Source organism: Micromys minutus (genome assembly GCF_963924665.1).
Source record: "Micromys minutus genome assembly, chromosome: X".
NCBI lineage: Eukaryota > Metazoa > Chordata > Mammalia > Rodentia > Muridae > Micromys > Micromys minutus.
The window spans coordinates 86,955,998-87,014,217 of record NC_137970.1 but is presented as its reverse complement, the minus strand read 5'-3'; the positions used below and the strand labels follow the sequence as shown (position 1 = coordinate 87,014,217).

The window sequence follows — 58,220 nt, the reverse complement described above, 5'->3', positions numbered from 1 at the left end:
AAAGTTCTCAGGTGGCTTGCAGGGGAATCATCCCTCTCGGCCTTGTGTCTTGGTGGATAGTACAATTGTTTAACAACAATATGAAAGCTGGCAGGACAGGGTCTGTTTTGGGGTTCCAGGCCTTTCACCTCTGAGACCTCAGATCTGACCTGCCTAGATAGAGCTCTCTTGGTTGCATCAGAGCAGAAGCCTCCAGGCAGCTTGGTCAGGAAAGATAATTGAAAAGCACTGGCAGGCTTGTGCCTTGGAGGCTCTTAGAGGACTCTCCCTCCACCAGCTGTGACTTAAGACCTAGGCAGTGCATGGGGTAGGGGATTTGGTGGACCTCTGCAGACTCTCTGTGCCCCTGAATGAAGGCTTCTCCTAGATAGTGACAATTTCCAACGGAACGTGGTTTACATCATCTGGTACCTAGAGATTGCCATCTGCCCTGAAAATTGTGGCTGTTGCTGTATATATTGGTGAGCTAGAGGCAGAAAGAGGAGGAGGATAGGTAGGTAGGAAGGTAGTTAGATAGGTAGTTTAGTAGGTAAGTATGTGTGACTGTATATGTGTGTGTGTGTGTTTGTGTGTGTGTGTGTGTGTGTGTGTGTGTGTGTGGAGAGAGAGGGGGACACAGAAAGATGGATCAACCTGTGATTGTGACTACTGGATTTTGGAATGGGACAGAGAGCAAAGTGTTCCCAAAGTGTAGCCTGTTGGTTACTGAAGGTGTGGGGTGAGGTGAGGGTGGGGTGGAGGGTTAGTGAAAGAAGGCAGATTGTGAGGAAGCTGGAATTAGCTCCTAATTGTTTCCTGGTTGTTCAGATGTCTAGTGATGCTTAGTAGGTTCTTATAATTGCGGCCAGAAGACCAGGGCCTGGTTGTCAAGGGGGCATGTTGGGGTGGAATGTGCCTTCCTTCTTTGGCTGTGTACTTGTCTTCAGTTCATGGTACCAGGAGGCCTTATTGGGATATTGTGCATGTGTGTGGTCAGGATTCTCTGTGGCATCAGAGGTCGAAAAATGACCAGATGACATTGTGGGACATCATCTGACAGAAGTCAAATTGAGGGCTACCTGAGATACCGACCTGTGTTTCCCGGGTAAGAAGACAAAGGTTTTCGGGACCCGTCTTGTCCTCTCCAGTGGGAGTTAGGGCTGTTGCTAGGGAAATGTGGGGCATCACAGGCACACACAGCAAGCAGCCCACCCATTGCCCTGGGTCCCCTGCAGATCCTCCTGCTGCCAGGTGGGAAGCCAGAGTTGGGCCTAGTTCCTACTGACTGAGGGAGTTTTCCCTAGCCACAATCGGTGTTCCAACTTCCCCTCTGGCCTGAGTTCTGCCATAAGTGATCTCACCTCCCTGATGCCTTACCAGTCCAGGATCATCCTGGGAAAGCCTTCTTGGCAGTGAGCTTTGACCTAGAACCTAGAGTATGCTCAGAGACTGAGAATCAGCACCCTCAAGGAGAGAAGCGGCTGTGAGCTTTAGTGGGCACCTTTGGGGGAAGTTTCAGGCAGGCAAAGGCTGGATCTCTGGGCGGGCCCCAGTTCTGCTGGCCTGGATGGACACCTAGATTGAGAGGTCCTTTTATCCCTTAGTCTTAAGACCAGGCATTTGTTTCCTTCTGAGGCTCTGCCCCTTAGGTCCAGATTGTCCTGGGGGTTCCATATGGCTCTCCTAGGTTCTTCTGAAAACAGCTGCTCAGGCCCATGGTGGCCATTTCAAGGCTTGGCTGGTGTCTTGACCTTAAGTTGTCCCTGTGATCTTGTCTTTCTCTCTGTCTTTAGTTTGCCCCCATCATCTTAGGACCATTCAGCAACCTGGATTCTCCTGAATCTGTTAGACAGTCTGCACGCATCTTGTTCTAGAATGTCCCTGTGTACCTACAGGCAGAGGCGCGCACTCGTGGGTGCACACACACACACAAGAAGATGCAAAAACATTCATAAGGGATCCCCAGTGACCTGCATAGAGCCCCATCTCTGCAGAGAAGACCTAGTGCCCGGCAGACATGTTGGTGGCTTCTTTTATTCAGCTAGTTGGCATTTTTTGCCACAGAAAAGGTGGAGGGAGAGTGCCCATGCCAACCAGCAGTTGTCATTGGCAGTGTCCCATTGCCATCAAGCAGAATTATTTTGAGGATACTGAGCACAGGTCCCTGTGTGTCTCTGAACATGGGGCCGGCCTGCTTGCCTGCTGGGGAGCAGCTCTCTTTTTGGCTTCACAGGAAAAATTAGTGGATCCTGGGGAATTCATGGCCTCAGGAGGGTCTGTCTGTGAGCCACCAGAAACCAGCTGACCAGAGGACAGGGCAGGGGACACAGGCTTTGGCTCTCTAGAATCAGGAGCCTGGCCTCCCAGGTCCTCAGTGCAGGAAGGATGACTGGCAGACATCTTAGGTTGGACAGGGTCACCACTGAGATTTCACTACACAGCGATCTGGACCAAGGCCTGCCTCTGGGAGCTCTTGGGGTACTTGACCAGCCTGTCCATGTACACCAGACCGTTTTCGGTCTCCTATGTTTTCCTTGAGGCTCCGGAGCATTCACCATTCCAGACAGCCCTTCCAAACACCACCTCTCAGTTTTAAACACAGAAAGACAGGATTGGGGACAGGCTCCCCAGCTTCTGGGCTGTACCAATATTTCAGGCCAAGGCAGCTAGCTCTCTTGGACAGATATGTCCCTGCCAATCTAAATCCCACCTCACCCCCTTTCTATGTTCAGGGTTATCTCTAGCCAAAGAGTTTGGACCCAGACCTGTGAGGAATACTCCCAAGTCTCTGGAACCCCAAAGTGGTCTGTGGGTGGATGGGAGGTGGTGGTACACCATCATCAGATTCAAGTCACCTCACTGTGTGTACCAAGTGAGCAGAGAGCCTAAGCCGAGATGTGGCTGCTGGAATCTGAGAAGACACAGGCTGAGTCTTCCATAATCCCAAAGGGGTTTAAAACAGGTTGGGCTGGCAGGGTACCACCCAGGACTGGTGCCTTGATGGCCTCCTGGCTGTGATTCCTGACACCCAAGCAGGCAGCATACTCCTCCTGGCTTCTCCTGACTAGCTCACATTCTCTAACATCCTGAGAGATCAGCCAGAGTGAAGGGTCAAAAACACCTGACTCTCTTGTCTAGGCCCTGTCCAGGAATTTGCTGGAGGAACAGAGATGCTTATCTAATTAACAGATGCACAGTCTAGGATCTTAGAGGACCAGAAAACCATTGTATATCTCAGTCTTTCATTTGCCTTATCTCTCCTTCCTCCAACTTTGTGTGTTTCTTAGTCTCATTAATTTTTATCTGCCCCGAGAACCTTGAAGCAGAACCAGCAAGGGTTCAGAGTATAGCAGTTCTTCTTTCCCTGAGGTCAGTGTTGTCTGGGAAGGACAGGTTTGGATCTAGAGGCAACCCTTAAGGCTATATCCCCAGGGAGTAGCTAGGCTGAGTAATTGTGTACAAAGTTCCTAGGTGGCTTGCAGGGGAATAGTTCTCCCTAGGCCTTGTGTTTTGGTGGATGAGACAATTGCTTAACAACAATATGCAGGGTGGCAGTAAAGGTATTGTTTTGGATTTCTAGGCCTTACACCTCTGAGACCTCAGAGCAGGCCTCCCTGGATTGAGCTCTCTTGGTTACATCAGAACAGATGCCTCCAGGCAGGTTGGTTGGGAAGGATAATTGAAAAGCAATGGCAGGATTTTGTCTTGAAGACACTTAGAGGACTCTCCCTCCACCAACTGTGACTTAAGACCTAGGCAGTGCATGGTGTGGGGCGGTGGGGGACCTCTGCAGACTCTCAATGCCCCTGAATGAAGGCTTCTCCTAGATAGTGACAAACAGTTTCCAAAGGAATGTGGTTTACATCATCTGGTACCCAGAGATTGCCATCTGCTATGGAAACTGTTGCTGTTTCTGTATATATTGGTGAGATAGACGCAGAAAGAGGAGGAACTTAGGGAGGTAGGTAGGAAGGTATGTAGATAGGTAGGTGTGTGTATGTCTGTGAGTGTGTGTGTGTGTGTGTGTGTGTGTGTGTGTGTGTGTGTGTGTGCGCGCGCGCGCGCGCTTGCATGTAGAGAAAACACAGAATCAAGGTACACCTGTGATGGTGTCTTGAGGATTTTGGAGAGTGACTGAGCTGTCTGGTGATTGCTGAAGTTCTTAGATGAGGGGGGATGGAAGTTTAGTGAGAGGAGGAGAGAAGTCAGGAAAAATGGATGAAGTCACTCCAATGGATTAGAACAGATATTAGCTGTGAATAAAGCACAGCTTCCAAGCTACTCACTCTTTCCTAAAATTCTCAGGGGACTTAGTTCAGTGGTACAGTGCTTTCTTGGCAAGCACAAGGTCGTGGGTTGGCTCCTCAGCTCTAAAAATGCAAATAAAACAAATAGATTCTCACACAACTCCTTTAGTCAGGGACTCAATAGTAAAGAAATTTGAGAAGTCCCCAATGTCTTTGATGCTTCCTCTTTCTCAGTTTGTTTTCCCCTAAATTTGTTTGTGTATTTTTTTTAGGGTTGAGCAATATTGAGTTTTAAGAAAGAAAACACCAAACAAGTGATTCTCCCTTCATTGAATGAGTTCCTCAATAGCAAAGACAGATCCATCTTATCTAATAACATTTAACAATGACTAAGGCTGCTGATCCTACACTAATCTTTAGAATTTGCTAGGATTTAGAGAATTATAAACCATAGGGTGTATATTTAGTCTCAATCTACTTTGCTTATGAGTTTCTCAATAGCTAAGACAGATCAATGTTATTTAATCACATTAAAAAATGACTAAGGCTGCTGAATCTACACTAATCGTTATAATTTGCTAGAATTTAGAGAATTAAAAACCATAAAGTGTAAATTTAGACTCAATCTATTCTGCTTATAACAGAAGTACACTTAGTTGCACAGTACATTTTACAAACAGCTCATTGTATTTTAGGCATTCAAGTTAATAAACATTTCTCACCTCTTTTAATCCACTATTCATTATTGATGTGCATTTTAGCTAGATAAACCTTGATTACACAAAAGCATATGCAGTTCATGGGAAGAAAGTAATACTGTTTAACTTTTAAAAATATATTTACTTAGAGATTCATTAAATAATGTCCTATATAATTACGACTGGCCACATTATTGGAAAACTGATTTATATTTATATGCCATATAAATATAAATTTATATATGAAATATATTTAGCCCACTTCTGACAGTATTCTCAAAATGTAATGTGAAAGCCTGAAATATCTTGTTTTTCACACTCTGTAAGTTAGTACATGTTACTTATAGCAAGTCTGTGTTGAGCAGATAAATATACCCAAACACTAACCCATGATTCAGACTGCCAGTGTATTAGACAACATATGCCTCGAGTATAACATCTTATTGTCAGTGTAAGATCTACCTTACAATGTTCAAAAGATAATAAATATTACAAGAGTATTCAACATGAAGTGGTGTTATTATTGCAGATGAAAAATTATACTTTAAAAATCTAAACCTTGTGTAATCATTAAAGGAGCATTTTGGTATTTATCAAACTTCTTTGCAAATTCTTCTGACATCAATTTTACAAATGGTTTGAAAACTATCATCATGGTTTTTAAGGCAAGATTGTTGGGATTCGGTAAACCCCACCTCTCAGTTACATGGCAACAACCAGGTATGCTACACCCCAATGACCTGAACCTCTAAAAGGGGCTGCTTGCCCCCTCCTCCTTCTCTTGCTCTTGTACTCTTACCCCCTCTCCCTCTCCACAAGCTCATGGCAAGCCTGGATTCCTCTATTCTTTCTGCCTCTACTACCCTCTTAACTCCCCCATGACCTGAGTAAACTGTTTTATGTACTATACCCTGGTTTGGCTGGTCACGTAGGTGGAAGGTATTCCCAACATGGGTCATCCAGAGGCACCCCCCACACCTCCAGGCCTCACTACACCTCCACAGGCCATACCCCCCCACACACACTCTTCATCCTTTTCCTAACACTTATGCCAAAACCCAGGATGTGGTCTTTTACAACAAAGAAAGCAAGAAGATTCTTCCCGTTATATTAAGTCTTTCTGGGCACTTACCTCTGCCATCTGTGTGATTCATTACCTCAGTCTATAAATTGCTGACAACTATGTGCAATGCATGGTATCTGCAAGAAAAACTAAATACATGTCGCTCTATTTTGTAAGGGTTCTAAATTATGAGGAAAATAAAAGTAAACATGTGAAATAGTATCATTCTTTACCTACTTTATCATGAAATTATTTGCATATCAGGTATGAAAAAGAATGGAATTTATCCATTTTCTTTCTCAAGACCTAGCAGAAAGCCTTTAAAAAAAGTGTGTAATTCAGCACAGTGAGTAATTACTATATTTTCCAAAAACAGGAGTCTCTAGAAAGGTTATCTCACACTGGGGAACAGAAATAATACAAGGCAGAGAAGTTATGAGAAAAGGTTTGAAGTATCTGACAAATGGAAGATAATAATAAAGTTAATATTTTCACAGATGAAAGGGTCTAAAATGGTATATTAACTGGTAAGTACTTTGTTCGTGTCTCCTTATGAAATGCATATTTCAATAACACATGAAAATATCATCTGTGGAGGCAAATTGTAAAACTGAAGAGTGACGATATGGGAGTACTGTACAAGTTGTGTGGAATGGTCTCAAATCTCAGTAAACAGTTGTAACTGTCAACCTTCTAAAGCAACAAACCTCTAACAGTAACAATAACACTTTAAGCAGTAGAACCATTACTGTGTTCTCTTGATACCTCTGGGATAATGTTTATTGTTGTCACTTACAAAATCTGATAATTCAACAGTCTTGTTAATTATACAAACCCATTGAGACAGTTTTATAGCCAAGGTGTGGAAAACAGCTATCCAACAGGGTCCCGTGCTTTTATTTACCATCATGCATAAAAATAGCAACAAATATATTCATAATGCAGTGCTAATCTGACAAAGAAAATTTAGACCTATGTGCACTTTAAGAAGAGACTATCAAGGCAGTCAAGTCACATATTTATTTTCCCATGAAGACAATAATTTGATAGACACATTTACTAAAGACCAAATTATCCAAACTTTCTAAGAATTTGGATTAATATTGAAAACTGTTACGAATATTCACTTAGGTTTCAGTATTGTAAAGACTATTCTTCCAAATCGTTTCAAATGAATGCAAACAGAAGTGTTTAAATTTCTCCATAAGTAGAAACAAGTCACATTTTACTGTATATTGGTAATATATGAGCACAGTATTACAATTTCACTGACATCAGATCACACACAGAGAGGATAAAAACCAAAAACTGGCACTATTTCCTTAAACAGAATTGTCTAGGAGACATTCAACATTCAGAAAAAGTATTTTCCTGAGAAATTCTCTTCCCATCGCCTTTAACCAAACTGTGAAAGCACACATCCTGTCTACATCCACAGACCAATCTTATCTGACTTATTTTGGTTATACACCTTTCAGCTCACTTTCCCTACTTAAAGTACCCATCACATTCTTTTTCTTTCTTTCATAAACAATTAGGAAGTGTGTGTCTAGTTCCATCGCCCTATAAGCTTTCTAGGGCTTGCTAGCCAGGTTGAAGTGTGGGTAAGAGAGAGACAAGGCAGAGTTCTGTGGCCTCTTACAGAGCATCCTCTCCAGAAATGCTCAATGAACTATAACTCCCAATGTTACAGATGTTTCTGACCTACTCTTCTCTAATAACAGGAGAAAGGTGGGAGAGTGAGGGTGAGGAGTACTGGTAAACAAAGTGTGATATAGCCTAGAAAAAGTCACAAAATCCCACAGAAGTTGGCATTCTCCTACAACGACCTTAGGCCCAGCCAACTGTCCCAAACTTTTGTGCCCACACTGCCACATGATGAACAGGTAAACAGATAAAGACATCTAGGTGGCAGTAAGTGGATAACACTGAAAACAGGACTCACAGTTCAATGTACAGTTTCATTGTTACTCTTAGAAATTGTACAAGCCCTGTCCATGAACCTGCAGATACGAATTCAGAACAGCATGGGGGCCATGTGAAAGCAGAAGCAGGTCCACAGTCTTAATGTTGAGATGGAGAAACTATTCACACAGAAGATACAGAAAAGTCAGGAGCAAAGAAATCAACACACTGTATACCCACTGCATCTGCTGAAGTGCAGGTGATTAGGGACCCATTCACTTGCATTTTCAAAGGTAAAAGTTAACCTGACAGGAAGCCTAAAGGCCTGGGAAATTCCACTGACTCTCTTATTGGGCGATGTCGGGGTCTATGGATTCCTTCAATAGACCAGTAATATTGCAATGGGTTTAGCCACAGGTACTCTTTGATAATCTCAGGGATTCTGTCAGATTCTGGAAGGCTGTGTTCTGAGAACAAGGTGAAGAAGCTACAGAGAAAGTCTTGGTTTCTGCGAATAAAGGACTGGGGCTCATACCTTCTCTGCTATATGATTGGAGTGGAAAGAGACACCACTCGACCAGATGATCTCACTTCATATTTTTTGACAATCAGCTTATTCCTAAAGTAGAGATTTCTTTGAAAAAAAACTTGAATTTGCATTCTGTCTTCGGATGTCTCAGGTCCTTCACATCCAGATTGGTTATGGACCTTAACATCTCTGCATCCTGACCCCTAATCATGGCGGATAACTGAGGGTGGTACCTGAAGGCAGTCATCTAGAAGTCTGGGATATTCTGAATGATGTAGTTCCTTCATTCCAGAGAGTATAGCGGCATCCGCCCAAACTACTGCTCCAGATGTTGGAAGGCCCTGTCAGCCTGAGCATTCACAGTGTTCAGTTCTACCTGGATGTCCTCCAGCGGGTTCATGTGAAGATCTCTGCTTACGTGCCAAGGCCCTTCCTTCTCCCGCGACTCCCTCACTCCTCCACTAGCCTCGTACATGTCCAGTTCTTCACCCGCAGGCTTCAGCTCTACCTTCATCAACTCCTCACTCCTGTGCATTGCCACTTCTGACTTCTCTTCTGATGCTACCGAGATGGTGTCCTGTTCAATCCTCACGTGGTGGGCCTCGGGTTCCGCTCCCGGAGTTTCTAGGGCCTTCTCCGTATCTTTAGGTATCAAAAAAGCCACAGGCTCGAGGCCCTCGAAAACAGAGTCTCTCCCTGACTAGCTGCGACCACCCGCATCTGGGGTCAAGGCCTGAGACACTCCAGGGCTCTGGACTCCCCAGGATCCCCGCGAGGCCCTCACCTGTTACCACCTTCTCTCCTAGCAACAGACACCTGCCTGAGGTTGCCTTGGCAGTGTCTGCATCACAGAGGGCATGGCTGTCAGGGACAAAGGTAGCTTGTCCTGCTCGGGCCTCTCATGAAAGTTCCAGTCACTCAGATATCATTTCACTCACTCTCACCACCTTTATATGTTCAGAGTCATCTCTAACTGGAGAATAGGGACCCAGACCTGTGAGGAACACTCCCCAACTCTCCGGTACCTGACAGTGGTCTGGGGGTGGATGGGGGTGGTGATCCAACATCATCAGATTCAAGCCATCCCACTGTGTGTACCAAGTGGGGGAGGAGCCTAGGATGAGATGTTGCTCCTGGTGAATCTGAGTAGACACACCCTGAGTCTGCCATAATCCCAAAGGTGTCCAAAACAGCTGGATCTCTAGTTGGAACCCAGTTCTGCTGCCTGGCTCTTCAGTGAGTGTTTGTGTGTGTTTTGGGGGTCAGGTCATGGCAGGCCTGGGGGTTTCCACTCCCACTGAGACCAGACAAGACTTTTATTTTAGGGGTACACAATCCAAAGATATACAGGAATGCCAAAAGCTAATAGAGAGCCTCTGTTACAGTTGTTGAGGGAACCCCATGAAGACCTAACACCTCATCTGCTACATGTGTGCATGGTGCCGAGGTCAAGCCTGTGCTTGCTCTAGGGTTGGTGATTCAGACTCAGAGAGCATTTAAGGGTCCAGATGAGTTGACTCTTGTAGTGATCACCTTTATCGCAGGCAAGAAAGACGTGCCACAACAGGATCCTTCTATAGGCATTTATTGCAGGTTTGATTGCAGTGGTGAAAGACCCAGAGCCCAGAAACCAGCCCTCCTTATATATGCTTAGGAGGACTTTGTAGACACCTGATTGTTGCATTCTGTGCGCCCTAATTAGCATACTTGTTGTCAGCATGAGTTAGCAAAACAGGCAGGTGTGCATGTGCACTTGGCTTGTTTATCTCAAAATTGGCCACTGTCCCAACGGGCTGGGCGCCATCTTGTAATGGCGAATTCGGTGGCTTCCCACAGACTATGATGTATGAATTTTCAATGCTCTTAATTCTTTTAAAGAAAATATTCCTAACGGGATCTGCTGCCCTCTTCTGGTGTGCAGGCATACATGCAGGCAGAACAATATACTTAATAAATGAATCTTGTTTTAAAATAAAAAAGAAAACAAAGTTTTAAATTAGGGAGAAGGACAAAATGTTATGGAACAATTTGAGTTTGGCTGAAATGTGTTTAGAAATATTTGGAAGGCAGAGTTGGGAATAGAGCTCAGTGATAAGTATGGACTCAGTCTCAGTCATCAGCACCACAGAGAAAGACATTGAACACATGGAATTAGACTTTGCACATCATTGAAAAAGCGCTGTTTCCATAATTATGAAAGAGGTAGACTATTTTACCTCAAAGATATTCTTATTGGATTATTCCACTATATGTGTGTGTGTGTGTGTGTGTGTGTGTGTGTGTGTGTGCAAGTTCTCCCATGTGTGACACAGATGTATACAGAACAAGAAAACCAGCTCTTTCTGTCTTCCTCTGAAGCTGTACCAGCTTGGGTGTGGCAGTTTTGACTGGTGTGCTTGCTATGAGGAAATGCACACCTGTTTCATTCCACCATTTTTGTAAGAAACTGGAGTGTAGTTCACAATTAGATAGACTAGCTTTCCACTGAGCCCATACTCTATATTTATTCTTCATTTTTGTTTTGTTTGAGCAAGGGTCTCAGTCTGTAAACCAAGCAGGCTTTGAAAGGCAATCCTCCTGCATTAAACTAATCACAGGGATTAGGAGTGTGGGCCAATAAACCTGGCTACTTTGTTTTGTTTTGGAGACAGGAGCTCATTTTGGGTCTAGCATAAAATTTCAACTTTTGTCAGAACAGTATTAAAATTAGAGGAAACAGCTGTGCGAGGTGGCACACACATTTAGGTCCAGATCTTATGAGGCAGAGACAGGAGATCTGGGTTCAAGGCCAGCCTGGCCTAGCAAACAGCCAGAGGTACATAGCAACCTGGTCTCAGAAACAACACACACACACACACACACACACACACACACAAACACACACACACACACTCACACACAAACCACAACCACACCCCTGCAAAAAAAAAAAAAAGTAGAGGAAATTTGAGTTTTAAAAAGCCAAGGTATGTTTATAAAGTTGGGATTTGAGGATGATAATGGGATGATCTGACTGTGATAATGGATAATAATATCCTTTACAGAAAGTCCATGTTTGGCTGTGCTTGGGGCACCTATGAAATCCCAGCAGTTCAGAAGGCAGAGGCTTTTAGATCTAACAAACCAACAACAAAAATTTCCCTTTGTCTTAGTGGTTTCATGACAAAAGAGCTTTGCTGAATCTTCCTTGGTATTGCATGGGCTAGAGGGTCCCAGACTGCACTTCTCTACTTGGTGAACTTCAGCTGAAGGTGACATCCAGGGAGGACAATGACAGTGTCTATGAGTCAGCAGCACTAAAAGCCTTTGACGTGGGTTAGGTTCTGTTCAGCAATTCCTTGGTTTATACTTAAAGGGAAGTTCTGAAGGCATTTAGCAAAAAATTCATGACCATGAAGGGAGGCTCAGGGGGAAAAATATTTCTTCCCAAGCCTGCTGAACTTTATTTGATCTCCAGAGCACATGGAAAGGTGGCAGAGAACCAACTCCTCAAAACTGTTCTCTAAAATCCACTTCTGTGTCCCTCTACAACAATAGCCCATTCTGTGTGTTTTAAAGAACGTATAGCAAGTTGCCAGACTTGTTCCTAGTGGACAGTGAAAACCTAAACCCTGCACAGTGAGGTCGGGAGAATTTGGAAGAACACAATTTGAGAATATCGGGATAGAGACAGATTTTGAGGATTCACGTTCGTTTACATTATTAAACCAGAATAGGGAGCTTACTTCTACCCTGTTTAACTTTTGCTGCTGCAGAGATGGCTCAGTGAATAACAATGATGTCTGTTCTTCCAGAGTCGGGCCAACTTCCATCTGAAAACTCAGGCTGGAAAAGGATCAACAACTTCAGTGCTGACATCAAGGTAACTGCATTCAGAGAGATGGGATGGCTTCGGAGATTTTTATCCCATTATAATGGAGAAAAAATTGGAGGCTGTCACCAGGTCCTGTTGTCTCTCATGCTTTGAAATAAGGTCTTGCTATGTAGCCCAGGCTGTATTGTACATCACAGTTGTAGACAAGGCTAGCCTCAACCTTACTGTGATTCTTCCTCTCCCTCTTGAACACTAGTTTACAGAGAGATACCACCATAGCTGGATGATTTTTTCTTATTGATGTTGTTGTTTGCTTTTGGTTTTGTTTATTGAAGATTGGTCTACTATGGCTCTGGATGGCTTCAGAACTGCTTTATAGTTAAACATGATGTGACTTTCCACACTCAGGTTTTGTGGGGTGCTCAGGATTAAATCCATAGTTTCCTCCATTCAGGACAAGCACACTACTAACTTTCACCATTTTGGTTTTTTTAAATATATGATTTGACTTTGTAGCCCAGGTTGGCCTACAACTCACTGTGTCAGCCAGGCTGGATTCAAAACTGCAATCTGCTTGCCTCTGCCTAAAAACTATACACAGGCATATGCCGAAGTACCCAGTTGGTGGAAATATCTTCCTATGAACCCAGCTTTGAATATTTCTGAAAAGGAATGCATTCTAGAATTTTGTTAAGCCTTAACCTCAGTCCCTATCACTGTGGGAGAAAAAAGAGATGAGCTTGTTTTGTTAAGTGTATTCTGATCCTAAAGGGTTAAATGTTATCTTGCCAACTCTTCCTGTTTCTCACTTAAGCTTTTCTGTATCTCTCTTTGTAATTAAATAATTATCATAGAAGATGTTTCCATAGGTTGATTTCCACCATGTTTTGTAATGCTATAATGTGTTTATTTTCTCTTTCTCTATGACTCCTGGATTTGTGCTCTTCTATTTCATGCTTGCTTATCTGTCAAGCTCCTTGACTTCAGTAATTTGGTGAAGGTACAGAAACACTTAAGAACAGCTGTATTGGGTTGATGGCATCCATACATTGTAAAGTCATAACAGAATCAAGTTCAAAGAGAGGTATATGTCCAGACAGAAGGACTTTCCTGGAGGAAAGGAAATCTCTCAAGAAGACTGAAGAATGCCATATATTATCTCAAAAGCAGATCCAAATGTCTGTCCCTGTTGACAAGGGACAATAAGATGCAGTTACTATCTGGTAACGTGATAACTCTGGTCTGTTCAATTCTTTCCTAGGATTCCAAAGCCTATTTCCACCTGCTCAATCAGATCTCACCTAAAGGACAAAAGGAAGGGGAACCACGGATAGACATTAACATGTCAGGTTTCAATGTAAGTGTAGGTACCCTTCCAGTTCTAGCTTTTACCATTGTTTGTTTCTTTTTTCCCTCCTCTGTTTTGTTGAGACAAACTCTTTTTCCTTTTCGCCATAATCTGGTACATACAACAGGCTTGTGTTAGCCTCAGAGGTCCGCCCGCCTCTGCTTTCTATCCATTGTGTCTAAAGATGTGTGCAGCCCTCCCCAAATTATTTTGTGTAAAACTCTATCAAAATTTCTATGTAACTTCATGTAGTAGTGTTGATAATTTTAATATTTTTTAGAGGATATAACTCACAGGAGAGAATGTATCCTGAATTATTTTGATAACTCTTGAGTATCATGATTTTGATGGTACTGGATTTTATGAATGACAGACATTCGAAGTGTGTGGGGAAGGAGGTATTTCCCCTGCCTTCTTCCCCAAGGTAGGGGGTTTACCATGTTTACCCTTTTAGGGACACTCCATGCATTAAGAGAACTGCGGTAACTTGTCTCTCATGCAATCATATTAATTACAGTCATGCTCAGAGGTGTGTCTCCAAGTTCATATGAAATCATGCTGAGTTGACCGTCAAGATGAACACCAAATTCTTTCTGTTTGATATTTTTCTATTATCGCTTTAAATCCGCCCCAAAATTCCATCCACGATTCACCTACTTGCTCTAGAATTTGATCTGTTTTCTTGGCATTTAATTACCTTCAAAATATGTCTCATCTCTTTCAGAGTTCCCCATATCCTCTTTCCTGCTTCATACAGCTTTCTTGGACTTTTACAAAAACTTGCCCATTTTTTATTAGATTTATTTATATATTTTATGTATCTGAGTACACTGTAACTGTTTTCAGACACACCTGAAGAGGGCATCAGGTCTTATTACAGATGGTTGTAAGCCCCCATGTGGTTGCTGAGAATTGAACTCTGGACCTCTTCATGAGCAGTCAGTGTTCTTAACCACTGAGCCATCTCTCCAGGTCGCCTTTCTGTTTTTGGAGACAAGGTTTCTTTGCACAACCCTAGTTGTCCTGGAACTCAATATGCAGACAAAGCTGGCCTTAAACTCATTGAGATCTCGGTCTTTTGTCTTCGTGGATGAGACAATTGGTTTACAACAGTATTCAGTGTGCAGGACTGGTTCTGTTTTGGGGTTCCGGGCTTTGCACCTCTGAGAACTCAGAGCAGGCCTGCCTGGGTAGAGCTCTCTTGGTTGCATCAGAGCAGATGCCTCCAGGCAGCTTGGTCGGGATGGATAATTGGAAGGCACTGGTGGGCTTGTGTCTTGGAGGCTCTTAGAGGGGTCTTCCTTCAACAGCTGTGACTTAAGACCTAGGCAGTGCATGGGGTAGGGGAGGTGGTGGACCTCTGCAGACTCTCAGTGCCCCTGAATGAAGTCTTCTCCTAGATTGTTACAGTTTCCAAAGTAATGTGATTTACATCATTTGGGACCCAGAGATTGCCATCTGCCCTGGAAACTGTGGCTGGAAACTGCCCTGGAAACTGCGTATATACTGGTGAGCTAGAGGCAGAAAGAGGAGGAACATAAGTAGGTAGGTAGGTAGTCAGGTAGGTAAGTGTGTGTGTGTTTGTGTGTGGGGGGGTGTGGGTGTGTGTCTGTGTGTGTGTATGCGGAGGGGGTACACAGAAAGAAGGGTCTAACTCTAATGGTGTCTTGGGGATTTTGGAGAGGGACAGAGAGACAAAGTTTCCCCAGAATGTTCTCTCCTGGTTTTTGAAGGTGTGGGGTGAGGTGGGGGTGGGGTGGAGTGTTAGAGAGAGGAGAGAGATTGTGAGGGAGCTGGTATTAGCTCCTAAACGTTGCCTGGTTGCTCAGCTGTTTAGGGATGCTTAGTAGGTTCTTAGAAGGGGCCCCAAGGCTAGGGCCTAGTAGTCAAGGAGGCAGGTTGCTGTGGAATATTCCATTCTTTTTAGGACATGTCCTTCTCTTCAGCTCAGTGTAGCAGGCATCTTGCCGTGGTGATTCTGCATGTGTTAGGCCTGGCGGTTCTGTGGTATCAGAGATTGAAGGATGACCAGATGACTTTTTGGGACAGCATCTGACAGAAGTCATATAGAGTGCTACCTGAGATACAGACCTGTGGTTTCCCGGTAAGAAGACAAAGGTTTTCGGGACCCTTCTTGTATTCTCCAGTGGGAGTTGGGGCTCAGGCTAGGAAAAACTGGGACCTCACAGGTACACACAGCAAGCAGCCCACCTATTTCCCTGTGTCCCCTGCAGATCCTCCTGCTGCCAGGTGGGAACCCAGAGTTGGGCCTAGTTCCTACTGGCTGAGAAAATTTTTCCCAATCCACAAAGGGTGTTCCAACTTCCCGTATGGCCTGAGCTTTGCTGTGACTGATCTCACCTCCCTGATGCCTTACCTGCCCAGGATAATCTTGGGAGGGCCTTCTTGACAGCCGGCCTTGACCTAGAACCTAGAGTGAGCTCAGAGACTGAGAGTCAGCACCCTCAAGAAGAGAAGATGGTGTCAGCTTTAGTGTGTAACCTTGTGGGAAGGTTGAAGCAGGCAAAGGCTGGATCTCTGGGGGATTCCCAGTTCTGCTGGCCTGGCTGGGAACCAAGTTTGAGTGTGGTGGGCATCAGCCCTTGGTCTTAAGTCCCAGCATTTGTTTCTTTTTGAGGCTCCGCCCCTGTGGTCCAGATTGGTCTGGGGGTTCCATATGGCTCTCCTAGGCTGCCCTGCAAGCAGCCGCTCAGGCCCATGGGGGCCCCTTCAGGGACTGGCTGGTGTCCTGAGCTTAAGGGGCTCCTGCGATCCAGTCCTTCTCTCTCTCTCTCTCTCTCTCTCTCTCTCTCTCTCTCTCTCTCTCTCTCTCTCTGTCTCTCTCTCTGTCTCTGTCTCTCTGTCTCTCTCTCTGTCTCTCTCTCTCTCTGTCTCTCTGTCTCTCTCTCTCTGTCTCTCTCTCTGTCTCTCTCTCTCTCTCTCTCTCTCTCTCTCTCTCTCTCTCTCTCTCTCTCTCTCTCTCTCTCTGCCTGTCTGCAGTGTGTTCCCATGGTCCCTGCACCCTTCAGCACCTTTGATTCTCCATATTCTGTTAAGACAGTCCCCACTCAGCTTGCTCTAGAGTGGCCCTGTGCACCCACACAGAGGCACGTGCTCCTGTACATGAAAGCATGCCCCTGTGTGCACACATACACAAGCAACAAGACACAGGGATCCCCAGTGACCTGCAGAGAGCCCCATCTCTGTAGAGGAAGCCCTAAGCATGCCAGGCAGCCATGTTGGTGGCTTTTTGTAGCCAGTTAGCGTTTTTTGCCCCGCAAAGGGCAGTGGGAGAGCTTCCATGCTGTCCAGCAGTAAGCATTGGCCTTGCTCTACTGCCATCAATTGGAATCATTTTCAGGATTCCGTGTGCAGGTCCCTGTGCATCTCTGAACATGGCGGCAGGCCTGCTCGCCTGCTCCTGAGCAGTTCTTTTCCTGGCTGTACAGAAAGGATTCGGGGCTCCTGAGGGCTACTTGGCCCTGGGAGAGGCCGGTGAGCCAGCAGCATCCAGCTGACCTGAGGACAGGGCAGGGGACACACGCTTTGGCTCGCTGGACTCAGGAAGCCCGGCCTCCCAGATCCTGAGTAGGGGAAGGATGGCTGGCAGACATCTTAGGTTGGACAGGGTCACCACTGAGATTCCTCTACACAGAGATCTGTACCCAGGCCTGCCTCTGGGTGCTCTTGGGAAAACTTGTCCAGCCTGTCCCTGTACACCAGACCGTTCTCAGTCCCCTATGTTTTCCTTGAGGCTCTGGAGCATTCACCATTCCAGACAGTCTCTGGAACCACACAGTGGTCAGTGTGGTGGTCCACCATCATCAGATTCAAGCCACCTCACTGAGTGTACCAAGTGGGCAAGGAGCATGGGCAGAGATGTGGCTGTTGGTGAATCTGAGTAGACACAGCCTGAGTCTGCCATAATCCCAAAGGGGTCCAAAACAGGTCGGGCTGGCAGGGTACCACCCAGGACTGGTGCCTTGATAGTCTTTTGGCTCTGATTCCTGACACTCAAGCAGGCAGCGTACTCCTCCTGGCTTCTCCTGACTAGCTCACATTCCCTAACATCCTGGGAGATCAGCCAGGGTGAAGGGTCAAAAGACACCTAGCTGTCTTGTCTCAGCCCTGTCCAGGGTTTTGCTGAAGGAACAGAGATGCTTATCAAATTAACAGATGCAAAGTCTAGGATCTTAGAGCACCTGAAGTGCAGTGTTTCTCTCTGTCTATCCCTTGCCTTTTCTCTCCTGCATCCCACCTCCTGTGTCTGTTAGTCTCTTTGTTCTGTGTCTGACCCCTGATTAGGAACCTAGGCACCTAGGGCCTAGAAACAGGTGAAACAAAGTCTCAGAGTGTAGCACTTCTTATTTCCTTGAGGTCAGTGTTGTCTGGGAAGGACAGGTTTGGATATAGAGGCAATTCTTAAGGCTATATCCCCAGGGGGTAGCTAGGCTGAGTAAGGGTGTACAAAGGTCCCAGGTGGCTGTAAGGGGAATTGTTGCCCCTTGGCCTTGTGTCTTGGTGGATGGGAAAATTGCTTAACAACAACTTGTAAGGTGGCCGATTTGGGGTTCCAGGCCTTGCATCTCTGAGAACTCAAAGCAGGCCTGCCTGGGTAGAGCTCTCTTGGTTGCATCAGAGCAGATGCCTCTAGGCAGCTTGGTCATGATGGATAATTAGGAAGTAATGGCAGGCTTGTGTCTTGGAGGCTCTTAGAGGACTCTCCCTCCACCAGCTGTGACTTAAGACCCAGACAGTGCATGGGGTGGGGAGGTGGTGGACCTCTGCAGACTCTCAGTGCCCTTCAATGAAGGCTTCTCTTGGATAGTGAGAAGCATTTTCCAAAGGAACATGGTTTACATCATCTTGTACCCAGAGATTGCCATCTGCCCTGGAAACTGTGGCTGTTGTTGTATATAATGGTTAGCTAGAGGCAGAAAGAGTAGGAGCATAGGTAAGTAGGTAGGTAGGTAGATAGGTAGGTAGTCAGGTAGTTAGGTGTTTGTGTCTATATGTGTTTATATGTGTGTGTGTGTGTGTGTGTGTGTGTGTGTTTGGAGAGAGATGCAGGGGACACAGAAAGATGGATCCTCCTGTGATGTTGACTTCTAGATTTTGGATTGGGACAGAAAGGAAAGTGTCCCCAGAGTGTGGCCTGGTGATTGCTGAAGGTGTGGGGTGCGGTGGAGGAAGTGTGGAATGTTACTGAGAGGAGAGAGATTGTGGCTGAACTGGAATTAGATTCTATTGTTTGCTGGGTTGCTCAGCTGCCTGGCAATTCTTACTAGGTTCTTAGAATTCAGGCTGGAACAACAGGGCCTGGTATACAAGGGGACAGGTTGGGTTGGAATATTCCATTTTTCTTTGGGTATGTACTTGAATTCAGCTCAGGGTACCAGGCGGCCTTCTTGGGATATTGTGCATGTGTGTGGCCAGGTTCCTCTGTGGCATCAGAGATTGAAGGATGACTAGATGACATTTTGGGACATCTTCTGACAGAAGTCATATTGAGGGCTACCTGAGATACCGACCTTTGCTTCCCGGGTAAATAGACGAAGGTTTTCGGGACCCTTTTTGTCCTATCCAAGGTGAGTTGGGGCTCAGGCCTGGGAAACCTGAAACCTCACAGGCACACACAGCAAGCAGCCCACCCATTGCCCTGGGTCCCCTGCAGATCCTCCTGCTGCCAGGTGGGAAGCCAGAGTTGGGCCTAGTTCCTCCTGACTGAGTGAGTTTTTCCCTATCCACAAAGGGTGTTCCAACTTCCCCTCTGGCCTGAGTTCTGCCATGACTGATTTCACCTCCCTGATGCCTTACCAGTCCAGGATCATCCTGGGAGGGCCTTCTTGGCAGTCAGCTTTGACCTAGAACCTAGAGTATGCTCAGAGACTGAGAGTCAGCACCCTCAAGAAGAGAAGGGGCTGTGAGCTTTAGTGGGTACCCTTGGGGGCAGGTTCAAGCAGGCAAAGGCTGGATCACTGGGTAGGTCCCAATTGTGCTGGCCTGGCTGCTAACTGAGTGTGGTGGGGGTTCAGGTCTTGGTCCTCAAGTTCAGAGGATTTTTTTTTTTTTTTTTTTTTTTTTTTGAGGCTCTGGAGCAGCTACCATTCCAGACAGCACTCCCAAGCCCACCTCCCAGTGTTAAACAGAGAAAATCAGGGTTGGGGAACAGGCTACCCAGTTTCTGGGCTGTCTCAATATCTCTGGGCAAGGCAGCTAGCTCTCCTGGACAGATATGTCCCTGCCAACCTAAATCCCACCTATCCCCCTTTCTATGTTCAGGGTTATCTCTAGCTGAAGAGTTTGGTCCCAGACCTGTGAGGAATACACCCAAGTCTCTGGAACCCGAAAGTGGTCTGTGGGTGGATGGGGGGTGGTGGTACACCATCATCAGATTCAAGTCACCTCACTGTGTGTACCAAGTGAGCAGGGAGCCTAAGCCGAGATGTGGCTGCTGGAATCTGAGTAGACACTGGCTGAGTCTCCCATAGTCCCAAAGGGGTTCAAAACTGGTTGGGCTGGCAGGCTACCACCCAGGACTGGTGCCTTGATGGCCTCCTGGCTGTCATTCCTGGCACCCAAGCAGACTTTAATTAATTCCAGGCTACATCCTCTTTTACATGTACTTTATGTTCATTGTACCTAGTAAGATCTTAATGCACACTATCAAACCTCAAAGAAACAAAGCAATAACCAAAATGTATTTGTATACTTTCATGCAAAAATGCTTAAAATTTGTACATTTATCTTTATTTTTGTGAAATAAAGTTCTTCAATATAAAAGTAATATTTAAAAAGAAATTGTTCTAACGAGATATGCTGCCCTCTTCTGGTGGGTACGCATACCTGCAGGCACAACACTATACTTAAAAAATGAATCTTTTTAAAATAAAAAAAAAAAAAAAAAAAAAAAAAAAAACAAAGTTTTAAACTAGGGAGAAAAACAAAATGTTATGGAACAATTTGAGTTTGGCTGAAATGTGTTTAGAAATATTTGGAAGGCAGAGTTGGGAATAGAGCTCAGTGATAAGTATGGACTCAGTCTCAGTCATCAGCACCACAGAGAAAGACATTTAACACATTGAATTAGACTTTGCACATCATTGAAAAAGCGCTGTTTCCATAATTATGAAAGAGGTAGACTATTTTACCACAAAGATAGTCTTATTGCATTATTCCATTTTGTGTGTGTGTGTGTGTGTGTGTGTGTGTGTGTGTGTGTGTGTGTTTCTCACAGATGCACACAGAACAAGAAAACCTGATCTATCTTGCAAGCATGCACGCACACATTGGATCTACGATTCAATCTTTGGATGGGTAATGGATAGTACTTTCAGCAAACACATGGTACTTATAAAATTGATTTTGAAAGCAAAAACACTAGGCATGGATATTTAGTACCTTTGGAATCCACAAGGTGGCACCAGAATACATCTAAGAACTGAATAAAGCATGTTATTGAGATTGCCTCCAAAGGCAAAATGCTGAGGGAGAAAAACCCTTACCCAACTTTTCATCCACATTCCTTTGAAAATTTTACTTTAAATTTGGATAGCTTCAAAAAATATTTTATTTCCAGAAAAGCTTTTCCTCATCTTACCCCCAAATGTCTAGACAGAAGTAGAGGGCATTTGGATTTGGATCTGCAGTTACAGGTTGTGAGTTTGGAAACAGGTCTCAGCTAGAGCAACAAACACTTTCAACAGCTGAGTCATCTCTCCCAGACCCTTAATTTATTTACTTAACAAATGTATCTGAAAAAAATCTTGCAAGCAAGCGTTTAGTTTCAAAGGGATATTTGGGCTGGATGGTCGTGGCACAGGCCTTTAATCACAGCACACAGGAGGCAGAGGCAGGCAGAGGCAGGCAGATCTCTATGAGCTTAGGGCCAGCTTGGTCTACATATTGAGTTTCAGGACAACCAGGGCTATGCAAAGAAACCTGTCTCAAAAAACTGAAAGGGGACCTGGAGAGATGACTCAGTGTTTAAGAGCACTGACAGCTCTTCCAGAGGTCCGGAGTTCAATTCCCAGCAACCACATTGTGGCTCACAATCATCTATAACGGGATCTGATGTCCTCTTCCGGTGTGTCTGAAGACAGCTACAGTGTACCCACATACATAAAATATAAAAATAAATCTTAAAAAAAAAAGGAGGAAGTGTTTGTAAAAGTCCAAGACAGCTGTATGAAGGGGGAAAGAGGATTTGGGGCACTCTGAAAGAGATAAGGCGTATTTTGAAGGGATTTAAATTCCAAGAAGACAGACCAAATTCTAGAGCCAGGAGGGGAATCTTGGATGAAATTTTGGGGCTGACTCAAAGGGATAATAGAAACACATCAAACAGGGAGAATTTGGTGTTCATGTTGACCATAAACTCAGCTTGATTTCATATGAACTTGGAGACACACCTCTGAGCATGACTGTAATTAATATAATTACACAAAAGGACAAGTTCTCACAGTCCCCTTAAAGCATGGAGTGGCCCTAAAGGGGTAAATGGGCTAAACCCCCTACTTTGGGGAAGAAGGCAGGGGAACTGCCTCTTTCCCCACACACTTTGAATGTCTGTCGTTCACAAAATCCAGTACCATCAAAATCATGAGACTCAAGACTTATCAAAATAATTCAGGATACTTTCTCTCCTGTGAGTTATATCCTCTAAAAAAACTACTAAAAGTCTCAACACTACTACATGAAGTTACATAAAAATTTTGATAGAGTTTTACACAAAATTATTTGGGGATGGCTGCACACAGCTTTAGACACAATGCATAGAAAGCAGAGGCGGGCAGACCTCTGAGGCTAACACAAGGCTGTTGTATGTACCAGATTATGGATGGCACCAAGGAACAAGAGTTTGTCTCAACCATACGGAGGAGGGAAAAAAGAAACAAACAATGGTAAAAGCTAGAACTGGAAGGGTACCTACACTTACATTGAAACCTGACATGTTAATGTCTATCCGTGGTTCCCCTTCCTTCTGTCCTTTAGGTGTGATCTGATTGAGCAGGAGGAAATAGGCTTTGAAATCTTTGAAAGAATTGAACAGATTAGAGTTATCACCTTACCAGACAGTAACTGCATCTTGTTGTCCTTTGTCAACAGGGACAGACAATTGGATCTGCTTTTGAGATAATATATGGCATTCGTCAGTCTTCTTAAGAGATTTCTTTTGCCCAAGGAAAGTCCATATGTCTAGACACATACCTCTCTTTGTACTTGATTCATATATGACGTTTAAATGTATGGATGCCATCAACCAAATAAAGTTGTTATTAAGTGCTTCTGTACCTTCACCGAATGACTGAAGTCAAGGAGCTTGACAGATAAGCACGCATGAAATAGAACAGTAAAAATCCAGGAGGCATAGAGAAAGAGAAAATGAGCACATTATAGCATTACAAACCATGGTGGACATGAACCTATGGAAACATCTGCCACGTTAATTATTTAATTACAAGGTGAGATACAGAAAAGCTTAAATGAGAAACAGGAAGAGTTGGCAAGATATCATTTAACCCTTTATGATCAGAATACACTTAACAAAACAAGCTCATCTCTCCGTTCTCCCACAGTGATAGGGACTGAGGTTTAAGGCTTTACAAAATTCTAAAATGCTTTGCTTTTCAAAAATATTCAAAACTGGGATCCTAATAAGATATTTCCACCGACTAGGCACTTTGGTATAAGCCTGTGTATTGTTTTTAGGCAGAGGCAAGATGATTGCAGTTTTGAATTCAGCCTGGCTGACACAGGGAGCTGTAGGCCAACGTGGGCTACAAAGCCAAGTCATATTTGAAAACACCAAAATTGTGTCAGTTAGTAGTGTGCTTGTCCTGAATGGAGGAAACCCTGGATTTAAACCTGAACATTCCAAAAAATCAGATTTTGGAAAATCACCTCATGTTTAACTATATAGGAGGTCTGAAGCCATCCAGAAACTTAGGAGACCAATCTTCAGTAAACAAAACCAAAAGCAAACGACAACATCAATGGGAAAAAGAATCATCCATCTATGGTGGTATCTCTCTGTATACCAGTGTTCAAGAGGAAGAGGAAAAATCACAGTAAGGTTGAGGCTAGCCTTGTCTACATCAGAGATGTACAATACAGCCTGGGCTACATAGTGAGACCTTATCTCAAAACACGAGACACAACAGGACCTGGTGACAGCCTCCAAATTTTTCTCCGTTAAAAGGGAATAAAAAGCTCTGAAGCCATCCCATCTCTCTGAATGCAGTTACCTTGATTTCAGCACTGAAGTTGTTGATCTTTCCCAGCCTGAATTTTCCAGATAGAAGTTGGCCCGTCTCTGGAAGTACAGAAGCACCGTTAACCACGGAGCCATCTCAACAAAACCAAAAGTTAAACAGGGTAGAAGAAGGTAAGCTTTCTATTCTGGTTTAATAATATGAACAAACTTGAATCCTTAAAATCTGTCTTTATATTTCTGATATTCTCAATTTGTGTTCTTCCAAATTCTCCCAAATTCACCATGAAGGCATTAGGTTTTCACTGTCCACTAGGAACAAGTTTGGGAACTTGCTAAACATTCTTTAAAACAAAGAGAATGTGCTATTTTTATGAGAGGGGCACCCAGGTGGAGGTTAGAGAACAGTTTTGCATAGTTGGTTCTCTTCTGTTGATGACACCAGGTTTCTCTGTACCTCTGGCTGTTCTCTAGGCCAGGCTGGCCTTGAACCCAGATCTCCTGTCTCTGCCTCATATGAGCTAGGCCTAAATGTGTGTGTCACCTTGCAAAGCTATTTCCTCAAGTTTTAATGCAGTGTCATCAAAAGTTGAAATTTTTGGCTGCACCCAAAATGAACTCCTGTCTCAAAAACAAATCAAAATAGTCAGGCTTGGTGGCCCACACTCAAAATCCCTGGAAATCCCTTCAGGAACTGACTGTTTTTCTGAGCTTAAGGTGCTCCTATGATCCAGTCCTTCTCTCTCTCTGCAGTGCTTTCCCAGGGTCTGTGCAGCCTTCAGCACCCTGGACTCTCCCCAAAAGGTGATATTGGATGGACCTCTCCAATTTTAAGCCAGCTCTAATAGTTTTCTTTATAAGAGTTACATTAGTCATGGAGTCTCTTCCCAGCAATTAAACCCAAAGACAGTAAAGAAGTCTTATATCAGTTTATAGGTACATCATCAAGGGCAGAAACCTGAAGGCAGGAACCAAAGCAGAACTGGTGTGTTCCCTCTAGCTTCCTCAGCTATCTTCCTTACATGGCCAGGCCTCACCTGTCTAGGGTGGCATTACCCACAGTGGGTCATGAAAATTATCAATTCAGAAAATGACCCACAGCCATGTCCACAAGCCAATCTGATCTTAACAGTTTTTCAAGTGTGGTTTCTTCTTCCCAGCTCATGCCAAGTTTGTGTCAGACTGACAACTGTAGCTTCCTATAACATGGGAAGGTGGAAACATCTTGTAAGTCTTCAGAATCTCTGAAGTCAGGAGAAACAAATGAAGGCAGTCCAATGGACCGGAACAACAGTTAGCCGTGAATAAAGCACTGCTCCCAAGTTACTCAGTCTTTCCTAAAATGCTCACACAGGGACTTAGTTCAGAGGTACAGTGCTTGCCTAGCAAGCACAAGGTCATGGGTTGGCTCCTCAGCTCTAGAAATACAAATAAAACAAATAGATGCTCACGCAACTCCTTTAGTCAAGGACTCAATAGTATAGAAAAGTGAGAAGTTGCCAACGTCTTTGATGCTTCCTCTTTCCCAGTTTGTTTTCCCCTAAATTTGTTTGAGAAAATCTTTTTAAGGATGAACAATATTGAGTTTTAAGGGAGAAAACACCAAACAAGTGATCCTCCCTTCACTGAATGAGTTCCTCAACAGCAAAGACAGGATGATCTCATCTAATCACATTCAAAAATGACTAAGGCTGCTAACATTTAAGACCACATTACTATTCAAAAGCAAAGCATACTCCTTCAAGGGTTAAGCACTTATGAAATTGATATGATGCCAAGCCCAGATTTGATGCTGCTAAACAACTGTTAAATACAAAGCCCATGTAACTCATACACAGCCACTATATTATACAGCACATGCCTAGAGTAGAACAACCTATTGCAGGGTTAATTTTCAGTTATTATAACATCTACAGTAAGTAATTTCTGAATACAGTGCATACCCCTACATTAGATGATAGCCATTTAGTTCTAAAAAATATGAATCTACACTAATCTTTAGAATTTGCTAGAATTAGAGAATTATTAACCATAGAGTGTAATTTTAGCCTCAATCTACTCTGCATATAACATAAGTAGAAAAAGTTGAAGAGTACATTTTACAAACAACTCATTGTATTTTAGGCATTCAAGTTAATAAACATATCTCACCTCTTTTAACCCAGTATTCTTTATTGATCTTGCATTTTAGCTAGATAAACCTTGACTTATACAAAAGCATATGCAGTTCATTGGAAGAAAGTAATAACTATTTAACTTTTCAAAATATATTTACTTAGAAAATCATTAAATAATGTCCTATATAATTATAACTGGCCACATTATTGGAAAACTGATTTATATTTATATGCCACGTAAATATAAATTTATATATGGTATATATACTTACCCCAGTATTGACAGCATTCTCAAAATGTAATGTAAAAGCATGAAATATCTTGTTATTCACACTCTGTAAATTAGTACATGTTACTTATAGCAAGTCTGTGTAGAGCAGATAAATATACTCAAGCACTAACCCATGATTCAGACTGCCAGTGTATTAGACAACATATGCCTAATACATGAGTACATGAGTATAATATCTTATTGTCAGTGTAAGATCTACCTTACAATGTTCAAAAGCAAATAAATTTTACAAGAGTATTCAACATGAATTGCTGTTATTATGACAGATGAAAACTTATACATTAAAAAGTCTAAACCTTGTCGAATCATTAAAAGAGCATTTTGCTATTTATCAAGTTGATTTGCAAATTTTTCTGACATCAATTTTACAAATGAATTGAAAACTATCATCATGGTTTTTAAGGCAAGTTTGTTGGGATTCCGTAAACCCCACCCCTCAGTTACCTGGCAACAGCCAGGTAAGCTCAGCCCCAATGACCTGACACTCTAAAAGGGGCTGCTTTCCCCCTCCTCCATCTCTTGCTCTTGTACCTTTAACCCCCCTCTCTCCATGTGCCCAAGGCAAGCCTCGACTCCTCTCTTCTCTCTGCCTCTACTACCCTCTTAACTTCCCCATGACCTAGATAAACTGTATTCTGTACTATACCCTTCTGTGGCCAGTCTCTTAGGTGGATGGGATTACCAACATGGGTCCTACAGAGGCACCCTTCACACCTTCAGGGATTACTACAACTCCACAGGCCATAAGATTCCCCACGCACACTCTTCATCCTTTTCCTAACACTTATGCCAAAACCCAGGATGTCTTTGTTTAACAACAAAGATAGCAAGAAACTTTTTACCTTTACACTAAGTCTTTCTGGAAACTTACCTCTGCCGTCTGTGTGGTTCATTTCTTCAATCTATAAATTGCTGACACTTATGTGCAATGCATGGTAGCTGCCATAAAAAACTAAATACACTTAGCTCTATTTTGTAAGGTTTCTAAATTCTAAGGGAAATTAAATTAAAAATGTGAAATAGTATTGTTCTCTACATACAGTATAATGGGATTATTTGCATATCAGGTCTGAAAAGGAGTGGAATGTATCCATTTTCCTTCTCAAGGCCTAGCTGAATGCCTTTTAAAAGTGTGTAATTCACCACTTTGAATAATTACTTTATTTTCCAGCCAAAGAGGTCCCTAGAAAGGTTATCTTACACTGGAAACAGAAATAATACATGGCAGAGAAGTTATGATAAAAGGTTTGAAGTATCTGACAAATGGAAGATAATAATAAAGTTAATATTTTCACAGATGAAAGGGTCTGAAATGCCATATTAACTGGTAAGTACTTTATTCGTGTTTGCTTATGAAATGCACATTTAAATAACACATGAAATTATCATCTGTGGAGACAAATTGTGAGACTGAGGAGTGAAGATATGGGAGTACTGCACAAGTTGTGTGGAAAGGTCTCAAATCTCAGTAAACAATTGTAACTGTCAACCTTCTAAAGCAACAAAACTCTAACAGTAACAATCACTCTTTAAGCAGAGAAACATCACTGTGTTCTCTTGATATGTCTTGGATAATGTTTATTGTGTTCATTTACAAAATCTGATAATTCAACAGTCTTGTTAATTATACAAACCCATTGATGCAGGTTTTTGGCCAAGGTGTGGGAAAAAAACTATACAACAGGGTACTGTGCCTTTATTTACCATCATGCATTAAAATGGCAACAAAAATACTCATAATACATGCTAATCTGACAAAGAAATTTTACAGCTATGTGCAGTTTAAGAAGAGACTACCAAGGCAGTCAAGTCACATATTTATTTTCCCATGAAGACAATAATTTGAGAGACACATTTACTAAAGACCAAATTATTCAAACTTTCTAAGAATTTAAATTAATATTGAAAAGTGTTACTAATATTCACATAGGTTTCAGTATTGTAAACACTATTGTTCTCCCAAAGGGTTTCATATTAATGCAAACAGAAGTGTTTAAATTTATCCATAAGTAAACAAGTCACATTTTACTGAATATTAGTAAAATATAAGCACAACATTACATTTTCACTGACATCAGATCACACACAGAGAGGTACATAACCAAAACTGGCACGATGTCTTTAAATAGCATTTTTCTAGGCGACATTCAACACTCAGAGAAAGTATTTTTCTGAGAAATACTCTTCCCATTGCCTCTGACCAAACTGTGAAAGCACACATCCTGTCTTCATTCTCAGACCAATCTTGTCTGACTTATTTTGGTTCTACACCTTTTCAGCTCCCTTTCCCTACTTAGAGTACCCATCACAATCTCTTTCCTTCTTTCATAAACCATTAGGAAGTGTGTGTCTAGTTCTGTTGGCCTATAAGCTTTATAGTGCATGCTAACCACATGCTGAAATGGTAAACAGATAAAGACATCTAGGTGGCAGTAAGTGGGTAACACTGAAAACTGGATTCACAGTTTAATGTATAGTTTCATTGTTACTATAGAAAGGGTACAAGCCCTGTCCATGAAGTGCAGGTGATTAGGGACCGGTTCAGTTGTATTTTCAAAGGTAAAAGTTAACCTGACTGGAAGGCAAAAGGCCTGGGAATCTCCACTTGCTCCCTTAGTGGGCGACATCGGGGTTTATGGATTCCTTCACGAGACAGGTAGTATTGCAATGGGTTTAGCCACAGGTCTTCTTTGATAATCTCCGGGATTCTGTCAGATTCTGGAAGGCTGTGGTCTGAGAACCAGGTGAAGAATCTGCTGAGAAAGACTTGGTTTCTGCGAATAAAGGACTGGGGCTCATATCCCCTCCACCATATGACTGGAGTGGAAAGAGACACCACTCAACCAGATGATCTCACTTCATATTCCTTGACAATCAGCTTGTTTCTGATGTTGAGGTTTCTTTGAAAAAAAGAACTTGAATTTGCAGCTCGTCTTAGGATGTCTCACTCAGTTCCTTCACCCCCAGATTGGTTATGGACCTTATCATCTCTGGATCCTGACCCCTAATCATGGCGGATAACTGAGGGTGGTTCCTGAAGGCAGTCATCCAGAAGTCTGGGATATTCTGAAAGATGTAGTTCTTTTATTCCAGAAAGTGTTGCCGCATCCGCCCAAACTAGATGTTGGAATTTCCTGTCACCCTGAGAATAAACAGTGTCCAGTTCTACCTGGATGTCCTCCAGCGGGTTCGTGTGAAGATCTCTGCTTACGTGCCAAGGCCCTGCCTTCTCCTGGGACTCTCTCACTCCTCCACTAGCCTGCTACATGTCCAGTTCTTCACCCTTAGGCTTCAGCTCAACCTTCATCACCTCCTCAGTCCTGTGCATTGCCACTTCTGACTTCTCTTCTGATGCTACCACGATGCTGCCCCATTCAATCCTCACGTCCTTGGTCTGGGCTTCTGCTCCCTGAGTTTCTAGGGCCTTCTCAGCATCTGTCAGTATCATAAACGCCGCTGCTGCAAGACCCTCGACAACAGACAGAGTCTCTTACTGTCTTGCTCAGGCCACTGGCATCTGTGGGTCAAGGCCCGAGAAACTCCAGGGCTCTGGGCTCCCCACGATCCCTGCGAGACCCTTACCTGTTATCACCTTCTTGCCTAGTAGCCGACTCTGACCTGAGGTTGCCATGGCAGTGTTTGCATCACACAGGGCCCGGCTGACATGGACAGAGGTCCCCTTGTCCTGCTCCGGGCTTGTCATGACAGGTCCGGTCGCACAGAGGTCAGTTTACTCACCCTCACCACCTTTATATGTTCAGAGTCATCTCTAACTGGAGAGTAGGGACCCAGACCTGTGAGGAACACACCCAGATCTCCAGAACCCGACAGTGGTCTTGGAATGGATGGGCGATGGTGGTCCACCATCATCAGATTCAAGTCACAGCACTGTGTGTACCAAGTGAATAGAAAGCTTAAACCGAGATTTGGCTGCTGGAATCTGAGTAGACACAGCCTGAGTCTGCCATAATCCCAAAGGGGTTCAAAACAGGTTGGACTGGCAGGGTACCACCCAGGACTGGTGCCTTGATGGCCTGCTGGCTGTGATTCCTGACACTCAAGCAGGCAGCATACTCCTCCTGGCTTCTCCTGGCTAGCTCACATTCCCTAACATCCTGGCAGGTCCATCCAGGTCTCAGAGTATACCAGTTCTTATTTCTTTGAGGTCAGGGTTTTCTAGGAAGATAGGTTTGGATGTAGAGGCAACCCTTAGGGTATATCCCCCAGGGAGTAGCTAGGCTGAGTAAGGGTGTACAAAGGTCCCAGGTGGCTTGCAGAGGACGATGTATATCAACTAATAGGTACAGTAAATATCTTCAACAAAATTGTAGAAGAAAACTTTCCTACCCTTAAGAATGAGATGACCATGAGAATGAAACAAACCTATCGAACTTTAAATAGGTTGGACCAGAAAGAAATTCTTCCAGACACATTATAGTCAAAATGCCAAATGCCCAAAGCAATGAAAAATTACTAAAAGCAGTAAGAGAAAAAGGTTATGAAACATGTAATTGCAGACCAATCAGAATCACACCAGATTTCTCAACAGAAATTATGAAAGCTAGGAGAGCCTGGACAGATATCATGCTTAAGCTAAGAGAGCACAGATGCCACCCCAAGCTGCTATACCCAGAAAAACTCTCAATCACCAGAGAGGGAGAGAATAAGAAAATCCAAGACAAAAATAAATTTAAACAATATCTGACCACAAACCCAGAACTACAACAAATTATATGTGGAAAACACAATACATCGAGGGGAACTACATCCTGATAAATACAGGAAAACTCCTAAGCAATAAAACCAAAAGTAGAAAGAGACACAGGCACAGTTCCACCTCCAACAGCAAAAGTAGCAAGAAACTGCAACCACTAATCCTTGATATCTATTAACATAAATGGACTCAATTATCCAATAAAAAAATATAGGCTATCAGACTGGATACATAAACAAATCCCAGCATTTTTCTGCATACTAGAAACTCATCTCAGAGACAAAGACAGGCACTATCTCAGAGTAAATGGTTGGGGAAAAAACTTCTAAGTAAATGGCCCCAAGATGCAAGCTGGAGTGGCCATTCTAATATTGATAAAAGTTGATTTTCAACCAAAAGTTATCATAAAAGATAAGCAAGGACATTTTTACCCTTTAAAGGGGAATTTGTCAGGAGGAATTCTCAATTCTTAACAAATATGCTCCAAATGCAAAAGCACTGCTATTCATAGAAGAAACCCTACTAAAGCTCAAAAAAAGTTCATTGTGCCTTACACAACAATAGTGGGAGACCTCAATACCCCACTCCCACAAATGGACAGATCCTGGTAAGAAAAACTTAACAAGGACACACTGAAACTAACAGAGGTTATGAATGAACTGGAATTAATAGATATCTATACAACATATCATAGTAAAACAAAAGAACACTTTCTTCTCAGCGCCACACAGCTTCTTCTCGAAATTTGACTACATAATTGGTAACAAAATGAGCCTCAATAGATAAAGGAAGATTGAAATACTCCCATGCATCCTTTCAGATCAACATGGTCTAAGGCTGGTCTTTAATAACAACAAAGACAACAAAAATCTCAATAATCTCACAAGGCGATTGTGCTAAAAATTGCAAGGTACTGGTGCAGACATAGGCAGGTGGATCAAAGGAATAGAATAGAAGATCCAGAAATGATCCCTCACATATTTGGTCACCTGATTTTTGACAAAGGATCTGTAATCATTCAAAGGCAAAAGGACTGCCTATTCAACAAATGGTGTTGGACCAATTGGCACTCAGCATGCAGAAGAATGAAAATAGACCCTTTCTTATCTCCTTGTACAAAGCTCAAGTGCAAGTGGATCAAAGATCTCCACATTAAACCAGGTACCCTGAAACTATTAGATGAGAACGTGGGGAAAACCTTTGAACACATCAGCACAGAAGTAAATTTCCTGAACAGAACACCAAAGGCTGGTTCTCTAAGGTCAAAGATTGACAAATGGACTTAATGAGATTGCAAAGTGTCCGTAAGACTAAGGACACTGTCAAGAAAACAAAACGGCAGCCAATAGAGTGGGGAAAGATCTTTACCAACACCATATCAGATAGAGGCCTAATATCCAAAGTATACAAGGAACTCAAGAAGCTAGGCACCAGAGAATCAAACAACCTTATTAAAACATGGGGTACAGAGGTAAACAAAATGTTCTCAATTGTGGAATATTGAATGGCTGATAAACATCTAAGGAAGTGCTCAACATCATTAGCCATCAGGGAAATGCAAATCAAAACAACCTTGAGATTCTACTCACACCATCAGATTGAACAAGATCAAAAACTCAGATGACAGCAGATGTTGGCAAGGATGTAAGGAAAGAGGAACACTTCTCCACTACTGGTGGGGTTGTAAACTGGTACAATCACTCTGGAAGTCAGTCTGGCGATTCCTCAGGAAATTGGACATAGTACTACCTGAAGACCCAGTTATTCCACTTGTGGGCATTTACCCCAGAGACACTCCAATATACAACAAAGACGCATGCACTCCAATGTTCATAGCAGCTCTATTTATAATAGCCAGAAGCTGGAAAGAACCCAGATGTCCTTCAGTAGATGAATGGATACAAAAATGGTGGTACATTTACACAATGGATTACTACTTAGCTATCAGAAATAATAACCTTATGAAATTCATAAGAAAAATAGATGCATCTAGAGAATATCATCCTGAGTGAGATAATTAATCACAAAAGAGCAGACATAATATGCAGTCACTGACAAAGGGATGCTAACCACAGAGGCTCGGGCTGCCCCTGAAACAACTCTTAGATTGTATGAAGTTCAAAAAAAAAAAAAAGAAAAGAAAACAAAATACCATTAGGTTTACTCCTTAAACACCAAGAAAACTTTGACTAATTCCAGACTAGATCCTGTTTTACATGTACATTATGCTCATTGTAACTAGTAAGATCTTAAGGCACAGTATCAACCCTTAAAAAAAAAAGCAATGACAAAAATGTATTCGTATGTTTTATGCAAAAATTCTTAAAATCTGTACATTTATCTTTCTTTTTGTAAAATAAAGTTCGTCAATAAAAAAAATTATAAAAAAGAAAATTGTTCTAATGAGATATGCTGCCCTCTTCTGGTGTGCAGGCATACATGCAGGCAGAACAATATACTTAATAAATGAATCTTGTTTTAAAATAAAAAAGAAAACAAAGTTTTAAACTAGGGAGCAGGACAAATGTTATGGAACAATTTGAGTTTGGCTGAAATGTGTTTAGAAATATTTGGAAGGCAGAGTTGGGAATAGAGCTCAGTGATAAGTATGGACTTAGTCTCAGTCATCAGCACCACAGAGAAAGACATTTAACACATTGAATTAGACTTTCCACATCATTGAAAAAGCGCTGTTTCCATAATTATGAAAGAGGTAGACTATTTTATCGCAAAGATAGTCTTATTGTATTATTCCACTGTGTGTGTGTGTGTGTGTATTTGTGTGTGTGTGTGAGAGAGAGAGAGAGAGAGAGAGAGAGAGAGAGAGAGAGAGAGAGAGAGAGAGAAGAGAGAGAGAGAGAGAGTGTCTCACATATGCACACAGAACAAGAACACCAGCTCTTTCTGTCTTCCTCTGAAGCTCTACCAGCTTGGGTGTGGCAGTGGTGACTGGTGTGCTTGGTATGAGGAAATGCACACCTCTCTAATTCCACTATTTTTGTAAGAAACTGGAGTGTAGTTCACAATTAGATAGACTAGCTTTTTACTGAGACCATACTCTATATTTATTCTTCATTTTGGTTTTTTTTGAGCAAGGGTCTCAGTCTGTAAACCAAGCAGGCTTTGAAAGGCAATTCTCCTGCATTAATCTAAGTGCAGGGATTATTAATGTGTACCCCCAAGCCTGACTATTTTGAATTGTTTTTGAGACAGTAGCTCATTTTGGGTCTAGCAAAAAATTTCAACTTTGGACGACACAGCCTTAAAACTTGAGTAAACAGCTGTGCAAGGTGGCACACACATTTAGGCCCAGCTCTTATGAGGCAGAGACAGGAAACTTGAGTTCAAGGCCAGCCTGGCCTAGAGAACAGCCAGAGGTACAGAGAAACCTGGTCTCATATACAACAAAACAACACACAAAACCACAGGCATACACCTGCAAAACAAGAGAAACAAACTAGAGGAAATTTGATTTTTAAAAAGCTAAGATATGTTTATAAAGATGGGATTTGACAATAGCAATGGGATGATCTGACTGTGATAATGGATAACAATATTCCTTACAGAAAGTCCATTTTTGGCTGTGCTTAGGGCACCTATGAAATCCCAGCAGTTCAGAAGGCAGAGGCTGTTAGATCTAACAAACCAACAACAAAAATGTCCCTTTGTCTTAGTGGCTTCATGACCAAAGAGCTTTGCTGAATCTTCCTTGGTACTGCATGGGCTAGAGGGTCCCAGACTGCACTGCTCTACTTGGTGAACTTCAGCTTAAGGTGACCTCCAGGGAGGACAATGACAGTGTCTATGAGTCAGCAGCACTAAAAGCCTTTGACGTGGGTTAGGTTCTGTTCAGCAATTCTTTGGTTTATGCTTAAAGGGAAGTTCTGAAGGCATTTAGCAAAGATACATGACCCTGAAGGGAGCCACAGGGGGTAAAGCATTTCTTACCAAGGCTGCTGAACTGAATTTTCTCTCCAGAGCACATGGAAAGGTGGAAGAGAACGAACTCCTCAATTCTGTTCTCTAACCTCCACTTGTGTGCTCCTCTCATAAAAATAGCACATTCTGTGTGCTTTAAAGAATGTTTAGTGAATTGTCAGACTTGTTCCTAGTGGACATAAAAACTTAAGACTACAGAGTGAAGTCAGGAGAATTTGGAAGAACGCAAATTGTGAACATCAGGATAGAGACAGTATTTAAGGATTCTCCTTCGTTCACATTATTAAACCAGAATAGAAAGCTTACCTTCTTCTACTCTGTTTAACTTTTGGTGCTGGAGAGATGTCTCAGTGGTTAATGGTGCTGTGTGCTTATCCAGAGACGGGACAACTTCCATCTGGAAAACTCAGGCTGGCAAAAGATCAACAACTTCAGTGCTGACCTCAAGGTAACTACATTCAGGGAGATGGGATGGCTTCAGAGATTTTTATCCCCTTTTATTGGAGACGGAAATTACAGGATGTCTCCAGGTCCTGTTGTCTCTCATGTTTTGAGATAAGGTCTCCCTATGTAGCCCAGGCTGTATTGTACATCACTGTTTTGGCAAGGCTAGCCTCAACATTATTGTGATTCTTTTTCTGCCTCTTGAACACTGGTGTACAGAGAGATACCACCAGAGCTGGCAGACATCTTAGGTTTGACAGGGTGACCACTGAGATTTCACTACACATCGATCTGTACCAAGGCCTGCCTCTGGGTGCTCTTGGGGAACTTGTTCAGCCTGAACCTGTACACCAGACCTTTCTCGGTCCCCTGTGTTTTCCTTGAGGCACGGGAGCATTCACCATTCCAGACAGCCCTCCCAACCCCCACCTCACAGTGTTAAACACAGAAAGACAGGGTTGGGGACAGGCTACCCAGCTTCTGGGCTGTCTCAATATCTCAGGGCAAGGCAGCTAGCTCTCCTGGACAGATATATCCCTGCCAACCTAAATCCCACCTCAACCCCTTTCTATGTTCAGGGTTATCTCTACCCGAAGTGTTTGGACCCAGACCTGTGAGGAATACTCCAAAGTCTCGTGAACCCCAAAGTGGTCTGTGGGTGAATGAGGGGTGGTGGTACACCATCATCAGATTCAAGTCACCTCATTGTGTACCAAGTGAGCAGGGAGCCTAAGCCAAGATGTGGCTGCTGGAATCTGAGTAGACACAAGCTGAGTCTTCCATAATCCCAAAGGGGTTCAAAACTGGTTGGGCTGGCAGGGTACCACCCAGGACTGGTGCCTTGATGGCCTCCTGGCTGTGATTCCTGACACCCAAGCAGGCAGCATACTCCTCCTGGCTTCTCCTGACTAGCTCACACACCCTAACATCCTGGGATATCAGCCAGGGTGAAGGGTCAAAGACACCTGGCCATCTGCTCTCGGCCCTGTCCAGGGATTTGTTGGAGGAACAGAGATGCTTATCTAATTAACAGATGCACAGTCTAAAATAATAGAGGACCAGAAGACCATTGTATCTCTGTCTATCCTTTGCCTTTCTCTCCCTCAACCCACTTTGTGTGTCTGTCCCTTTATTTGTGTCTGTCCCAGGGTTAGGAACCTAGGCCCGGAGGGCCTAGAAGCAGATACAGCAAGGACTCAGAGTGAAGCAGTTCTTATTTCCTTGAGATCAGTGTTGTCTGGCAAGGACAGGTGTGAATATAGAGGCAACCCTTAAGGCTATATCCCCAGGGAGTAGCTAGGCTGAGTAAGGGTGTACAAAGGTCCCAGGTGGCTTGCAGAGGAATCATTCCTGCTCTGTCTTTATCTTGGTGGATGAAACAATTGCTTAAAAACAATATGTAGGGTGGCACGACAGGTCCTGTTTTGGGGTTCCGGGCTTTTCAACTCTGAGAACTCAGAGCAGGCCTGCCTGGATAGAGCTTTCGTGGTTGCATCAGAACAGAAGCATCCAGGCATCTTGGTCAGGAAAGATAATTGAAAAGCACTGGCAGCCTTGTGTCTTAGAGGCTCTTAGAGGACTCTCCCTCCTCCAGCTGTGACTTAAGACCTAGGCAGTGCATGGGGTATGGAAGGTGGTGGACCTCTGCAGACTCTCAGTGCCCCTGAATGAAGGCTTCTCATTGATAGTGACAGTTTCCAAAGGAATGTGGTTTACATCATCTGGTATCCAGAGATTGCCATCTGCCCTGGAAACTGTGGCTGTTGTTGTATATAATGGTGATTAGAGGCAGAAAGAGGAGGAGCATAGGTAGGTGTGTGTGTGTGTGTGTGTGTGTGTGTGTGTGTTTGTGTTTGCAGAGAGATTGGGGGGGGGCACAGAAAGAAGGATCCACCTGTGACTTGGGGATTTTGGGAGAGGGACAGAGAGGTAAGTGTCACCAGAGTGTGGCCTGGTGGTTACTGATGGTATGTGCTGAGGGTTGGGATGGAGGGTTATTGAGAGGAGATTGTGAGGGAGCTGGAATTAGCTCTTAAGGGTTGCCTGGCTGCTCACTGCATGGGGATGCTTAGTAGGTTCTTAGAATTGGGGCCCCAAGACCAGGGCCTGGTAGTCAAGGGTGCATGTTGGGGTGGAATATTCCATTCTTCTTTGGACGTGTCCTTCCATTCAGCTCAGGGTAGTTGGAAGCCTGCTATGGAGATTGTGCATTTGTGCAGCCTGGTCCCTCTGTGGCATCAGAAGCCAAAGGATGACTAGATGACATTGTGGGACATCTTCTGACAGAAGTCATATTGAGGGCTACCTGAGATACCGACCTGTGTTTCCCGGGTAATTTGTTTCAGTCACAGGGTTAGGAAACTAGGCTCTGAGGCCCTATAAACAGGTCCAGCAAGGAATCAGAGTATAGCAGTTCTTGTTTCCTTGAGGTCAGTATTGTAAGTATCTTCGGGTTACCCTAGCGAATAGATACTTCAGTTTCTTTTTTTGAAGATTTGTTTACTTATTTTATGTATATGAGTACACTGTAGCTGTCTTCAGACTCACCAGAAGATGGGATATGTTCTGGTCACAGATGGTTGTGAGCCACAATGTGATTGCTGGGATTTGAACTCAGGACCTCTGGAAGAGCAGCCAGTGATCCTAACCATTGAACCATCTCTCCAGCCCTAATTTAAGCTTCTTAAATAGTCCAGGAATACACATAATGGAGCACTCCTGCTTCCCTCCAGCCCTTGGCTTCTCGACCAGACTGTTGTTTGCTTACATACAGTGGTTTGTATCCTAACAATATTTCCTCTCATCACCATTTTCCTATTATCTACCATTTCCTACCTATAAAAGCTATGTATTCATTACCAAAATTATTATTTGTTTATCTACATGACTGTTTATTATACATCTTTTTGACTCTCAAGTCCGGCCCTTTGTTTTCATCCTGATTTTCAGTTCATCATACCCCACAAAAACCTAATATTTACCTTAAAAGGTTCAAATGTTTACACATATTTTAAGATCTTGTTTTCTCTTTACACTGCACAGAAAATTTTATAATTGATTGTATATTCAACCTGGCTAATTAAACACACACACACTCACACTTACACATATTTGGTTGTGGAGATAGGATGAATATCTGTTTGTTTTTCAGGACAAAGTTTCTCTGTTTACTCCTGGCTGTTTTGATCTCTCTGTAGACCAGGCTGGCCTCAGACTCAGAGAGGTCCTCGCCTCTCCCTTCCGAGTGCTGGAATTAAAAGGCATATGCCATCATGCCTAGGCAACAATTTCATTTTTATATGAACTCAGTGCTTTCCTTTTCATTTCTTATATAGAAGAAGTAAGCATATAAAATCCAAAATAATAAAGTATAGAAATTTAGTATAACTTGATGCTGAAGAGACAGGGCCTCAACTGTTAAGAGCACTTGTAGTTCTTACAGACAATGTGGGGTCCATTCCCAGCATCCGCATTGTGGCACCTCAACATCCAGGAAAGCTGATGTCCTCTTCTGACATCTTCAGCCATCAGGAAAGCACGTTGTGCAGAAACATACACGAAGCGAGAAACTAATACACATAAAATAAATCTCATGCTTTGATTCAGTATAAGATAAAAATCAGTGAGATTTATTCATTTGTACTTTGCGTTTTCTGAGACAAAGTGTCACTGTGTACTCCTGACTGCTTTCAAATTTACAGGGTTTCTTTTTTATCACCTTCTACCCAACAGTGCTGTGATTATAGGGTTAGGAGCATGTGTCACCATGTCTAGCTCTGAGGACTACATTCAATACCGAAATTTTGCTTCCCAACCATCAGGTTATAGAAGAGGAGGTACATCTCTTAAATGTGTTCTTGAGCTGGGGAGATGGCTCAGTGGTTAAGAGCATTGCCTGTTCTTCCATAGGTCTTGAGTTCAAATCCCAGCAACCATAGCTTCAATTCTAGAGTATCCAATACCCTCACACAGGAATACATGAAGACACAACTCTAGAGCACATAAGATTAAAAAAAAAAAGAGTGCACAGATGTTTTTTATGGGAAAAAAAAACTCATCTGGATTTTTGTTTTCTCTAAAACTAGATATGCAATGATGATGGCTAGAAGAATTGGAGCCAGAGTATATGGTCTCCCTGAAGACCTCGTGGAAGTCAAACCCAAAATGGTCATGACCATGTTTGCCTGGTTGATGGGCAGAGGCATGAAGAGGGTGTAAAATAACCCATGTGAATAGAACCAACCTTCCTCGAGGTGCATGATTAACAAGTCAGCTAGTCCCAGGTGAAATGCACATGGTTTCAGAAGTCTTGGTCATTCAAAGCACTTTTAGTTTTGATTATTGAGACTAATTATTCATGAAAGCCTTTGGAGAAAGCATTTTAGTAAACAAGCATCTCCTCTTTCCCCTAGCTCTGGATCTCTTCAGCACCCCGGAACATGCTCACAGCCCACCTTTTGCTCTATTCCCCCAGTATCCTGCCCTGGACATTCCGGCTTGCTTTGCATTATCTATGTATCTTTTTCCTCCTGAGATATCCACCTCTTGAGACTTGCTTAGATGTATAGATAGAAAGACTATCAGCTCTTCATTTTGCTTTCCAAGTTCTAGCAGTACTTTCTGGAGAACTTTACTCTGATGCTTAGGATAAAAGAGTGTTCTTTGCTTACTTTTTAGTGCTGAAAATCTGCTCAAGTAACTGGCTGTGGAGAATGTACTAGAAGCTTTTTCCATGCTTGTATTCTTAAAATCAGTTTCTTTTTACACTCTTTTTTTCTACATGATTATATTTTGTACATTTAAGAATATTTTGATTACATCCAACAGGTCTGCGCATTTGCTACTTTTATAAGGGGATCTTCATGTGAGTAATACACACAAAGGCATCAGATGTCATGACAGATGGTTGTGAGCCACCATGTGGTTGCTGGGAATTTAATTCAGGACATCTAGAAGCTCAGTCAGTGCTCTTAACCTCTGAGCCATCTCTCCAGCCCTTGAAAATAGTGTTAATGTCTGAACATCTCTCCAGCACATTGTTTTGCTTTTGAGTTGGATCTCTCTCTCTGTAGCTCAGGAATGGTCTTAAACTTAACTCTTTCCACTTTGGTTTCCCCGTGCCTGCCTTGAGTCTCCTTTGTGCTTCTTAAACATACTGGTAAGCCAATGGTGACCTGTCCCGCGCCCCATATCCCGCCAGCAGGAACAACGTGCAACAACAGGATTCTTCTGCGAACAACCTTTATTGTACAGTATTATGAGCAGGGGACCACGTGGAAGAAAAAAATCACTGCTTATATATGCCCAAGAGACTTGTGTTACTACCTGATTGGTATGCCCACCAGTATATCAATAGTATGCCCCCAGAGTGGGCTGTGACTTTTGCTGTACATGAGTACTATGTCTCTTGGGCTGGGCAATGGCTCTGTTTGCTGAGTTATTGCGGGGAAGCCGGCGCCATCTTTGGGTGCAGTGCAAACGGCTTCCAACAGTGACCTGCATTTCCTCCATTTTCTCTAATAGTATATAAAATCATTTGTAGTAGGTTTGAACTTTGAGGGCTGAATTGGAGGTGTGGGACTAACTCACAAACTCAAGTACAAGTAAATGTTAAGTGTAAATATTCACTCTAGTTTACCAGATCTCCTTGAATGAGAGTAAGTAGCTCATAAGTAGAATATAATATTCAAAAGGTGTTTTTTCCAAAAAGCATATTATCCACTGCCTCCTCTTTTTCTTTCTTTTTTCCTTCATCTTTAATTTTTTTTTTCAGTTCTGTTTAATGTGCAGACCCTGAAATGGGAAAGTCCAACTGGCCAGTGATGAGAAATGCTTAACCGCTGAAGAGTTGACAATTGGGACTGGATATTTCTCTGTGAGCACTTTGGGGATACAGAAGCACCATGTAGCCTCGGTCTGCTGGATGTGAAGCTCATGCCTCTCATTGTATTCAACAAAAGGATGTACAGCCAGGGCCTCTTGTCCCATAGGATACAAAATGAACCCTAGGTGGTCCTGAGTGCTGTAAGAAGTCCCACTGAGCAAGCCAGGAGAAGGAGCAGAGCAAGCAGCACTCCTCCATGGCCTCAGCATCAGCTCCTGCTGGCTGAGCTCAACCAGGTTAAAGGCTTGAATTCCCACCCTGACTTTTTTCAGTGATAAACTATAACCATAGAAATATAAACTCAAGTAAACACCTTTCTCTTCAGGATGACTTTAGTTGCGATGTTTATCACAGCAAAGGAAATATAAGTAAGACAAAATTTTCCATATATTCCTGACACCACACATACAACCCTCCTCTTATAAATATTGCACAGTGAGAGTATATTGGGTTGCTTCTGATGTTTTGATTGAAAATCAGCATATGAACCCTAAAGATCCTGTTCTCTGGTTCTTGATCTATCAGTAAAGATGATAGTAGCCAATGAACTGGAAAGAAAGGTGGGATTTCTAGTTTGCCCTTAGTAGGTGAGCAGACACAGGGAAGAAGGGAGATTTCTCCATCTTCCATAGAGAAAAGGTGACCAGCTATGTGAGATCTTAGGTGGAGTGGCCAATTCTCCAGCTGGGAGATTAGAGACATAACTAAGCTGAGGACAGATTTAGGATGCTGAGCTGGGGGTGAAATGAAGGGCACACTAACCGAGAAAGGCCTACATGAGCACAACCATTGAACGAAAGAAATATAAAAATAAGTGTGTGTCGGTATGTGTGTGTGTCTTTCATCTGTGGATCCAATATTCTCTGGACAGGGGCTGGAAGTGCAGTCTACCCAGAGCTTAAAGCAGGGTAGAAAAGCTACACACTACAGAGAGGACAACATACACTCCATTTCAGGACTAGGCCTGACCTGAAGAATAGTCATTCATTCCAGGAACTGACCAAAAGATCCTGCCCCTCCTAAGCCAGTAGTTCCATGAAATTAGACCATAAAACCCCCCATCCAAAGATCAGCCTAGAGATAACCATTAGGATGTAAAAATATCTTATCGAAAGATGGACCATATAAAATGACCAGTCAGTTTTATTATTAATGATTTTTTAGACACTCACTGTATTTACATTTGAAATGCAAACCCCTTTCCCCGCACTGCTTCCATCCCCCTCCACTTCCACTTTTCTCCACAAAAGTACACTCCCTCCTAATCACCCTCTCCACCCCATTAGCCTGACATTCCCCTACATTGGGAAACATGCCCTCCCTGGACCAAAGGCCTCTTCTGACACTGATGCCAGACACTGCTATCTTCTGCTGCATATGCAACTGGATCCATGAGTTGATATCTCAATGTGTCCTCAAAGGGTAGGATTTCAGTCCCTGGGAATTGTGGTGGGTTATGTTGGTTGATAATCTTGTTCTTCCCATGAGGTTGCAAACACTTTCAGCTCCTTCAGTCCTTTCTTTACTATCTTCAGTTGGGTCCCCATATTCAGTCCGATGGTTAGTTTCAAGCATACTCACTGTATCTGTATGACTCTGGCAGAACCCCTGATGAGACATCTCTATCTGGTTCCTACCAGTAAGAACTTCTTGGCATCAGCAATAGTGCTTGGGTTTGGTGGCTAGATATGGGGTGGATCCTCAGGTGAGCAGTCTCTGAATGATCTTTTCTGCTCCTCTATTTGACCTAATTTCTTTCTCAGCATGTTTATCTTTTGAATACAGGAATGTTTCTGATTTGTTTGAAATAATTAACTTTATGACCAGCCACTTTGCTGAAATTATCACCTGTAGGATTTCTGGTGGGAACTTTGCGGTTACTTAGATATACTATTATGTCATTAGCAAATAGTGATATTTTGACTTCTTTCTTTCTGATTTGTATCCCTTTGATCTCCTTTTGTTGTCTCATTGCTCTGGCCAGGACTTCTAGGACTATATTGAATAGGAAGCTAGAGAGTGGGCAGCCTTGTCCATTCCCTGATTTTAGTGGGATTGCTTCAAGTTTCTCACCTTCAGGTTTGATGTTGGCTATTGGTTTGCTGTATATTCTTTCATTATGTTTATGTATAGGGCCTAGATTCCTGTTCTATCCAAGACTTTTAACATAAAGGCATGTTGAATTTTGTCAAATGCTTTCTCAGAATCTAGTGAGATGACCATGTGGTTTTTTTCTTTGACTTTGTTTATATGGTGGATTACATTGATGGATTTCTGTATATTGAACCAATCCCACAGCCCTGGGATGAAGCCTACTTCATCATGATGAATGTTTGTTTTGATGTGTTGTTGGATTCAGTTTGCAAAACTTTTATTGAGTATTTTTGCGTCGAACTTTATGAAAGAGATTGGTCTGAAGTTTTCTTTATTTGTAGAGTCTGTGTGGTTTAGGTATGAGCATAATTGTGACTTCCAGGGTTGTCCCTTTTTTGTGATTTCTTTAATCTTTCTATTTCCATTTTCAATTCCTATAGATTACATTAGCGTTGGTTTATTTTGTTTTGCCTTTTTGCTATTCCTGAGAAGGATGTCAGACCCACCCCGCCCCCACAGGCATGCAGGTCAAAGCTTTACCACTGAGCAAGGCCCTCAGGCCTCACTCTATAGAAGTACAGTCTATAGGTTTAGACAAACACCTAATGAAATTCTCAGTATTATTAAGTAGGAGAGAGTAGGGTCAGTGTTGTGAAATCCCCTGAGCTCTCTGCGATTGCTTCGCACTGATGCCAGGCAGCTGCTTCAGTGGTTTTGCCTTTTCCACATTTTGAGACTTAGGGTTATACAGAATTTGGCAGCCTTCAGAGGGAATTCTTCCACCTGGTTGGATGCACTGGTAGAGAATAACTTAACTTTATAATTTAGTTTAGTTTTGTTTTCAATGTTTTGTTTTTTAAATTGCAGAGGCAGGGCCACACTAATACCACAGTGGACGCGTTTTAAACATTCACTTTGACAAAATCATTCGGTTTATGTCAGTCTCTCTAAGGTGTCTGGAGGTGTTGAATAATGCTGAGAACATTGAAGGCTTCTTACAACCTCTCCCAAACCGACCCCCCAAAAGAAAATAGACTTGGACTTTTGAATGCCCATTACACCCTACAGTGAAAGAGCAGAAAAACAAAGAGGAATAGGGAAAGGGCTTCCAAAGAGCTGGGAAGAGCTGAAATCCCAGCCCAGCAGTCTCCATGGAGAAATTTCATTTGTGACACTTCATTAATCTTCCCACCTGCAAAGAGGTATAACTGTGGCCCTAGCCTTTTGATCTCCCTCTAGGGTTCTTCTGCAGGAATGCAATGGAGATTTTATGAGAGGTCTTGGGACCTGAATTTCAAAGACTCCTGATTCAATAGATAAATAGTTCACCTCTAGGCTTGTCTGAGACTCTGGGATTTAAGTTCCTTTACTCTTTTATTCTCTATGGTGCATCTGGTTTCAAAAGATATTTTGAAATCAGAAATCAGGAAGGAAAACAAATTAGGAAAACACTTTTCAAGGAATTTAAGAATTAAGGAATAGAGGAATGCCTAACCCTATATTAATCAGGGCTATTTTTCTGTTGTAATTCTGATGCATTGACCTTTGTGGTTTGGCTGATCTCAGAGACTCAGCCCTAACTAAAGCCAAGAGATAGTAAACAACTGCTTGGGCTATTGTCTTTCACCTGAAAACTAGTATTCAACTCCACCACCCCTACCCCACCCCCTCAGTACTACTTTCCAGTATAACCTCCCCAAGGCTAGTTACTAGATAAAGCAGGACTCACTCCTGGAAATCATTCAGATTACCCAATCTTCAGCCTGGATACATGGCCTTGCCCCTTTCCTACCTGTGGAAATCACAGCAAGTCTGTTTCTCCAACCCCCTAACCTATTCTTTCTTTATACCCACTCCCTACCCCAGCTCTTCCTAGTGTGGTAGCTTCTTTCTTAGAACCTTTGAAACACAAGTTTTATTCTCAAAAAATTGTCATACCCTGAACTATTGGTCTTACCTTACCCCAAAAATAACAGACTACCTCAAGGCAGAAAGTGTGCCTCTAATTCTGGCAACTTAAAGGTGGAGGCAGGAAGATGAGAGTTTTGAAGTCAATCTAGGTTTGATAGTGAGTTCCTTGCCATCTTCAAGTATAGGAGACCATTTCTCAGGGAGCAAACCACAAATAAACAAACAAAAATGTCTTTAAAAGGGGTTAGTGGGCTTAGATTAGAACCAAGGCCTTGCACATGCTAAGAATTCTTTCTTTGTTGGCTGGTTATATTTAATTCAAAGTCTCATGAGGCAAAAGACATGCATTAAGTCTGCATACTTCTGCACTTCTGGCTTGTCACATTTTCCAGTGGGAAGTATTAATGTTTCTCATATCATGGTCATTCCTTGAAATCATGCATCCAGACCTATCATAGAAATTTTGGTATCATTTATTTATTTTTATTGGCGATGTTGGGATGGAATCTACAGCCTCCAGTATTCTCTACTTACAGATTATTCTATGTGTCCCTGGAGAATTTTGTGTTTGTTATTGTGGTTTTGAGATGACATCCGGATATATCACATTGGCAGGTTTTGGCTACCTCTGCCTTCTGAGAGAAGGGTCACAGATGTGAATCTCCAAATCTCCCTGCATATCGAGTTTGATAGCATTTCTTATAGGCTCTGCCCAACAGTTTCCTAGTCTAGTTGCTAGAAATGGACTATCTCCCCCACACTTCTATCCCTCCATCTCTGTTCTTCCAACTCTCTCTCCACATGTTCCCAGACAGCCTCTTCCCTTCTTTCTCTTTCCTGTATCTTTCTGCCTGTTCTTATTCTGCCTCCACTCCCTTCTCATCCCCTTCCAATGCCCCAAATAAATTTTATTTATTTTGGTACCATGGGGCCCAGTCCCATAAAAACACACCCTCCCATATCACCATGCTGCCACATTGCAAAACATATCCTATTCTCGAGAAGTACATCAATGGTTCAAACACCAAGTCAGTTACTTATCTGACAAATAAATAAGACTATGTGGAAAACTGAGTCAAACTACTGGAGTAACTGAAATAAGGTCCACTACGAACAACACGAATCCAAGTTAGGAGCCCAGAACATAGACAGACAGCACTCTTCTGGCTAGAGGGAGAGTAAGAAGCCCAAGAAGTTAGATTGCAGAGAAAAAAATAAGCTTATTTAAAAATGGGGAACAGTGCTAACCAAAGAATTCTCAATCGAGAAATATCAAATGGTTTAAAAGCCCTTAAAGGGCTGGAAGGATGGCTGGCAGACATCTTAGGTTGGACAGGGTCACCACTGAGATCTCTCTACACTGGGATCTGTACCCAGGCCTGCCTCTGGGTGCTCTTGGGGAACTTGTCCAGCCTGTCCCTGTACACCAGACCCTTCTCGGTTCCCTGTGTTTTCCTTTGAGGCTCCGGAGCATTCACCATTCCAGACAGCCCTCCCAACCCCCACCTCCCAGTCTTAAACACAGAAAGACAGGGATGGGGACAGGCTACCCAGCTTCTGGGCTGTCTCAATATCTCAGGGCAAGGCAGCTAGCTCTCCTGGACAGATATGTCCCTGCCAACCTAAATTTCACCTCACCCCCTTTCTATGTTCAGGGTTATCTCTAGTCGAAGTGTAGGGACCCAGACCTGTGAGGAATACTCCCATGTCTCTGGAACCCCAAAGTGGTCTGTGGGTGGATGGGAGTTGGTAGTGCACCATCATCAGATTCAAGCCAGCTCACTGTTTGTACCAAGTGACCGGGATGCTAAGCTGAGATATGGCAGTTTGTGAATCTGAGTAGACACAGTCTGAGTCTTCCATAATCCCAAAGGGTTTCAATACAGGTAGGCTGGCAGGACTGGTGCCTTGATGGCCTCCTGGATGTAGTTTCTGACACCCAAGCAGACAGCATAATTCTCCTGGCTTCTCCTTACTCACTCACATTCCCTAACATCTTTGGAGAACAGCCAGTGTGGAGGGTAAAAAGTTACCTGGTCGTCTCTTCTTGGCCTTGATCAGAGACTTGCGGGAGGAACAGAGATTCCTATTGTATTAACAGATGCACAGTCTATGATCTTAGAGGACTGGAAGACCATTGTATCTCTCTGTCTATACCTCTCCTTATCTCTTCTGCCTCCTACTTTGTGTGTCTGTTAGCCTTTTTGCTGTTTATCTGTCCCCTGGTTACGAACCTAGGCCCTGAGGGCCTAGAGGCAGATCGAGAAAGGTCTAAAGTGTAGCAGTTCTTGGTTCCTTGAGGTCAGGGTTGTCTGGGAAAACAGGTTTGGATATAGAGGCAACCCTTAAGGCTATATCCCCTGGGAGTACCTAGGCTGAGTAAGGGTGTAAAAAGGTCCCAGGTAGCTTGCAGTGTGCAAAGAATATCAACTAATTGGTACAGTAAATATCTTCAACAAATTTGTAGAAGAAAACTTCCCTCCTCTTAAGAATGAGATGACCATGAGCATAAAACAAGCCTACAGAGCTCCAAGTATGTTGGATCAGAAAAAAATTCCTCCAGACACATTATAGTCAAAATGCCAAATGCCCAAAGCAAAGAAAAAATACTAAAAGCTGTAAGAGAAAAAGGTCATGTAACAAATAATTGCAGACCAATCAGAATCAAACCCGATTTCTCAACAGAAACTATGAAAGCTAGTAGAGACTGGACAGACATCATGCAGACCCTAAGAGAGCACAGGTGCCACCCCAAGCTGCTATACCCAGCAATAGATTGAGAGACTAAGATATTCCAAGCCAAACTAAATTTAAACAATATCTGATCACAAACCCAGCACTACAACAAATTATATTTGGAAAACCCAATACAATGAGGGGAACTACATCCTAATAAATACAGGAAAACTCCTAAGCAATAAAACCAAAAGGAGAAAGAGACAGGGACACAATTCAACCTCCAAAAGCAAAAGTAGCAAGAAACAGTAACCACTTGAATTTGCAGACGGTCTGAGGATGTCTCAGTTCCTTCACCTCCAGAGTGGTTATGTACCTTAACATTTCTGCATCCTGACCCCTAATCATGGCGGATAACTGAGGGTGGTTCCTGAAGGCAGTCATCCAGAAGTCTGGGATATTCTGAATGGTGTAGTTCCTTCATTCCAGAGAGTGTCGCTGCATCCGCCCAAACTTCTGCTCCAGATGTTTGAAGTCCCTGTCAGCCTGAGAATTCACAGTGTCCATTTCTAACTGGATGTCCTCCAGAGGGTTCCAGTGTAGATCTATGCTAATGTGCCAAGGCCCTGCCTTCTCCTGCGACTCCCTCAGTTCTCCCTGAGGCCCCCACATCTCCAGTTCTTCACCAGCAGGCTTCATCTCCACTTTCATTACCTCCTCACTCCTGTGCATTGCCACTTCTGACTTCTCTTCTGAGCTACCAAGATGGTGCCCCGTTCAATCCTCACGTTGTGGGCCTGCACTTCCGCTCCCCGAGTTTTTAGGGCCTTTGCTGCATCTTTCCAAACTTCTGCTCCAGATGTTGGAAGGCCCTGTCAGCCTGAGCATAAACAGTGTCCAGTTCTACCTGGAAGTCCTCCAGCGGGTTCGTGTGAAGATCTATGCTTAGGTGCCAAGACCCTGCCTTCTCCTGCGACTCCCGCACTCCTCCACTAGCCTCCTACATTTCCAGTTCTTTACACGCAGGCTTCAGCCCCACCTTCATCACCTCCTCACTCCTGTGCATTGCCACTTCTGACTTCTCTTCTGATGCTACCATGATGGTGCCCTGTTCAATCCTCACATCATGGGCCTTCTCCACATTCTTAGGTATCACAAACGCCTCTGGTGCGAAGCCCTCGACTGCAGACAGAGTCTCTCCCTGCCTAGCTGCAGCCACAAGAATCTGGGGGTCAAGGTCCAAGACACTCCTGGGCTCTGGGCTACCCATGATCCCTGGGAGGACCTCACCTGTTACCACCTTCTCGTCTAGCAGCAGATTCCGGCCTGAGGTTGCCAGGGCAGTGTCTGCATCACAGAGGGCATGGTTGTCAGGGACAGAGGTCACCTCATCTCTCTCAGGGCCTGTCATGAAATGTCCAGTGGCACAGACGTTAGTTTACTCAACCTTGACACTTTTATATGTTCAGAGTCATCTCTAACTGGAGAGTAGGGACCCAGACCTGTGAGGAACACTCCCAAGTCTCAGGAACCACACAGTGGGCTGTGGGTGAATGGGGGTGGTGGTCCACCATCATCAGATTCAAGCCACCTCACTGTGTGTACCAAGTGGGCGGGGAGCCTAGGGCGAGTTCTGACTCCCAGTGAATCTGAGTTGAATCCTGGATGGCTATTTTTTTTTTATACGGTTCCTTCAGTAACTTAATCGCAAAAAACAGCCTCTCAGAAACCAGCAAAGTGAGCTCCTATAAACTCCAAGTGGCTTTCCCAGGCCCATCACTCCAGCCCCTTTGAGACACTGGGGCAGATCCCAGTTGTCTCATATCCTCAGGGCAGAGCCAGCACTCAGTGGGAAAGGATTGCTGTTCCTTTTCTACTTTGCTCCCAACTGAGAATGCAGAGACAGGGGAATGGCCCTGAGGGAATGCTGCTGGCTATCCCAACCCTCCAGAAGTCTGAGATTCTACCACTAGGCAGGCTGGTCTGGACCATGTTAGTTTATACCCCCCCACTCCTTCTAAGATGAGGGAGGAATTGGTGGCTAGAGAGGTCTTTGTGTGAGAGCTCTTCTCTGCAGACTGTAACTCTGACCTAGGAGCCATGGGCTTTGGAGAGCTCAGGGACCCCTCTGGGCAGAGAAGGGAACACCACTTGGGTTGGCCTGGGGGTTTCTGCAATGGTCAGTACCAGGAGATCCTTGGTGGAAGAGCCTCTTGGGGGACTCAGAAGCACTTCCCTGCAACAGGGCTCTGAGAAGTCTGAGAGGATTCAGAAAATTCAATCTAAACAGGGCTCCCCTAACCTAGGATAATGAGGTGCAGTTGCTGTGCTAGTTTGAGCTGGTAAAGCATGGCCTGCCCTGTGGATGGCTTGTTGAGCTACCAAAACGTATCAAGTAAGAACTTTTATTATTACAAATGTTTCTGTCAGACAACAGAAAGCCCCAAAACTGCGGCATTTTTGTGTGTGCATTGGCAAGTCTCACAAAATTTCAGGTCTTTCTTTCTCTTATTTTGTCTTCTTTTTCTGTTTTTGTTTATTCTTTTAAGGCATGGTCTCTGTGTGTAGTTCTGGCTGTCCTGGAACACACTTTGTAGACCAAGGTAATATAAAACTCATGGAGATTGCAGGTCCAGCAAGGGCTCAGAGTGTATCTGAGTAGACACAACCTGAGTCAGCCATAATCCCAAAGGGGTCCAAAACAGGTTGGGCTGGCAGGGTACCACACAGGACTGGTGCTTTGATAGTCTAGTGGCTGTGATTCCTGACACCCAAGCAGGCAGCATACTCCTCCTGGCTTCTCCTGACTAGCTCACATTCCCTAAAATCCTGGGATATCAGCCAGGGTGAAAGGTCAAAAGACACCTGGCTGTCTGGTCTCTGCCCTGTCCAGGGATTTGCTGGAAGAACAGAGATGCTTATCTAATTAACAGATGCACAGTCTAGGATCTTAGAGGACCAGAAGACCAGTGTATCTCTCTGTCTACCCCTTGCCTTATCTCTTACACACCCTCTGGCAACTTTGTGTGTCTGTTAGTCTCTTTCTTCTGTGTCTAAACCCTGCTTTGGAACCTAGGACCCGAGGGCCTAGAAGCAGATCCAGCAAGGCCTCAGAATGTAGCAGTTCTTATTTCCTGAGATCAGTGTTGTTTGGGAAAGACAGGTTTGGATGAAGAGGAAACCCTTAAGGCTATATCCCCAGGGAGTAGCTAGGCTGAGTAAGGGTGTACAAAGGTCCCAGGTGGCTTGCAGAGGAATCCTTCCCTCTCTGCCTTGTGTCTTGGTTGGTGAGACAATTGCTTAACAACAATATGCAAGGTGGCAGGATAGGTTCTGTTTTGGGGTTCCAAGCCTTGCACCTCTGAGACCTCCTAGCAGGCCTGCCTGGATAGAGCTCTCTTGGTTGCATAAGAGCAGATGCCTCCAGGCAGCTTGGTCAGGAAAGATAATTGAAAAGCACTGGCAGGCTTGTGTCTTGGAGGCTCTTAGAGGACTCTCCCTCCACCAGCTGTGACTTAAGACCTAGGCAGTGCATGGGGTAGGGGAGGTGGTGGGATTCTGCAGACTCTCAGTGCCCCGGAATGAAGGCTTCTTCTAGATAGTGACAGTTTCCAAAGGAATGTGGTTTACATCATCTGGTACCGAGAGATTGCCATCTGCCCTGGAAACTGTGGCTGTTGCTGTATATATTGTGAGCTAGAGGCAGAAAGAGGAGGAGCATAGGTAGGTGTGTGTGTGTGTGTGTGTATGTGTGTGTGTGTGTGTGTGTGTGTGTGTGTGTGTTTGTAGAGAGGACACAGAATGTAGGGTCCACGTCTAATGGTGACTTGGAGATTTTGGAGATGGACAAAGAGCAAAGTGTACCAAGAATGCTGTCTGGTGGTTACTGATGGTATGGGATGAGGTGGGGGTGGGATGGAGGGTTAAGGAGAGGAGAGAGATTGTGAGGGAGCTGGAATTAGCTCCTAATGGTTGCCTGGCTGTTCACTGCCTGGGGATGCTTATTAGGTAATTAGAAATGGGGCCCCAAGGCCAAGGTCTGGTAGTCAAGGGGGCATGTTGGGATGGAATATTCCTTTCTTCTTTGGATGTGCCCTTCCCTTCAGCTCAGGGTAGCAGAAGGCCTGCCATGGTGATTGTGCATTTGTACAGCCTGGACCCTCTGTGTCATCAGAGGCCAGAGGATGATCAGATGACGTTGTGGGACATCTTCTGACAGAAGTCATATTGAGGGCTACCTGAAATACTGACCTGTGTTTCCCAGGTAAGAAGACGAAGGTTTTTGAGACCCTTCTTGTCCTCTCCAATGGGAGTAGGGGCTCAGGCCAGGGAAACCTGGGACCTCACAGGCATACACAGCAAGCAGCCCACCCATTTCCCTGGGTCCCCTGCAGATCCTCCTGTTGCCAGGGGCGAAGCCAGAGTTGGGCCTAGTTCCTCCTGACTGAGGAAGTTTTTCCCTATCCACAATCGGTGTTCCAACTTCCCCTCTGGCCTGATTCTGCCATGACTGCTTTCACCTCCCTGATGCCTTACCAGTCCAGAATCATCCTGGGAGAGCCTTCTTGGCAGTCAGCTTTGACCTAGAACCTAGAGTGTGCTCAGAGACTGAGAGTCAGGACCCTCAAGAAGGGAAAGGGCTGTGAGCTTTACTGGGCATCCTTAGGGGCAGGTTCAAGCAGGCAAAGGCTGGATCACTGAACGGGTCCTAGTTGTGCTGGCTTGGCTGCTAACTGAATGTGGTGGGGGTTCAGGTCTTGGTCCTCATTTTAGAGGTTTGTTTCGTTCTGAGGCTCTGCCCCTATTTTTCAGATTGGCCCGGTGGTTCCATATGGCTCTCCTAGGCTCCCCTGCAAGCAGCTGCTCAGGCCCCCGGGGGCCACAGCAAGGATTGGCTGGTGTCCTGAGATTAAGTTGCTCCTGTTATCCAGTCTTTCTCTCTGTCTGCAGTGCTCCCCCACTGTCCCAGGACGCTTCAGCACCCTGGATTCTCCTGAATGTTAGACAGTCCGCACCCAGCTTGTTCTAGAATGTCCCTGTGCACCCACAGGCAGAGGTGCGCACTCATGTGTGCACACACACACAAGAAGGCACAGAATCATTCCTAAAGTATCCCCAGTGACCTGCATAAAGCCCCATCGCTGCAGAAGAAGACCTACTGCTAGTCAGTCATGTTGTTGGCTTTTTGCAGCCCATTGGTGTTTTTGGCCAAACGAAGGGCGGAGGGAGAGGTCCCATGCTGACCAGCAGTTGGCATTGGCGGTGTAGTAATGACATCACACAGAATCTTTCTGAGGCTTCCATGGGCAGGTCCCTGCGCATTTCTGAACATGGTGGCAGGACTGCTCGCCTGCTCTGGAGCAGTTCTTTTCCTGGCTGCACAGAAAGGATTCGGGTCTCCTGAGAGCTTCTTGACCCTGAGCTCTTCTTGACCCCGGAAGAGTTTGGAGGCCAGCAGCATCCAGATGACAGGAGGACAGGGCAGAGGACTCAGGCTTTGGCTCCCTGGACTCGGGAGCCCGGCCGCCCAGGTCCTCAGTGCGGGAAGGATGGCTGGCAGACATCTTAGGTTGGACAGGGTCAACACTGAGATTTCGCTACACAGCGATCTGGACCCAGGCCTGCCTCTGGGTGCTCTTGGGGAACTTGTCCAGCCTGTCCATGTACACTAGACCATTCTCAGACCCCTATGTTTTCCTTTAGGCTCCGGAGCATTCACCATTCCAGACAGCCCTCCCAACTTCCACCTCCCAGTGTTAAATACAGAAAGACAGGGTTGGAGACAGGCTACCCAGATTCTGGGCTGTCTCAATATCTCAGGGCAAGGCAGCTAGCTCTCCTGGACAGATATGATCCTGCCAACGTAAATCCCACCTCACCCCCTTTCTATATCCAGGGTTATCACTAGCCAAAGAGTTTGGACCCAGACCTCTGAGAACCACTCCCAAGTCTCGGAACCCCAAAGGGGTCTGTGGGTGGATGAGGGGTGGTGGTACACCATCATCAGATTCAAGTCACCTCACTGTGTGTATCAAGTGAGCAGGGAGCCTAAGCCGAGATGTGGATGCTGGAATCTGACTAGACACAGGTTGAGTCTTCCATAGTCACAAAGGGGTTCAAAACAGGTTGGGCTGGATATATAATATCTCTTCTAACTGACTGCTTTCTCTATATTCTCTGCAAAACTTTTTACCTCTCAATTAACTGCAGAGAGACTAGAATTTGCATTTTTGGAGAACAGAAAACTAATGTTTGGTATCTCCTGTGCTGAGCTTAATGAGAGTTATTTATTCAGCCAACATCTGATGGTTTTTGAAAAGTAAATTTTCTTAATGAACTTTCTGTGCCACAATCTGGCTAGGAAGACTAATAACCCAATTATTTGGCAAGTAAACATTGAGGGTTTTAAGTTTTAGCTTCCTGCCATTGAGGCAGCAGTAAAATAATAATAGATAATAATAGACCATCAGCCATTCTCTGAGGCAATGGTTTCCAAAGACACCCATTGTCTCAAGGGGCTCTTCAAAGACACAAGCAGACAAGCCAGATGCAAAGGAATGTATGGAAATGATGTTTGAAAATCTATAATAACTCTTTGGAATGGCAACTGAAGCAATAAACCAGGCTGTAAATTCCACAGCCTCAACCCTTCACAAAGGTGAAGCAATAATGTGACAAGCTTGCAATTGCTCCTGCACTAGCTATTGAGTGGCCAAGATTTTTTCTGAATCTGATTAACTAAAATAGGACATTACATTTTCAAATAATGTTTTCTGAATGGTGTGCAGGCTTGCCAATTAAAAATATATTAGATCTGTTTTTCCTTTTCTAGGGGTAACTGCAGCGAACTCTAATTTAGTCCTGAATTTGCTTTCCCAAACCTTGATTAGGCAGGTAACCACAGTTTAACATTTGTTGTGTAACATAGTTACCCAGTCTATAGAAAAGGACTCAGGTAAGACTAACTCATATCTTTCAGCTTTTATAGCTTGCACCCAATATAAGCATTTGAAAGGCCAAATATTCCTGTAGGAAGATCCTGCATCTCCATTTTTACCAAAAGCATTCTATCCTATCAATTAACTCTTGAAAAAAGTTTAGATAGCAAAACTTAACTCCTAAACAATCTAGTCTCTCTAAAATCAACACATAGTGTGCATCACAGCACATCAGCTTTATGCTATGAAGTTTGGCTGCGAGTTTCCCGCACACAAACACACTACAGTGCAGCAATACTGTCTTAAATCTTATTTTATTACATATAATATAACCCAATTCAGAGGTATTTTAGAAACCTGTTTCCCTGTGATTGGTTTATGCCACGTGTTGTTGTTTAGAGTGACTTTAACCAAGTTACTAGTTTTAAACAAATTTTTTGTTACTAATGTTGCAATTTTTTAATCATACCCAATTACTTATGAGCAAATAATTTACCACCAAGACATGCAGAGCATATTTATACCGTTTAAAACCAGTCAAAAGTAGACATGAAGTAACTACACATCTCATATATTTAAACTAGACATTTTTTTTTTCTTTTTTGTAGCTGTAGTTTTAAGAGATGGGAACACTGTCACCTGTTGTGCTCAACAAACACAGATTTTTCTAGGAGAAGCAAAGGAACAGCTCCAAGTGAATAAGCTGTCAGCACCTTTTTCTAGGAGCAGCCTAAAAGTCAGCTTCCAGCAGGTCTTCAACTGAACTAAACTACTAACTTTAGGTGTAGGGCCCTAAATGCCTGTTTTTTTTAGTTTTTTGTTTTTTAATTTTATCCTCTTAGACTCAAGTTAAAGCTGAATCAAGAGAAAAATACCTAACGTTTTCTTTTGAAAATGAAACATGAGTAACATTTAAACATATAAAACATGGACATAAATTGACACACGTGGACGGACAGACAGCTTGGCACGCCAAGAGACAAACACACAAGAGAAGAGAACTATATGTGTTGAAGGGACAATGATATTATTTCTAAGGGACCCAGAAATAGACATTTCTCCAGTGTGAACTAGAAAGCCAGGATGTCTCCTGACCTTCAAGTTCCCACTTGAAGAACTTGAAACAGTTTACCTTTTTCTTTCTTTTCTTTTTCTTTTTTATTCTTTTTTTTTTTTTTTTTTTTTTTTTTTTTTGTCAAGGTGACAAAGGAGGGCCAGCCAGGGCAGACTGGTAAGACAGGTCCTGCCTGAGTCTGAGTGCAGGCAGGCAGCTGAGCTCAAGCAGGTGGCTGAGTGCTGGTGGTGGCTGCCCCTCCCTCCCCCAGGCCTCAGTGTTGGCTGCCTCTTCAAAAGCATTCTCCACAGTGTGATCTTTGTCAAAAGCACTCTCCACAGATGGATCTTTGTCACCTTTTCTTTTTAGAAGTGGGGAATTCATCAGGCATAGGGATTACCACAGAGGACCTGGGCAAAGGACGCACTCAGGGTCCTGTTTTTGCAAACTATTTAATTCTCATCCCCCCTTATTCCATGTTGTGCGGTGCATATCTGGTTCATGGCTTGCCACTCATGGACAAACTTCTAACACGAACTGAATAAACTTAAATAAATCTTTTTTTCTTAACTCTTATTCCTCTCTCCCTAAGTGTCTGCTTTATTTCCTTTATAAAAGTGGCCTCTTTAACCACACTTTTTCCCATGACAGATGGGACTGAAAAAACAGAGCCCTCAACCTTATCTTCCTTCTCCTGCAGGGCACTAGCAATGCGCCCATGAGCAGATTATTTCTTTCCTCAGGGTCCTTTACTCCAGTCTTTCTTCTGGTCCCTGTTCCTGTGCCACTTTACCCATCCATCAGGTCAGGTTATTCAGATTCCCAAAGAGGCCTTTGTCCTGAAAGTCATGGGGGTGAGAGAGAAAGGAAGTCAAGCTCAAAAAAAGAGTGACAAGAGTCAGTCTAGAAGGTGTCAGGGCTTCATTGAGGGTTTGGTGCTTACAGCTTATATGGGCTGGGCAAAAAGGGGGAAGCAGGGTGCAGTGGAATTTTTACAGCATCTACGTGACCAGGGAGAGGGTGGTGTTGCAGTTTACAGATTAACAGTCAGGTATGTGTTTCAGGATATCTTATCTTGCCACCTAGAAGCTAATCTCGGCAGAACCTCATTGTGGTATTCCTCAGAAAGGTCAGGCTCTCATGAGTGGGGGTGTAGGTACAGCATTGACCAGTTCTAAGGTGGCTGCTGTGCAGCCATTTTTTTAAGCATGGTTCTCAGGTATGTCTCCCTACAAATATGAGATTTAGAAATAGACACGTGTGTATTGCTAATAAGTCACATTTTACTGAATATTGGTAAAATATGAGTACAATATTACACTTTCACTGACATCAGATCAGACATAGAGAGGAAAATAAAAATAAACTGGCCCTACTTTTTTAAATAGCTTGGTCTAGGCGAAATTCAAGACTCAGAGAAAGTATTTTCCTGAGAAATTCTCTTCCCATCTCCTTTGACCAAACTGTGAAAGCACACATCCTGTCTTCATCCACAGACCAATCTTATGTGACTTATTTTGGTTCTATGACTTTTTAGCTCACTTTCCATGCTTAGAGTACCCATCACAATCCCTTTCCTTCTTTTATAAACCATTAGGAAGTGTGTGTCTACTTTAGTCTCCCTATAAGCTTTCTAGGGCTTGCTAACCAGGTTGAGGAGTGGGTAAGAGAGAGACAAGGCAGAGTTCTGTGGCCTCTTACAGAGCATCCTCTCCAGAAATGCTCAGTGAACTACAACTCCTAATGTTACAGATGTTTCTGAGCTACTTTTCTCTAGTAACAGGAGAAAGGTGGGAGAGTGTGGGTGAGGAGTACTGGCAAACACAGTGTGATATAGCCTAGAAAAAGTCACAAAATCACACGGAAGTTGGCCCACTCCTGCAACAACCTTAGTCCCAGCCAACTGTCCCAAATGTTTGTGCCAACACTGCCACATGCTGAACAGGTAAACAGATAAAGACATCTAGGTGGCAGTAAGTGGGTAACACTGAAAACAGGATTCACAGTTTAATGTACAGTTCCATTGTTACTCTTAGAAAGGGTACAAGCCCTATCCATGAACCTGCAAATAGGTATTCAGAACAGCATGGGGGCCATGTGAAAGCAGAAGCAGGTCCACAGTCTTAATGTCAAGGGGGAGAAACTATTCAGACAGAAGATACAGAAAAGTCAGGAGCAAAGAAACAACACACTGTATACCCGCTGCATCTTTTGAAGTGCAGGTGATTAGGGACACATTTAGTTGCATTTTCAAAGGTAAAAGTTAATCTGACTGGAAGCCAAAAGGCCTGAGAATCTCCACAGGATCCCTTAATGGGCTACTTCTGGGTCTAAGGATTCCTTCACCAGACAGGTAGTATT

General features: G+C 43.6%; 2 pseudogenes across 2 annotated transcripts; both read right to left on the bottom strand.

The window, feature by feature from the left end:
• Positions 1 to 8,192: 8,192 nt before the first annotated feature.
• LOC308415088 (testis-specific Y-encoded-like protein 1) lies at positions 8,193 to 14,317 on the bottom strand (annotated as a pseudogene). The gene is made up of 2 exons: positions 14,281 to 14,317; positions 8,193 to 9,063 (listed from the first exon to the last, which is right to left on the bottom strand). The product of its transcript is annotated as a testis-specific Y-encoded-like protein 1 (transcript).
• A 14,454-nt stretch (positions 14,318 to 28,771) lies between these two features.
• Positions 28,772 to 49,278, bottom strand: LOC308415087 (testis-specific Y-encoded-like protein 1; annotated as a pseudogene). Its single transcript has 3 exons — positions 48,991 to 49,278; positions 48,381 to 48,685; positions 28,772 to 29,322 (listed from the first exon to the last, which is right to left on the bottom strand). The product of its transcript is annotated as a testis-specific Y-encoded-like protein 1 (transcript).
• Between the last annotated feature and the right edge of the window lie 8,942 nt (positions 49,279 to 58,220).